Here is a 71,591-nt window from a genome sequence, read left to right as displayed (position 1 = left end):
ACTTTCACCATTACCTTGGACAATGGCTCATCAACAGCATCAAAATTGATCAATTCCAATGCTGCAATGGCTCCTGTGATTGCTCCTTTGCCAGCCCCATCAAGAAAACCAGTTTCTGTGGTCTGCCCCTTTATGCCTCCTGCAATTGTTCCGACTATTGACCCACCTGCACAAACACCAAACATTTCTCATGCAATGTAAGGGGTGAATGACAAACACTGATTTATCTTGTTCCCTGATTCTTTTCAGTTTTTATCTTTTGAAACAAACTTGGAAAAGTACCTTCACGAATTCAAACATGCACTTAATTCTAAGACATAAAGCCAAACATTTAACAAAACATCTGATATGCATAATACAACATTTGTATATCATTAACAAAAATTAAATTGATGAAACTCACCAAGTGCCAGAATGCAAGTAAATAAAGCAAAAACAACTCTCTCAACAACCTTCATGAATAGCCCAACTACAGAACCGCCACTGCAAAGCTGCTTAAACCTTGCAGCTACTGTTTCTACCATTTCAGAAAACCAGTTGGTGACAGTGAGAGAAGTGGGCATTTCAAAGTGAGGGGATAAGAATGCTCTAAATGTATTTTGCTTGGGAATGATGCAGATAGAGTAGCATTTATAGGCTGAGGGCATGCACCAGATATATCAGTATTTTAGCACAAGGAAAAGTTAAATTTCCCTACACTGCATTCTTTTTATATGATCAAAAATACTTTATAATAAGCAAGCAAGTCAAACGGAACAAGATTTTGATATTTTAACATAGTTTTCTAGAATTTAAGTAACAACATAGTATTGATGAGTCATGAGTGGTTCATTACGTGTATGCTCCTTGTGATGCATAGTTAGGAAGAGTGCGTGATTAAACAATAAAGAATGTTACTACTGCTGTGAGAGCACTCAAATTTTGAAATTCCAAAATCTCACAATTCGGATATACATACAATTAAATCACAAATATTTTAATGGTTGATTGTATAATTCAATTCTTTTATTACAACATAATTTTAATATAAATACTATTTTTAATTATCTCATTTTTATATTAAATAAAAACATATAAAATAAAATAATTATTATTATAAGATGGTATTATACGTTATATTTATTAGAATATATTAAGAGGTGAAGTTTAAGTCTAACTCAATTTCATAAAATCAACTTACGTTGGTAATAGTAATTCGTGCGTGAAAATATATGTTATGAGTAAGTGGTTTGATAACGATCCGTGGAAGAGACAATAGATTTAACAGTTTTTTTTGTTATGATAGACTTTAAATGACTTTGATGTTATATTAGAAATGTGAACTTTAAATCTAATTCAATATCATAAAACCGGTTTATATAGTGAGGTTTAAAATTTTTTTTATACACAATTATCAAAATAACAGTCCGATAGTGGATGACACGATAGATTCAACAAATTTTTGTTATGATAGACTTTAAATGATTCTGATACTATATTAAAAAGTAGATTTTAAATATAACTCAATCTCATACAACCTACTTATAGTTAATGTTTAAGATTTTTTTTTATACACAATTATCAAAGTAATTTTTTTTTTAAATTAAGTCTTAACAAATTTACTTAAAAGCATATATGGCACACCAATTCACCAAAGAATGTCGTGAGAAGAAGAGAGCACACGCAAAGGAAAATAGCTGAAAAGAACACAAAAAAACGTCATGTGTTAGTTAATTGCTACCTAATTTTCTTGTTTTTGTTTTTTTAAGTTTGGCTGCTTTTGGTAACTTTGCTGGTTACCTAAAACTCCAAGCTTCTTTAACTAATATTTATTGTTCAAAATGGACTAAATGGGTGAATTGCCTAATTTTTATTTTAATTATAACGAGTTTATTGGAATTAATTCTTTATTTTTTTTGTTAAAAATATTAATATTTTCGTTATTCATTCCATAGATTTCATCCCATCCATCCATTAGCCTTTTTTTAATCGGTTATCTAGTCATAAAACTATTTTCAAAATTAAGTATTGTATACATTTTGAAACACTTCATTATCTATAAAACAAATTAAAAAATGTAAAATTTATTGTGTAAACCCTTTAAGTAAATGGTATTTGATTTCTTAAATTTTTAAGATGGGTTTTTTAATCTAAACTATTTCATAAAATTCATATAAAAAAATACTTTAGAATCTTTCAATAAATTTGTTTAGAAACTACATCAATTAGAAATAAAAAATATTTTATAATATATTTTAAAATTAAATTTAAAATTTATTTTTTAATATATAAGAAAAAACATATTAAACTAATATCGATTAGATAATCATAAAATAAAATGCATTGTAGTCATTCATTTGATTATATGACCTATCTAACTTGATTAAGTATGTTTTTGAAGTGTGTGTTTCATAACTCATTTGCCACCAACAAATTCACGTCAATAGAGAAGCAATAAATGTATATAGCTTAGGTGATAAATTTTGTGAAAGTGATACGAATTTTTATATCAAATATGGTCAATTCACATGCATCTAACACATAGTAAATAACTAAACGAATTGAACTTTACAAGGCCATAAATTATCAACAAATGATTTTTTTTTTCACCCTAAGTGTAAGAGTAAGATGAAAATGAAATCCTTGAGTTAAACTTAGTTGTGAAAAGGGGTCTCAAAGCATTGGGTGGGTTTGATTTTGGCATTGTTGTTGTGTTGTTGCAATTTAAACCTAGAAGTACTTGAAATAGAAAGAAAAGATAAGATAGTTAGGGTGTTGAAGATAGGTAGTTTGAAAGAGGTAGGGCAGAGAAAAAAGAGGAAAGTAACGAAAACAAGGTGCTGAAAACTGGTTCCTGGTTATGTGCAACTGTGGGCTGATATGTAGAGTTAATAAAGATGACTTCATTGCATTAACTCATGGTAGATATGGATCACATATTTCATATTTAGTCTCTTACACCACCTCACTTTTCTTCTAAATATCTTCCTAGTTTTTTTAAAAGAATTGCAAAATATTAAGGTAGACAAATTTTTGGTGAAATGTGAAGGAATATAACAAGGTTGGTTGTTTGTTTCTTACTAGTAATATTAAAGGAATTTAAATAAAAAAAAACTTTGGAGTTGAAAAAAAAAAAAAAAAATTAGGGTGAACTTTAAACCTAATGTAAAATCGAGTTATAAGTTAAAATTTTTACCCTCTTATATATTACAAAATGTTCTCATAGTTAGTTGACGTGGAATAATTTGTACGTGAGACTTTATATTTATAGGTGATGAGCTGATAAGCTCAATAAACTTCCGTTAAGATAGACTCAAAATGACTCTAATACCATATTAAGAAAAAATCTTTACTATAATTCAATCTTATAAAATCAATCAACTTATATGTTGTAGTTTGCACTCATTTATATCTCGAATCTACGTGGATAAAAGAATATATGATTTGAATATATTTTTTCACTTTAATAATAAAAAACAATCATTTAAAATCTATTTTTTTAAAATAAAATAATATTTTTTTAAAGTATTAAGTGGGTGGAATTAGTATGAATACATCATTAAGTATATGATTAACATAAGAAAAGTCATAAATGTCTAATTGTCTCTATCAACTTTAATGAGGTGCATTGCGTGACTTCACATGACCCAGGTTATAGAATATTAAATTGAACACGACTTAATTTTGAAAAAGTCTGTGTTACACAGGTGTAAATTTTGTTGTAATCAGAATTTTAAAGAAAATGGTACTTAAAAATATAATTTTAATTGATATAAAAAAATTAAATTAACTGAAATGATAGATTTTAATGAATATAAAAATAATTTCTTAAATTTAATATTTTTTTTAGAAAACTTATTGTTTTATTTAAATAATAAAATAATTTAATATTTGGTTGTGTTATTTTGATTGGAAATAATATATTAAGATTAATAATTTGGTGATAAGGTGAATCTCATAGTGCGCTTTATTCATGCATTTGACCGAAGAGTAATTAATATTATTTTAAATATTGAAACAAATTAAATAGGGACAATTTTTTTAAAATATAACATTAAAAAAATGGAGAAGTTACATGGGTTCCTACCAATGAAGCTCGGACACTCTTCTTAAATGACGTGTTGGTATCCGATATTTGTGTCGGACACCGACACTCGTATGACACGTGAAGTGTCTAATTCAAAAAGTATTTGTTAGATTTCTGACAATTTTAGTATGGTTTTAACACAATTTAAAAAAAAAATACATTAATCTTCATATAAATTTTTATTATGATTATAAAACTAAGAAACAAATCATTGTGAACCAGTTATGAAAAACATTTTTTCGCTCCGAAAAATAATTTAGAACATACTTGTACACATAAATCTTTATTGTCAATTTATATAATTCATAATTATATAATATACATAATTATATAATATATATATTTGTGTCTCTGTATCCTACATTTTAGAGATTTTCGTATCTTCATGTTTGTGTCCATATAATATCAATATCCGTATCAGAATCTATGCTACATAGGTTTAGGTTTGACAGTCACACATTATTAGAAATTAAAATATGTTACTCTTATTGCATTTTGATGAACATCATAATCAAATATGAGGATATGGTATAAATAATATTTTTAAAAGTTCACCTCTTATTTATTTATTTATCTATTTTTTAATTGTCTATTTATTTATCAAGGTGTTAAAACGACAGTGAAATTGCGTACAAGATGAATGTAACACATGTTAAAAGATGGTTTTGGGCCTTTTGGGTACTTAACGTGAATTTTGAGTTCGATGGCCCAAATAAAAAGTTCAATATTCCTAAAATAAACCATGTTAACTGCATGTAAAATAAATAAAAATTAAATTTATCAGTACTCATTATGTTAACCATCTAAATGACTTGTTTAAATAAAAATATAGATACAATTTTATAAAATAAATAAAAATATTACAAATTTTAATAAGAATTTAATTATTTAAAAAAAAAAATTATAATTGCATAATTACATATTTTTATTAAAAATTAAATAAATCATTTATATAATACAATTTATATAGTTATATATTTTATGTCCTTTTACATGTATATGGTTAGTTTTATCAAATTTCGTAAACTACATAAAGCTTTTATCAATTAGAAACTTATGTAATTAAAATTTATTAATTAGCCGTTAACTTATAGATTATAATTTAATCTATTAGCTATATGCTATTAGGTGGTCCAATTATATCTTTGTAATGTCGGCATTACATAATTTTTGTGTTGATAAATGATGGTAACAAAAGGAAATATAATAAAGTAAAGTAAAAATTAAATGATTTTTTTTAATATTTTGTATGAGATGAGGTAAAAAAGAAAAAAAAAATTATTTATCTTCAATGAAAGAAAAGAAAAGAAAATATTTTTAAAAATAACATAATTATTTTCCGTAATATTTGAATAACCACTTTTTCCCTAACAACTCCTTTTTAGTGAAAGAAGGTAACTTTTATGAATTTTATATACATGAGAATACATTGCTTGTGAAATTAAAAATCGTCATAATGTATCTTAATCATACTTAATCACTAAATCTTTAAAATATTTGGATTCAGTATAATGCGATATACGTTTAAAATTAATCATTTGATAAGTATTCATTCATAATACATTGCTAAATAATATACACATAAAAATAATTTGCAAATATGTTAATATTATTACTGATTATATTAATAATTTAAAAGTTATAAATATTATTATTAATAAACTTTTTATTTTTTCACGTAGAATTAGAATTAGGGGCATGGTCTTTCTTTTTAATTTTACATTTATAATATTTTTGTCACCAAAATCCATAAAAGATGATCATTGAATTATTTTATAAATTGTAACCATATTACCAATATTTTAATGAGACATGATAAACTCTACTTATTAGTTGCTATTATTTTAAGAACCTAACCTTTGCACCCACCCATATAATATTCTAACTTATACCATCATATCACATGGTGGGTGAGTGCAAGAAAAAGTTGAAAATTTATGATTTCTAAAAATGTCCCAATATCTTTTGTAAATATGATAATCAATAAGGTTTATAAAAAAATTTAACATTGTTATATTAGATTGAAGATAATTTAAATATATTATTCTTTTTTAATTAATTTTGTTGGAGATTTCACATTAGTAGAGATAAACACATTTTATCGTATATAAGTGGGTGTAAACCTCAACCTTATAAGTCAATTTTATAGGATTGAATTAGGCTTAAAGTTCACTTTTTAATATGGTATCAAAATCATTTAAAGTCTATTTTAATGAGTGTTTATTGGGTCTATCGTGTCACCTACAATCGGACCGTTATCTATCACCCATAATATTGTCCAATTTCCTAAAGATAAAAACAAAATCGTAAATCAAAAATTTTAAAACAAACAATATCTTAAATATTTAAATGTTTATTGATTCTAATAATATTATATTAATAAATTTAAGTTCGGAACATCTTACATAAATATCTCAAGATAATTCAAAAACATTTTAACTTTACTAATAAATAAATAAATTGTTAAACACTTTAATCATCCACTACATATATTTATTTATACAGATAAAATAAAATATAAGGAAGACACTGCAAGGTATCTGGCTTATCTTATCTACATAGATAACACAACTATATTTTTGTTGAATACATGTATTTTTTTATAGTTTTGATGTTTTTTTTTTAAATTATATATTATATTTTTCTAAAATAATTAAAAAATACACACTTATTATCAAGTATTGATTGAATAAAATCAAAATTACAAAAATTATAATAAAATTGACTAAATAAAATAAAGGTTGCTTTGGGAACTGAACTAGCCAAATTGATTAGAAAGGTCAATTGTTACTTCAAAGCAAAGTTCTTTGATTTGTAGCTTCAAAGACTTAAACAATAGCCTTATTATTGGCACACAAAAATTGAAAAACAAAACAATATAATTTTCTTTCTTTTTACAAAGTGTGTTTCAATAAATATTTTCAAAGGTTAAAATGAATTATTAACTAAAAACTCTGAAACCATGATATTTAATGGAAGTTATTAAATTCATTATATCTAATTTGGTTTTAAAATTTCTGTTAAATATTGATTTTTTATGGAATTTAAAAAATTTCATAAAACATATAGTTTGTCATAATAGTTTATAATTTTAAGAAAATTATTTAATAGAAGTTTTAATCTTAATTATTTTAAAATAAACCTTTTTTAAAACCATTTTTGTCTTGATGGGAGGAGCAAAATTGAACTTTATAGAAAGGAGCAAATGCATAATGTGAAATCATAAATTAATTTATTTATTAATTATCATCATGTATAAAAACAAGTTTATCAACTTTTAGAAATATAAATTTTTTAATAGTTCCAATGCATAATTAATGAATTATTATGTACACGTTTTATTGTTTTATTGCTTCGGTGTTGACAATCAATTATCAATATTATACTAATATACAGTGTTTGGTGTCCACGATTCATCATTACGTGTCACACGTGTCGCATTTCATTTTCAGGATTTCATTATACCAATTTTTTTTCCAATATGCTATTTATTTGTGATTAACACATTCTATGAAGGAGAAATCAAGGGAAAAAATTGCTAGTAAATAATAAAAGAAGAAGAAAAATAAATTATACTTTCTTTAATATCATTTTTTTGAAATTATTTTCTTTATAAATGTTATGAAATTTTCACTATATGCTACTATTAGGAAGATGAAACCTAGAAAACTATTGAATGTTTCGTTTTCCTTCTTCGGTTAGCCAGGTTGCTAGGTGCTTGCCTGAGATCCTTATCGTCTTCGTGTCTATTCTTTGGTTTTCGTGTCTTCGTGTCTATTTTATCCGGATATTAATTTTTATATGTAATAAATTAATATTTTAATACCTTTTCTTGACATCACAGATAGTAACAGCACTTCGCACCTCTTTATAATAATATAATAATATTTTAAATTAAAAAATAAAAAATATTAATTTATTTAATATGTAAGGTGTATATTTTCACTGTTTATAATATCCAATTGTAAAAGTGTATCCAAATACGAGGTGAGAGCTACATCACCTTAAACTCCTGTTATATGGTAAAAGGTACATAGAACCATGTCGTGATTCTCTGATTCTCTGATTCGGTCCTTGAATCATAGGTAGATTAGGTGTCCCTCTTAGGAAGTTTCTCTTCTATGGACTCACTCTTAGTCTTTAAACTTGTTTTGGTCGTAAAATAGTTTGAACCATTCTTGGTTTAAGACACATTAAATTCCATTTTTCCGCAGTTGACTTGGTTACAACTTTATCCTTTTTGTTCAGAGTTCAGACTCCTTCTACTTTCCTCTCCATCCTTAAAAAATTGCAGATTCTGATCTATTCTGCATCAGACTTTGGCTTCTTCTCTCTTTCTCCATACTTCAATGCATATCCTTCCTTGAATTCTCATCTGGGTTCATTCCTTTTTTTTCATGCTTTGAACCAATCACTTCTCAAGTTGTTGTTGTGTGGTAAAACTTGAAAATTTCATTCCTTTTTGCGTCACGGCCATGGGTGGTTGTCTGAGTAAAAATGGGTCAGAGTCAGAAGAGCACAATGGTTACAGACATGTTGTTGGGGGAGCTCACAATCACAAGAGCCATGAACCCTTTGTCAACCAATTACCTGAGAAACATGCTCCTCAGGCTGCTTGGAGGCCCACTGTTCATTCTCCAAGCCCAAAACATGTTCACAGGGCTGACACCATCACTGGGAAGCCATTGGAGGATGTTAAGCAGCACTATACACTTGGGAAAGAATTGGGGAGAGGCCAATTTGGGGTGACTTATCTCTGCACTGAAAATTCAACTGGCTTGCAGTATGCCTGCAAGTCAATTTCAAAGAGGAAGCTTGTGAGAAGAGATGATAAGGAGGATATGAAGAGGGAGATTCAAATTATGCAGCATTTAAGTGGGCAACCCAACATTGTGGAGTTCAAAGGTTCTTATGAGGATAAGCACTCAGTTCATGTGGTCATGGAGCTGTGTGCAGGTGGTGAGCTTTTTGATAGGATTATAGCCAAGGGGCACTACAGTGAAAGGGCTGCTGCTTCAATGTGTAGACAGATTGTTAAAGTTGTTAACATCTGCCATTTTATGGGAGTGATGCATAGGGATCTGAAGCCAGAGAATTTCTTGTTATCAAGTAAGGATGATAAGGGACTTCTCAAGGCCACAGATTTTGGTTTGTCGGTCTTCATAGAAGAAGGTAAATTTGTTATCCGTTTATTGGTCTTTTGTTAAATTGTTGTGCATTCCTAAAAGATAAGTGTGTAAATTCTGGTATAGTTGAGAATAAACTGCTAAAATGTTGAGGGAAATTTTGTGCAATTTTCCATCCAAAACTTTGTCAACTGGTTTTCTTTTTTGTGAGATTTATATGCAACTGAAAGATTGAAAGTGATTTTTTTTATTAAGGGCTAATAGTGCATTGTCAATGCATGACAGCGCCCTGACTGTCAACACTTGGGAGATTGAGAAACTTTTAATTTGTTTGAAGAGTTTATTTACTGTTAATTTAAAGTGAATTAAGTACATGGCCTAGTTTAATTAGGGTATACCCTAAATGTACAAGCACATTCTAAGTCTTTTCAAGGACACTATATGTCTTTTTTTGCACTGGCGGCATTGTGCACTGTTTGACATGATATAGAGCAAAAGTAAAATTTGATAAAATAAGTATTCATCATCCTAGTTAATCATTAAGCCAGAATTTATCGTTTCATTTATTCCATGGATTACACTACTTTCGAATAACTCAACCTTACATAACTGTTCTGTGAAACTATATAATGAGTGTTCTTATCTTTAGTTGATGTGTGATTTTCAACATAAAAGGAATAGTAACCATGAAGGGCGTGTATAATTTTTCACTACAACTGTATGACATAGCTGATGTACATATTTTGTTGGTTTGGCAACAACTTCGTGTTTTGAACAGAGGATTTATCCGATTAAAATGTAGGATTATCTTCCACTTAGAACATATACTAATTTTTTTCTGGTTATTTCTTTACAGGAAAGGTGTACCGGGACATAGTTGGCAGTGCGTACTATGTTGCTCCAGAAGTTCTTCATCGTAGCTATGGGAAGGAAGTAGATATATGGAGTGCAGGAGTTATACTGTATATCTTACTTAGTGGTGTCCCTCCATTTTGGGCAGGTAAGTTCTGACTTTGATATGATAACAGGATAATCTCTTTGCAGAGGCTAGATTCCTGCTATTTCACACTCGACTAATTTTTTCATGAAATATGTGCTGTAGAGACGGAAAGGGGAATATTTGATTCCATATTGCAGGGTCATATTGACTTTGAAAGCAGTCCATGGCCAAGCATATCAAGCAGTGCTAAGGACCTTGTTCGCAAAATGCTCACAAAGGACCCAAAGAAACGCATTACTTCAGCTCAGGTTCTAGGTAGGTAGCTTATATTGTTGCAAAAATCAGAACCAATTCTCTTTCTTTCGTATAGATACAAAATGAACACTTACGAAAGCAACAAGCAGATAATAGAAAATAGAGCCCATTTTGTATCTATACCAAAGAGGAAAAATTAGTTCTGATTTTCTCAACACTTAAATTATGTTGACTGATATCTTGATTGCAGCATCCTTAAGAATTTTCTTAGTTAATGAATTGCAATTTCTCTGCTAATTGTTTGCTTGTATTGTTTGAACACTCAGAGCACCCGTGGCTTAAAGAAGGTGGAAATGCTTCTGACAAGCCAATTGACAGTGCAGTGCTTTCCAGAATGAAGCAATTCAGAGCAATGAATAAGCTGAAAAAACTAGCCCTCAAGGTTAGTCCAGCCACAAGATGCATGAAGAGACCACAATTCTCTTTTATGCTTACTTTATTTGATTTTGATGGCATAGTTTACCTCTGTGTATGGATCAACAGCTAAAATTATAGAGCTAATTTCAATCCAATGTCTGCTTTAGTCAGTAATTTGACTTGAAGAAACATAAAATATCATTCTTGTGTTACTCTAAATTGTTTGAATCTGTGGTGTATAAGGCTACATGTCTCTGTGAATTCAAAAAGAAACTGAGTGGATTTTGAATAATCTTTCAGGTCATTGCTGAAAATCTTTCTGTAGAAGAGATCCAAGGTCTGAAGGCAATGTTCACAAATATGGACACTGACCATAGTGGTACAATCACCTATGAGGAACTGAGGGCAGGATTGCAAAGACTGGGCTCAAAGCTAACTGAAGCTGAAGTGCGACAGCTTATGGACGCCGTGAGTTATTGTCGATTCAACAACATTTGTTCTTCATTGTTTTTTCCATGTTCTTTCAACCTTACATTCCTCTGCTTAATTCAGGCTGATGTAGATGGAAATGGAACAATTGATTACATAGAATTCATCACTGCTACAATGCACAGACACAGGTTGGAGAGAGATGAACATCTTTATGGGGCCTTCCAATATTTTGATAAAGATGGTAGCGGGTAAGTCCATCTATTGTAAATTCAAATTTGTTCTTCAATCTTTCACAATCTTTGATTTTTGAAGTCCATGGTTTCTATATTGTTGGAGATCTCACACTATTAGAAATTACGACATTTCATAATATATAAGTGGATGCAAATCTCACCTTATAAGCCTGGTTTTATGGGGTTGAGTTCGCTTAAAGTCCACTTCTTAATATGGTATCATAGTCATTTTGAGTCTATCCTAGTGTGAGTTTGTGCGTCACCTTATAAACTGGTTTTATGAGGTTGAGTTGAACTTTCAATAATGAACAAGATCATATACCATAAATCCTGTTTCTTCCTACACCAAAAAGCACATTCATTACCAATCATTGATGAATGAATGTCTCTATTTAGAATTTGAAGATAAATGACAGATGTATGATGTACCCTGGTTTTTTTGTTTGATTCCATCACAGGTATATCACAAGAGATGAACTGGAAACAGCCATGAAGGAGAATGGTATGGGTGATGAGGCCACAATCAAGGATATTATATCTGAAGTTGACACTGATAATGTAAGCTCTTCTTCTATTGATTTGCCACAATTTTGTATTCTAGTCCCATAGTTAACACTCAATTTTGTGGTTTCTCAGGATGGTAGAATCAACTATGAAGAATTTAGTACAATGATGAGGAGTGGAACCCAACAAGGCAAGCTATTCTAATGTCTCAAGATTCAGAGGAATCCCTTGCTTCAAAGGAAGGCTTCCAAAAGTTATTATACATTTGTAAGCATGTAAAGTTTATAGTTTAGATCTGTTTTTCTGTGAGACTTGGTTGCCAACTCTTGTTTCTCTTTTTGGTTTTGCTTTTCACTTTGAAGTTTTTTTGTTAAGTCCTAATGTAATTTATTGTGGACACAAGTAAGAGTGGAGTTTCCCAAGGAACGTAATTTTACAAGTTTGATTATGCAGTTTGTTGAATTGAAATCCTCACCTGGTATCTTCTGCTATGGATTAATTAGTGTTTACTGTCTACTGTGTTTGTATATTTGAGAATGAAGGGTGTACTTTTGAGAAGGGTATTGTATGTTGTAAGGTTCTTCTTATCTAACTTGGCAAGGGAAACATGACCAACATCATTTTTATTCCAAAATCCAAAATCATGAGATCTCTTTTTATAATTATCAAAAATAGAAAAAAGACGGGCTGACATCTATACGTGATCTGTTAGGTTGATGGGTTAGACGGATCGAGCCAATATAGATTGGGTTGTTTCTTTCTGCATCCCCAACAAATGACTTCCTGCACTCCATCATTTTTAAAAAGACCTTTTTACCCCTTTTAAAAATGACTTTCAGATTACTCTTTCCGAAATATTTTTTGAACATACTTTTCAAAACACATTTTATGAATTCCAAATTTACCATTTTGGAAATTAAAAAAATGTGTTCCGAAAAGAACATTCTGGAATGATTTTTTGCCTTCCAGATTTCCTATTTTGAAAACACATTTTGCTTATGGAACCCTTATTCCGGACATACTTTTTGCTTATGAAACTCTTATTCCGGAATCGACCAAAATTATCAAAGATAATTATGGTATTGCATAGAATGTAGGGATGCAGGAAGAAAAAATGTAGGAGTACAGAAAGAAATACCCTACAAATTGACAGGTTTAAAAGTTAATCAATTCCGTCGGGCCCAATAAAACGGGCCCGATCCGTTTTACCATACCTAATTCCTTAGAATATTATTGCATGATTTATTTAAGTAAAGCTTAAGAACATGGATCAGGACATTCATAAGATGAAGGTTGAAACTCTTATTCCAAGGATCTGGTACAACACACCCAAGATTGCAAATTAGGTTATATGTGACAAAGAATTAATGAAAGGTTATGTAATTTTTTTGGAATTGATTCTGATTTTTCACACATTTATAACTAATAAAAGGAAATATTGTTCATAACTTAAAATGATAAGATCCAAATTACTAATGATACGAACATAACATGTTATAAAATCCATTTTTCAAACAAATATATCACTTATTATACATAAACCTTAATCGCTTTTCCATTAAGAGTTAAATATTATTTTGTTGGTTAAAAAATCACATAAGAATACATTTTTACCGAGAGACACAGTTACTAACTGTAAATTTACATTGATATAAATGTAAAATGTAAATTTACTTATCCAAATTTATAAACATTTAACAAAACAAAATAAAAAATTGTATACGTGCCAAATAAATGATAATTATGATTTTTTTAAAACAACTAATTAATTTTATTCTTTCTTTGTACACAACAAAAAACAATTACATAATTGTACAAAAACAATTACATAATTTAAGGTCTCTTGTTCCGGATCAAACAAAAAAGAGTGAGATTCTCTGTGCAATGCATTAAAATTCATTCTCATTTTGATTTCGATTTCCTTTTGCTTCTCTTCAACCATGGCTGTTTCTCCCATATCGCTTACACGTACGTTTCAACATTAAATAACTTCTTCATTTTTCCCTTCAATCTTTTACTTGATATGCATAAATGCCATGTTTTGAGTTTCATCAAAATGGATCTCTCTTTTTAGATTTACAACATTTGCATCATCCCAAGAATCCAAAATTGTGTAGTATGTGGTGAACAAGACATATATTTTGTTGATTGATAGAGTTGTTGACGCAATTTTTTTTATTTTTATGTACGATTTGTTTATATATGTATATGCTTCTCTTTTGCATGTTCTTGAGATGGATTTGTTTTCTTATTACTTTGGTATTGAATTCTTTAATTAATGAATAAGTGTAGTTAAAACCATGGTTGCTAATTAGATACCAATTTAGAAACTATTTAACAATAATAGAAACTAATTTAGAATTTTATTTTTTTTAGTTTCAAAAATAGTTTCTAATTTAGTTACTATTGCAACTAATTATTTTGTTCTCTAAAAATTGGTTTCTATTTAATGATTTTCTTATAGTGATGTTAAGAAAAGGATGTTTATAATGCAGGTCATCATCCTGATCTTCAACTTGTTGTCTGGAATAATGTTATTATAGAGATCTGGACCCAACTATTGGTATGAATTATTCATTGTTCAACTTTTGGGACAAGTAAAATTAATGAAGTCCTGGAATGACTAACAATGAACAAAACATATGAAAATGTGGTATATGAGAAAAAATTCTATAGAAAATAGTAAAAGCAAAATATTTTTAAAAATAAAATAAAAAGTAACATGCTTTTATAATTAAAAATGAAAACAATAGATGAAAATTGATTTTTTTCCCACAAAGTAAACCCTCCATAAATGGATATTTTTTTAAATATATTTTGAATATTAAATCCATCTTCATTCATTAGACAATGAGGAAAATAGTTGAATCATATAGACATGTTATTTTCGATGTACAAACCACTAAAATAAATATGTAAATTAGTTAAAAGGTGTACCGATTTTTCTTGATGTCATCCATTTTCATACTTTTGGGTGAAATATATTTCAATAAGAATGAACAAAAATTGTGCAACATTTTTTCTTAAATACTCTTTTCCATATTCTTGGTAATTATGCTTTTACTAAGTTTTTCCTCTTTTTTTGTCTTCATTTCCATTTTCTTACTAAATTTGTACAAACTGTAACCTAATTTATACATTTAGTAGAAAATTTCATTCCTATAGAATAAATGGTAGTATATGATAATATGTTGAAGATATTTTGATATATCACTTAAACCTTTGATATTGATTGTGGTTATTTCTGATGGCCCTGGTATAACTACTTATTAAACTCATTTGCATTTGTAACAATTGCACTATTTTAAGATTAGCAAGAATTTGGAGGCTCAACAATCTTGTTTCCTTTGTTGTTTTAAACATTTGTTTTTCTTAAATTGGCTACCTAATACATAAAATACTATAAACAAGCATTTATCAAACTTATTCATGTTCTTGCAGGTGGGTTGACAGAAAATGACTTCATACTTGCTGCTAAGATCGATAAGCTTGATGTGCTTGACCTACTTAGACGAAAACCTTCTAACTGAGCCAATAATACTTAGGAGTATTAGGAGAAACTATTATCTATCTATTAGCAGTAATATTTTATTTTAAAATGAACAAGCAGATGATATTTTAAAAGTTACCAACCAAACATTCAATTGAGCCAATTTCAGAATGATTTACCACATCTCCTTTAAAAATAATCTTGTTCCTATGACACTAAATCTCTCTAACCATTGAAATCCATACACTTCAATTGAGCCAACAATGCTCAGGAGTATTAGCAGGAACTATTACCTATCTATTAGCAAAAATATTTCGTTTTAAAACAAAACATCTCATTTAACACATCTTACAAATTCTAATTGTCTTAGTTCCAAGTCTAAAAATTTTAGTCACAAACAATAAATCATAAAATAATATAAACAGGTTCCTCCAGGGCTTGTTCAAACAATTGTTAAAAAATTTGAATTTTTCTATCTTCACCTGTCATTTTGTTTTAAATTAAAAATTTGAATTTAAAAAAAATTAGAGAAATTTGAATTTGAAAAATAAAATCAAAAATATTACAGTTTTACCCATTACATAACTAATTTTTAAAATTCAAATATTTTTTCCTATTAAAAACCCACCTACACATAAAAAAATTACATACACAAAATTAAAAAAATTATTTATATTTATAATTAATGTTAATAAAAATATCTTATCAATACAATTATTCCTGAATCTACACAGTTTATCATATAAGATTGTGTCGATAACTTTTATCTTATAATAAAGAAAAAACAATTTTTTAATTTTGCACATCACAATTTTTCAATGAAAATTATTAAAAGGGTTTCAAAGAATATATTTAAGTAATTTTTTGTTAAACTTTTTATAAAAAAATAAATTATATCTAAAGAAAGATAAAAAGATTGTTATAGAGTTCACACATCAAAACCAAACCAAATGCTATGATTAATTTATGATAACAGTTCTCTTCACATCAATAAATCAATAAATAAGGTATACAATTTCAAACAAATAAAATAAATGAGCATCATAACCTCAATTTCTAAAGAGGTATGAATTAATTGCAATAAAATAAATAAAAAAGAGGTATGATCAATATATTACTAATTATAACTAATAAAAAAGAATAAAAAACATTACAAAATTTTAATTATTTTAATACTAAGACTAAATAATATTTTATGTTTCTCCTCCCTATTCATTACCTTTTATGGTTATAATTAATTTTTTTCTTTGCTAAAATATTGGAAAAGATTACCCTCTTCAACATTACCATTGTTTTAATTTTTCTTTTATGATTTGTAATTACTTTTATCTTTACTTCTTTCATACATTTTCAATAGTTTCTTGGACATGTTTTCATCAACATAAAGAAAATATTTTCCTTTTATTTTTGGAAAGACACAAACTCGATCTTTATTCTTAAAACCCAATCATCTTCATTCCCAGTCCCCTTCTTCCTATCTTGTTCCAATAAAATAAAATTGTCTATTTTATAGCAATTTCGTAACAAGAAAGGAAAAAAGTGACAGGGAGTGAAAATAAATGAGCCTCAACAATAAAGATGGTATAAATAACTTTTATCTTGTAACAAAGATTTTATTTTTCATTTTTTACACAAAACGATTTTTAAGTAATTTTTTGTGAAACTTTTTATATTAAAAAAAACAATAAATCACAAGGAATATGGATTCATAATTAAACAGTACAACAAAATTATTGAAAAGTAACAATTAAACACATTTCATAGTATCAATTAAATACTACAAATTAAAAACAAATAACAATTAAATGTTGCATTACCAATTTTTAAAGAGGTATCACTTGTAAATGAAAATAATAAAAAATAGTAATTAAACATATTTCATTACTATGATTAAACACATCTTATAATTGTGATTAAACCCAAAATTAAGAATTAAATGCTATATTACCAATTTACAATAGAGAATCATAAATGTTTGGAGAAAGCATGTAAAACTAACAGAAATATAACAAACCTGCACTAGAAGGTGTCGTAGTTTCCCACTCGTTGTAATCTACTTTCAAAAGAAAACTGTAATTAGGATATAAATTAAATTTAAACAAGATACAAATATAAATATTTTATCAATAGCCTTATTGCTAAATTTATAACAAATATAGTGACTATAACAATTATTTGTTTTAAATTTAAATTTTGAATTTTAAAAAATTTAGAGAAATTTGAATTTGAAAAATAATAATTCAATTTCTTATAATTTGAACCTTTAAATAACTACTTTTTAAATTGTAAAATATGAAATAATAAAAATATAAATTAAATTTAAACAAGATAGAGATGTAATTATTTTATCAATACTAAATTTACACAATATCATATAAAATAAAATATATTTAATTTAAGCAAATATTACTTTAGGAAAACTACACAAAAATATTTGGATCTTGGGAATACTGGATCAGATACTAACAGAAAAAAATATACATTATTCTCTGAATAGTGTTTTATCTTTTTCTTGTGTGTAGTATATGCAGAGAGAGAGAGGAGTGAAAGACGGAAAATAGGAGGTGCTAAAAGAAAAGAAAAACTGGAAAGTTAAAAAAAAAGTGAAGAGGGAAAATATAAGGTGCTAAAAGAAAAGAAAAACTGGATAGGGAAAATAGGAGGTGCTAAAAGTAAAAAAAAAACTGTAAAGATCAAAAAAAGAGTGAAGAGGGAAAACAGGAGGTGCTAAAAGAATAGAAAAACTGGAAAGATTTAAAAAAGAGAGTGAAGAGAGAAAATAGGAAGTGATAAAAGAAAATAAAAACTGGAAAGATGAAAAAAAAGAGTGAAGAGGGAAAATAGGAGGTGCTAAAAGAAAAGAAAAGCTGGAAAGATAAAAAAAAATTGAAGAATGAAAACCTAAAGCAATATGGAAGAGAAGAATGAAAAGAAAAAGATTGGGAACAGTATCACACAATAAAAAAATATACTAAATCTAAAAAAGATTACATAAAATAAAAATATCAATTAAATTTACACAAATATTACCCTATTAACTAAAAAATATAGATTGATATTACCATATTACGTTATTAAATCAAAACACTGATGATGTAGAGAGACTGAATTTAACAAAAAGAATTGATCTTTAGAAAAAAGATGAAGAAGGGAGATGAACACAGAAAAAAAGTGTAGAAAAAGATGAAGAAGGAAGATGAACACAGAAAAAAAGTGTAGAAGAATCAAGAAAGAAGTGGAGAAAAGAGAGAAAATGTGTTTCAAGAATTCTCTACACGGTGCAAAAAGAAATATATACAAAATATAAACCAGAAGATGTAAAGTGGGCTTAAAGCCCAATAACGTAAAAGGGGCTTTTAAAATATACTCTAATCAGAATATAAACTAAATTTAAACAAGATACAAATTAATTTTTTATCAATACGGTTATTGTTAACTTTATAATATTAAAATATAATAAATTTAAAAAATATTAAAATTTGAATATTAAAAAATTTAGAGAAATTTATATTTAAAAAAAACCCAATTTGTTACAACTTCACCTTTTAAATACTATTTTTTTTAAAATTAAATGTAACAAGATAAAAATGTACTTATTTTATCAATACCGTTATTGCTAGCTCTGTAATATTAAGATATAATAACTTAAAAATTATTTGTTTTAAATTTAAATTCTTTTTGAAATTCGAAATTGAAGAAAAAAATAAAAAAAAAACCCAATTTCCTATAATTTTATCCTAATAACTACTTTTTAAATTCAAATAGAGATTAATTAAATTTAAACAAGATAGAAATGTAATTATTTTATCAACAACGTTATTATTGCTGCTAAATCTGCACAGTATCGTATAAAATAAAAATATAATTAATAAAAAATATAAATTAAATTTACACAAGATAGAAATATAATTATCTTATATATACACCGTTATAGCAAAATCGACACAGTATACTATATAAAACAAAAAATATACCTTGATGAAAAATATCAATTAAATTTGCACAAGATAGAAATGTAGTTATCTTATTAACACCACAGTATATCATATAAAATCAAAATATATTTATTGAAAAATATAAATTAAATTTACACACGATGAAAATATAATAATCTTTTATATATATATATATACCATTATATGTCATAAAATAAAAATATACTTTAACAAAAAATATTAATTAAATTTACACGAGATAGAAATATAATTACACAATATGACATAAAACAAAATAATTATAAGTTAAATTAACAGAAATATTACGTTAGCAAATCTACACAAAATATACTGATCTTGCTAATCTTGGATCTGATTCAAACAGAAAAAAAAATATGCATTATTTTATGAAGTGTTTTATCTTTTTTCTTGTAGCAATTGAAGAGAAGAATTTTAGTGGATACAAATGTCACATAATCAAGAATATACTAATTTACAAAATATTACATAAAATAAAAATATCAATTAAATTTACAGAAAAATATAATCTTCATTACTAAATTTACACAATATAAAATAAATTAAAATCGGTTAAATTTACACAAATATTACCTGATTTACTAAAAAATATATATTGATATACCATATTACCTTATTAAATAAAAATATTTTGATTTTATCAAGATTTAACTTGATATGATACCATTAGAAAATAAGTGTTTATCTTTTTTTCTAGCATTACATATACATAGCTAGCAGCAAAGAGAGAAATAGAAGAGAAGCAAAGAGAGAAACAAAACTTGTGTAAGGTGAAAGGTAAAGCAATTTGGAAGAAGAAAACCATTTTGTTTATGAAGGCTTGTGCATGAAAATGAGAGAAAGGAGGCACAGAAGGAAAGGGAAAGAAGTAGAAAGTGATTATAAAGCATCAAAGAGAATCAATAGTGAAGAAGGATGTAGCAGAAGAAGCAACGATGATGATGATGATGATGATGATGATGATGATGATGATGATGATGATATGATGATGATGATGATGATGATGATGGATGATGATGGATGATGATGATGATGATGATGATGATGATGATGATGATGATGATGATGATGATGATGATGATGATATGATGAAGATGATGATGATGATGATGATGGATGATGATGATGATGATGATGATGATGATGATGATGATTGATGATGATGATGATGATGATGATGATGATGATGATGATGATGATGATGATGATTGATGATGATGATGATGAATGATGATGATGATGATGATGATGATGATGATGATGATTGATGATGATGATGATGATGATTGATGATGATGATGATGATGATGATGATGATGATGATGATTGATGATGATGATGATGATGATGATTGATGATGATGATGATGATGATGATGATGATGGATGATGATGATGATGATGATGATTGATGATGATGATGATGATGGATGATGATGATGATGATGATGATGATTTGATGATGATGATGATTGATGATGATTGATGATGATGGATGATGATGATGATGATGATTGATGATGATGATGATGATGATGATGATGATGATGATGATGATGATTTTTTTTTTTTGATGATGATGATGATTGATTGATGATGATGATGATTGATGATGATGATGATGATGATGATGATGGATGATGATGATGATGATGATGATGATGATGATGATGATGATGATGATGATGATGATGGATGATGATGATGATTGATGATGATGATGATGATGATGATGATGATGATTGATGATGATGATGATGATGATGATGATGATGATGATGATGATGATGATGATGATGATGATGATGATGATGATGATGATGATGATGATGATGATGATGATTGATGATGATGATGATGATGATGATGATGATGATGATGATGATGATGGATGATGATGATGATGATGATGATGATGATGATGATGATGATGATGATGATGATTGATGATGATGATGATGATGATGATGATGATGATGATGATGATGATGATGATGATATGATGATGATGATGATGATGATGATGATGATGATGTGATGATGATGATGATGATGATGATGATGATGATGATGATGATGATGATGATGATGATGATGATGATTGATGATGATGATGATGATGATGATGATGATGATGATGATTGATGATGATGATGATGATGATGATGATGATGATGATGATGATGATGATGATGATGATGATGATGATTGATGATGATGATGATGATGATGATGATGATGATGATGATGATGATGATGATGATGATGATTGATGATGATGGATGATGATGATGATGATGATGATGGATGATGATGATGATGATGATGATGATGATGATGATGATGATGATGATGATGATGATGATGATGATGATGATGATGATGATGATGATGGATGATGATGATGATGATGATGATGATGGATGATGATGATGATGATGATGATGATGATGATGATGATGATGATTGATGATGATGATGATGATGATGATGATGATGATGATTGATGATGATGATGATGATGATGATGATGATGATGATGATGATGATGATGATGATGATGATGATGATGATGATGATGATGATGATGATGATGATGATGATGATGATGATGAATGATGATGATGATGATGATGATGATGATGATGATGATGATGATGTGATGATGATGATGATGATGATGATGATGATGATGATGATGATGATGATGATGATGATGATGATGATGATGATGATGATGATGATGATGATGATGATGATGATGATGATTGATGATGATGATGATTGATGATGATGATGATTGATGATGATGATGATGATGATGATGATGATGATGATGATGATGATGATGATGATGATGATGATGATGATGATGATGATGATGATGATGATGATGATGATGATGATGATGATGATTGATGATGATGATGATGATGATGATGATGATGATGATGATGATGATGATGATGATGATTGATGATGATGATGATGATGATGATGATGATGATTGATGATGATGATGATGATGATGATGATGATGATGATGATGATGATGATGATGATGATGATGATGATGATTGATGATGATGATGATGATGATGATGATGATGATGATGATGATGATGATGATGATGATGATGATATGATGATGATGATGATGATGATGATGATGATGATTGATGATGATGATGATGATGATGATGATGATGATGATGATGATGATGATGATGATGATGATGATTGATGATGATGATGATGATGATGATGATGATGATTGATGATGATGATGATGATGATGATGATGATGATGATGATGATGATGATGATGATGATGATGATGATGATTGATGATGATGATGATGATGATGATGATGATGATGATGATGATGATGATGATGATGATGATGATGATGATGATGATGATGATGATGATGATGATGATGAATGATGATGATGATGATGATGATGATGATGATGATGATGATGTGCAGAGATTAAGTTCAACAACAAGGATTGGTCTTTTCCAACATGGTGACAAAGAAGAAGAAACAAATAAGAGAACCAAGATTGAGGAGGGAAGTGGTAATGGTAAATCAGTGTTTGAATATTTGTTGGAGGCAGTGTCCTTGTTTAGTGAAGAGGAACAAAATTCACTTGTAAACATGCATGCAAGTGTGGATGATGAGGAAGAAGAAGGTGATGAATCTGGTGAGTTGCTGCCAAGGGAATTTCAGAAAAAGATTCAGGATCTTAATGGGTGTGAGGTGAAGTTTGTGACAAAAAAGAAACTTTTTAGCACAGATTTGAACCCAAAGCATGCTCGGTTGTCTATTCCACCCACCAAGATTGCCAACAGATTTCTTTCACAGACAGAGGAGTCATCATTGGAAGAAGGTATCAGAGAAAACGGAAAGCTTGTTGGGTTGTCAGTGACTGTGTTGGATCCTTCTTTGAAAGAGTACAAGATGAGCTTGAAGAAGTGGAAAATGGAGAAAAGCAACGTCTACAACTTGACCAAGGGATGGAACCAGATTGTGCGTCACAATGATCTCCAACTCCATCAAACACTGCAACTTTGGTCCTTCAGAGTCTCCTCTCAGCTGTGTTTTGCACTTGTCAAAATCTGAAGTCATCAACACTATCATTTGATACCTGATACCCTTTATCTTTATATATATGAATGTTTCAATGCACATTAATATGCAAGCTTTATATTGCTGATAATAAGATAATCGTGTAATGTGTTCCTTTCATTTGATATGATCGTTATGTGAACAAATACATAGTTTATGAAAACATTGGAGTTTTGAAATTTATTTTATTTATTCAAATTACATTGCCTGTAAAAAAAAAGTAGGATAAGCAATGACGCTAAGTTTTTTTCTTCATCCAAAGTTCTACAAAACAACCATCATTATAAGATACACACCACAAACCAATGGCTAAAGTATGAAAAACAGCAGAATTATGATGTAGAAATAGAAAAATACCTTAATAGTTATAACACAAATGACAAGTGCGAAACTTGTGTGACGTGATCTTGACAAACTCTTAGTAATAGCAGAAAGAACACAAAATACATGGTTGCGGGTAAATAATAATTTTAAATTCTGTTATAAAAAAAATGCATATTACCTATACATAAGACCATGCTAAACTAAAAAAAGGGAATATATTTTTTTTTTTTATATATTTTAGTAAGAATACAATTCATTATTAAACTTAATATTATTTCAATTATTCAAAAATAACAAATAATATATATATATATATATATATATCAAGTTAAAAGTAAAATGACATGTAAAAAAATAATCACTTATAAGAGTAAAAAAAATCGCGACTACTTAACATATTGTCACTAGAAATTTTATTATGAACGGTTCTTCATAAAACAAAATAAATTCAAAAAGAGGTAATGGGAAATAGTTATTGTCCAGGACATAGGGTTTGGTGAAGTTTTATAATTTGTTAATAGAAAGAAATAAATTTTTGTTGGAGGAAAGAAATAACAGTGGGTGTGAATGTCATGTTAAAAATTGAAGGCAACCAATACGTAATCGTGAAAAAGACTATCAATATTAAAGATGACAAACAAACATAACATCTTTATTGCATTTACATCCAAAACTTGTTTACAAGTATAAACTATTTCAATGTAAAATTTATATCCGTGAATTGTTAAAATTAAAAAGTTACTTGTATAAATTACTTTAACTTTAAACAAATCATGTTTAAAAGCAAATCAAAATAATAATTTTACTCAGATAATAGTTATAAACAATTCCAGCTATGAGGAAGAATGAATGAGCGTCAAAATACGTACAATGAGATATTATTTAGAGTTTACATTACAATTTCAAAGTGCTTATCGGTAATTTAAATTTAACCAGATTGTGCAGAGAAAATTGGATCATTAAACACAACTCTGCTATATGAGGAAATTTAAACAACGTAATACATTCAACGTGTTTTAAAACGAATCAATTTAATATATCTTTCCTCTTGGTATTACAAATACTCCTAAAAGCATTATGCTTTAAATAATTGAGTTAAAAAATAGAAGTTTCACCTTTATCAGAATAAATTAATGACAATTACTTAAATAACCAAAATTTACACAGGCTATAGATCATGATCATATTCATATTCATCCTGAGTACACATATCACAACACCCTTGGTAACTGCCCCCTAATCTACATCATAGGTATTGCCGAAGGCTTTCTCCACTAAGAGACTCCATTTCTTGGAGAATATCCTGCGCAAGAGATTTAACTGAAATCTCCACGTCCTCAAGTAGTTCACCAAGGAAGGGGATCGTTTCAGCCAGTAAAACTAGGTATTCCTCTTTCAAGTTCTCCACAAAATATTTAACAATTCTGAGGCCCAATATCTTAGGGCGCATCTTATCACTCCGTGTCTGCATTAAAACCTGTAAAAGAACCGGAAGAAGGCAGAATGATATTCAGTTTCTTAAACAACAGCTATGGGTGGCAAATGAAATTCAATACTGGTATGCGTAGGCTACAAACATATAGCATTCTAAAGCTCTAGATGTTACTGAATACCCAAAATTAGAATAAAAAAACTAATGAGGCATGGATCCACACAACAAAAAAACTCATGAAACGAGGATGTGAGGCAACACGAGAATGTTAAGACCGTTGAAGATTATCAACAAATGGGTCAAAATCACATACATAATTATACAGCGCCAGTAGCATAAATGCTGAAGTTTGATCAAAATGGCATAATTCTGACATCTATTTACAATTAAACCTTGTTCAGCCGAAACAAAATAGCAGAAAAGCTCGAGTCTAACACGACTGGAGCCCTTATAATATGAATTCAATCAAGCATCTTTACTAAACCGTTTAACCTAGCCTAAACCGTATACTAAACTGATATCACAACCGAGTTTAGATCCACCACTCATTAATCAGCTTTACACCTTTGCTCCAAATTCATCATCCCCTCCTCAAAAAAATAGGACATTGTGCCTTCCTAGGGGTATTAGGTGGAAATGTGGCCAAGAGACTGTTGCAGATTTATGTTTTGCAGTTGAGATGAGGAACAGGTTGATTATTTAAGGTTCTGGTTTTGAGATGGTGTTCAGATGAAGTGTTAGCGTGCTCCCCTTACAGGATATGGAAGCACAAGATTGAAAGCAGTTAAGGGTGGTTCAAGTCCTGTGACAAGTTAATCTGTGATGAAGACGCTCTTCAAGTTTGTTGTGGCTTAGGGTTATGTTGATTGGTCGTTGTTAGAATGGATTTGATCTCGCTTTTCTAGTTTGAATGGCTAGTGTTGTTAGCCCTAGTCAACCTTATTGGCTTGCAACTGAAGCAAAGCTACTTAAGTTAACGGGTAGGGGAGTGGATTTGTAAAGTTAAAAGGTCTTGTGGGCCATCTGTAGTTTACATTTTTACTATGGCCATAATCAATACAGTGTTTCTCATTAACACCTCCTCATGCGTTTCACTAAATGAAAATGAAGATAACGAATTATGAATAGTAGAAAAAAATAGAAGTCACAAATTTCACCTCATGGTTCAAAGGCTTCCACAAAAGGTCAGATCCAGCAGTCACTGCCATTTGACCGATAGACAAAACCACTAGGTCATCAACGTCCTTCACACTCGGTATATTCAAGCTGTCATCCAACAAAGTCGGTGGATCTATAACAAGTTGTGAAACAATAGGCCTCAACAACATCTGCGGCAAAGTATGATATTACAGTCAGTGAGAAATACAATCAGAAAGAATACTACCGAAGGAAGCTGAAAGGTTAAAGAATATTTTATTCCTTAAAGGAATGATAGAGAAGGGAATGAAGAAAACATGCAAAATCTTTTTAAATGAAATGGAAAATTCCCAATTAATACAAAAAATTTAAAAATATTTAAGTGGGGTGAGCTATTCAATCAAATAGATGGAAAAAAAGTCTTCACAGAACTTTTTCATAACTCAAAATCATGTTGCAACTGCTGTGTTAGATATATGTCAGATATGATATGTGATATATATTTTATACAAGATGCAATTATTCTAAAATATACAAGATACAATATGTATATACAAGATATATATATATATATATATGTAGATGTTTATAAAAATTCAAAACACATAATAACCTAAAAATATAAATAGTGTAAATCTCAATCTATTTTTTGGATCATCTACAAACAGAATAGCTTCCGTTTTGGTTCATCAAGGGACAGTGCTTCAATGTGTCATTTGTAAATAATACTAAACTTTTGTAATTTTAAAAAGGCTTGATTCTTAACAGATACATAATTAAATATCCAAGACTTTTATTGGATACACATGAAGCAAGCGAGTTCTTTATATTTAAAGGATTCACTTGCCTGGAAATTTGAGGAGTCCAGAAACTTCAAGCTCCCGGTGTCATACAGGAAACACTTGTGTAAAGATGACAAGACTAGTGCCCTGAGATGCCAGCGCTTGATAGAGACGCTGCCTGTTTCTTTTATATTGCTATTTTCCAGAATCCTGGCTTTTTTCTTCTGATTCACAGCAGACACTTTCACATCTCCATCATCACAAAGATGATGAACACATCCACCAAGCAAGTGTTTGAAGTAAGGAACAAACAATGACCTACACGTAAGGATATAGCACCTTATTTGATCATTATTTCAGGAAAAAAAAAGTACCATAATAACTGAAAATACATTAATGTTTACAGGTGTATACACATTATACTCCTTCCAGTGCTTATTACAATGCACAATTTTAAAGAAATTGTTAGTTCTTTCTACAAGACAATTTATAATTTCTCTACAACTTCAAATATGTTTTCTGTATTAACCCCTATAAAAATATTATGAGTTTTGTTGTTGTGTTAATGAATAGTGACAGAAAATTTTGAAAGTCATCAATAATGAAGGTTAATTTGGTGCATTAGTAATACTAAATTAATTGTTTTCATTGGTCTGTGCGATTATGTTAAAAAAGTCAGATATTAAGGACCAGAGGGAGTAATAATTAAGGAATCACATTGAAACTAATTCTCAATTTAATATTTCGTAACCAAATTATATAAAGGAATCTATCTCATAGATGGTTGAGATATTTACAGTAGTTTAATACACTGTTTTCCTATATACATTCATATTCCTAATTTATTACAGACAAAAAGCTAAACTCTTCTTCCGATAATAAAATAGAAACATATGCTTAAATATTTGAATAAAAACTCTAACCATACTTATTTCAAAGAACATTTTCTGAAATCAATAACTAGATAACCAAAAATAGAACATATGAACATCAACTTACCGATGGTTCTCTGTAAGCTTATTTACCATGCCATAGAAAGATATGGCCCTATCAATGCTTCCTGTACATGAATTTCCATCCACTTCAGATTCTACCCACTCAATGCTCTTTATGAGAAGAGGCTTGAACATGCTCTCCGTAAGTTTTAGGGTCAGAACAGTCAATGTGTTAAGGACACCTTTCTCAACTAAATCAATGTTTTCAATTGAAGGAGGACTTTGCCGGCGCAGATCAAGAGAAACCAAACAAATGTCAAATACCTTCCCATGAAAAGCCACAATGGATGACCTGTCCATTGTACCAATTATGATTCCCAACATTTCAAAGACAATTGTTAAGCTTTTATCCCCAGCCTCAATGGCAGCCGGGTATAATTTTAACAAAGGTGGCAGTGCAAGTCGAACCTGTAAAAAAGTAAAGTATTTGGTAAAGGAAACTCAAGAATTTTGAATCATACCACAGTTACACTATACAACATTATAACAAGCCTTACAGGAATTCTTTCAGCAAGAAGCTTTCGTACTCCATGAGCTCTAGATTCCACCTTTGCATGCATTCCTGAAACATGTTCAGGATAAAGCACCAGAAGCTCCATGATATCTACAAGGTACGGATTTAAAAATCCACCAAGCTTGTCCACCACTGCTTCCAAAGTGATAAGAACATACAAATAAGATTCAATTGAGGCTGATAAAACATCACTGGTTTTGGGTTTCATATCCAAACTAGACAATACTTGGCGAGATGACTTCATCACATTGTCCATAATCTTGGGAAGTTCTGACAATGATTTTGGCCCTAGAACATTTATAAGGGCAGCAGTTGCTCTGAGGCAGCTAGAAGTCACAGCCATGTTATGAGATACAATATATCTTGTAACAGATTGAAGGCACAGAATAAGAATGGAATTATTCGAAGGGAATATTTCAGCTACAACTTCTAAAGCAGAGATTGCTGCCATTTTCAAGGAGCTATCCGATGAATCATCAAGTACTCGAATAATTTCAACGCACAATTTATTTAGTGATTCTTGGGAAGTTTCGTTCATATGAAGCAAAAGCGAACTTGGAGTTGACCTAGAACCCTTTTTGTCTTTAAGCTTTAAACTCACATTTTTATGACTTCTTGCAGCCTCACATAACAGCCCAAGAGCCTGCAGCCCAAGAATAAAAAATATCAAACAGTTTCTCAATGACCTGCTTTCACAACACTAAAGATTATGGATTTCTATTGCGTTATCAAGGTGTGCAGGCATGAAATGCACTTTATAAAAATGCTCTATATTAAAAATATATTGATTGACATTTATGTTTTTGAAATATAAAAAACAATAATACACAGTCATATAAAAAAAACATTAAATGACCACTGTGTATATCCACCAGATTAAGGAAGCATCTTGAAAATCACTATGCCAAATAGAATATTACAAAGTACACAGACAACAACTCATGGTCTACCCTTGTATATTGTAACTATATTAAAATCATACCTTCTTCCCAACATTTTTATCTGCATTGTGGAGCAATTTAATTATGCTGTTAAAGTACACATAAGGTATCATGACTGCTGTTAGATTCCTTATAACAGCACGCATAGTTTCCTTCAACTCTTTCCTCATAATTACAGGGATGTTCAGCTGCTTTTTTCTTGCATCTACAAGTTGCAAAAGTAAAACAACCTGTTCCATAAGCTCACCCAATGCCCTCTGCAACATTCAAGAAGCCACAACATTTATTTTAATCATGAATATATTCATAATAAAAAAATGTACACAAAAAAGCATAAAACAATACTGTCATTGCCATCTCAATAAAACCAAAAACAACATATCATCATGAAACCTATAATTAAAAAAAAATATTCGCAATCACTTGCATTCTCCGCCACTCGCCAACGGCTGTTCCTCTCCGTTCTTTTATGTTTATTCCTAGCTGCCTTGTTTTATAATGGCATGAAGCAGTGAAGGTTCAGTAACACAAAGGATTTCCTTAGGATAGTTTATTAGTTGTTTTATGCATGAGCATTTTATGAATTATGAACCTGTTTCATATATTAGTTGATTTACAATTTTTTGTCTTCTTTCCATCATCTTACAATCCTTGAGTTTAACAAAATTGGACACAAGTAACATAAAGACTTTGCCATATAGAACTAAACAAAAACATTAAGAATCATATAACTATCATGCAGCATGGATCTGATGTGTATTTAACCTGAATGACAGCGGCATCTTCTCTTGATTCCAACTTAAACACAAACTCCGGATCTTGCAACTTTTGCAAAGAAAATTGCATTACAATAAATAATTCCAGGAACTGTGTCTGGTCACCATCTCTATTTCCCCTCTGTTCAAGCAGCATGACTAGAGAAGGAAGCCAAATCATACTCGTAAATTGTTCACAAATTTGCACAGCAAATTTATATTCCCACTCCCCAGTATAAAATGTTAAATCATCTGCTGTCTCAACATTAAGGAAACAATTGGATTTCTTTGAAATTAATGAATGGAAAAGTAGGATAAGCAATGACGCTAAGCTTTTCCCCTCACCCAAAGTTCTGCAAAACAGCCATCATTATAAGTTGCACACCACAAACCAATGGCTGAAGTATGAAAAACAGCAGAATCATGATGTGGAAATAGAAAAATACCTTAATAGATATAACACAAATGACAGCCTTCTGTGTTCAACAATTTCAGGAAATATTTCCATGAAAACCTGAAAGGAAAAAATACATCAAATTAAAAGGTTGATCTGAACAATTCTTTCTATCAAGCAACAGAAGAGCCATGACATCCCAAAATCATTTCCAAGAAAAATTGACCTTCAGTAGTTTCTCCATATCATCTGTCTTGGAAAGCCAACAAGGAACAATTGCAGATATAAGATCCTCAAATACAATCCTTGAATGGTCGTCAATCTACAGGCACATAAAAAGAGAAATGGTGACACCAGATTTCCTACACTGAATTAATTATTAATCATCCTTACTAAATTGAACTGTGAAGAATTTTTCTCTTAAACATAGTAGCTAAACACTAGTTATCAATCAAATCCTATATGGTGACTGAAAAACAATTATTTTAGAAATGCTGTTTTAAATTTAAACCAATAATTGCTGACCAGTGATACATGAAGGAAACTAAGGAATGACAGAAATGCCTATATAGGTTTCGATACCATATTAAATTTCATCTTAAAACCAGATGACATTAAGCGAAGTTGTTCAAAAACCCAAGTAATTGAGATAGTAAATTGAAGAATTTACAACAAGCATGGACAAATAAAAAGAGAAAGATATAATAAGGTATTCTACCCAAATATCATCCATCCCAACAGGGTAGAAAAGGATATAATAAGCTATTCAACCCAAAGAATGCCTAAGCAAAGAACAGAAAACTCTATATTAACAAACCTGAGCGACGGCGGCTTCTCCGATAACTACTAGAATATCAAGCATATACTCCAAAATTTGTTCTTGACAAACTCTAGTAATAGCAGAAAGAACAGAAAATACATGGTTGCGGGTGATAACAACATTGGAGTTCTGGGCACACTCTATCAGTAGCTTGATGTTAATTTCACTTTTAATCTTTTCCTGTCAACAATGGTAAAATTTCATATAACGATATACCCAAAATAGTGATGAAGTAGTCTAATTAATTTATCACACATAATAAATTTCCAAGCTTCACAATTAAGAAGCATACATTCGGCGGGGCAATGCTTTTAAGAGAAATAATTATATCCTCCAGGATTATCAACAGAGTTTGTTGAATGTGATATATTGTGCTATTGTTGGCTTCAGAAGGACTTGACTGTTGGCTTAACCTTCGCACGGGGATAAAGGACTCATTCATGCATTCTTCTGAAAATACCTTGCTAAGAAGCTTAAATAAGGGTCCAATCAGTAAATGCCTGCAATAATCAAATTGAAAATTTAGGACAATTTTGGCAGTACCAATAACATAATGTATCGTTTGGATTCAGAATTAACCAAATCACCTGTTTGTTATGTCCTTCTTCAATAGCAAAACATCAAGAAGAGAACTAAGGATATATACTGGATTATCTCTTCTGCATATGTTATTAGAAGGATCTTCAGCATTTTGATGTCCAAACAATTTTTGTTTCTTCACAACCTTTTCATTTGAAGAACTAACTATAAAACTCTTTGGTGCAAGTATGAGATCAAGCATGTAGCCAACAGTTGAGAAATTAATCTGCAATTCCAACATATACCCAATTATTCTCAACTCAACTACATTTATTTTCTCCCTATTGTGGAAAAATTAATTGGAAGAATCCCCCCACTGCATTAAAAAGAAACAACATAACAACAACAAAGTTTATGCCAACTAGGTGAGGTAGGACATAAAAAAGAAGCCTAACACAAAAATAAATAAATAACATTTATAGTGCAAAACAACCAGCTGACCCAAAAGGCTATGGCCATTGACAAAATGAAATTTACAGTTTTAAAATTTTGCCTCAGGTTACCACCATATTACTATTTAAGATTTTGTAAAAGAAACTCTACTTATTCATTTAAAAAAAAAACCACAATTAATTGACAATATTAATGATGTTAAATAGAATGTGAAAAAACATTTGTATGTACTCAATCATCTGCATACGTCATCTGCATACACACAGGAGCTCAAACATGCTCTAACTGAGTGTTTTCAATTTTTGTTTAAATCTTCGTATCATTTTGTTAACCATCACATTTAATTTTAAGAAACAGTTCAGAAGTGAAAACTCACTGTGGAGAAGCACTAATTAGTCATTAGGATTTGTTCAAGCAAAAAGTAATAACAGATAGATCTCAAAGTGAAGGGTTGCCAGGACCAATAGTCTAGGAAGAAAATGTCACAATCTGATTAGGAAGGAATGGAAATACTGCCTATCAGGAAGCAAAAACTTGTGTGGTTCACTAGCACTGGCCCCCACCCAAAGGGAAAGTCCAGATAAAATAATACTAATAGATTAAGTTCTTTGCAAATAAACACTAAAGAAATCCTACACTCCAGAAAAATACATAAAAAAGGAACTGACCAAAACAACACTTGGCTAATAACATTTTATAATGAGAAAGAAACTCACATCTATGCGCATTATAGCCTCTTTAGTTGCACGTTGTACATCACCATTATCATTACGCCACAGAAATACAAGCTCGCAAAACAAATTCTCCTGGAAGGCATAAGAAAAAAAAAGTAGAAGTTAGGTCTTGGTAGGGGCTACATTGGAGATTTTTTTATCATTTATACAAAAAAGCAGACTATTACAAATATTTTAACGCATAAAGCCAAGAAAATGCAGCAATCATTATATCAACTCATCAATTATCATGAATGACAATAACAAACAATATAAATAGATATGATGCCAATGAAACCTTGACTTCATTCTTCAACTCCACATAGAATTTATTGTTGAGTTTGTTCAAAACAGTGATACAAGGCTTTACACAGGCAGGGTCATCCATATTCAAGCCCCCAAACTGAAATGTCAAGAGAATGAAATCAGAAAATTCAAAATAACAATACATGATATTGGAAAAATATACATTAAGTATCTCACCCGCAATACTTTCAGTAAAAGATCTTGTAGATCTTTTCCACCAGAGGAAGATGACATAACACAGCTCTACAAACAAAGTGAAACAAGTTCACACTTAATCTCAGAATAAAGGTTCCATCACCTAAAACTAAGAACAAAACACATACCTCAAGCAAAAGGCATGTTATCTGAATTTCATTGTCTGACAAATTTGGACAAGACAGACTGAGCTCTTCATAGTATTGCTTGAGAAAAGTGAGCAATAAAGAACCAACTTCTGGAACATGCATAAGGGCATTCCCAATTCCTCTGAACAAGGATAAAACCATTAGCTGCAGGGAACATCAACAAATAAGTTACTTCCTTACAGTCTCAGGAGGATTGCATAAAAACCCACATGCAACACTGTTAATCTGAACTGAACATAAGAAACCTTAATCTGTATCACTATCTCTATAACTATAAGAAAAATAGCAAAATAGAAGAGTGAAGACATCAAACCTTTCCGTAGTTAGAAAGTTTCAGAGTGGAACCCAAAATGAAGCCAATAATTTTTATTTTCGTAGCCTGATCAAACCTGTAAATGGAATAAAGGATCTCGGAAATTAGTAGAAATGAACATTGAACATTGTTTACAAATATAAAAATTGAAATTACCAACAGGCAAGATCAAAAGGTCAAAGACGGAGAAAGCTACAAGATGACTCACAGAAATTTACATAAAACAAAGACCATACAAAACTGAATATTCCTAAATGGCTAAACCTATTGTATCCCCCCTTCATCTCAATAAAGACAAAACAGCAGCTTAAACGCCTCAAAAAAGATATTGAACACAATCTGAAACATGGAACAGAATGTAAACAAATAAACAAAAAGAAAAACACTATTGTAAATCACATCAGATATGTGACTGTACATCTGTGAAGTGGAGCAATTTACACCTAATCATCTGTCAAAAATCATCATTTAGATTTTAAAAAGGAAAAGGGACAAGGGACAGATATTTCAAATGTTGTTTTCCAAATTTAAAAAGATCAAGGAAATTCCCACACAAAAAGAAAGCATGGACAGATATTTCATAAGCAGAAGCTAAAGCAATGACTATAACATGTTGTTTTAAAGTAATAAAGTGAAGCTTGAAAAGAGAATTTCGTTAATGACATGAAAATACCTTTTTTCAACATTTTGAGGTACCAAAATGTTTTTATGCTCCAAGCTGTTTGGAGAAGATGAGCTCAAAGTGGATGCGAATAATGAAGGAAGAAATTTCTTGTCGGACAATATGAATGTTTTCAGCTGACTCATCAATGACAGAAGCTCACCCACCAAATGGAACCATGAGGCATTGTTCCCTGTTCTTATCAGTTTTAGATACTTATAAAGTACTAAGGTGAAAATAATAAAGCATTGAAGACTACATATTACCATTTTTCTTGCCAACATGCTCAAAATGACACCACAATGTATGCAATGAATCAATACAGTCCATGGCAGCAACCCTTATATTCTGGAAGAAATTAAAAGATGCAAAGAAATTATCAGCAGCCAACAACATTCCCAGAATTTTTTTTTTAAAAAGAGCAAAACCATGAATAAAAATAACATGAGATACATTGACAAGAAGACGATTTGCCAACAATTACAAATTGGCAGTATACAGAAAAGAAGGGAAAAAATACCAAGTTTAAAGAATAAAGCTAACAAAGATTCATACCTGATTATCACTCGCTAAAGGAACAAGAACAGAAGGGAATTCAGCTAAAAGTCCAAGTTTCCATCTATCTGGTCCCAGGCTACAAAGAAATGCATGGCATTGAAGACTTTCAACCTGGATTGCAGCAGGAACACCTGCAAAATGGAAGATTCAACCAAAAAATGATGCCGATTGGAACTTATATGACTTCTGAACTATAAAACGTTACCTACAGAATACATACATGGTTTGGAAATATGAATTCAAGCCACCATGATTTCAATAACATCCACAGAAAAAATAACAAAACTAATAACACAATTGCATTTGCATAGATGGAAAAACAGTAACTTTGGTTGGGCTTATATGTAGTAATTCAAAAAATATTAATGCTTTGGACTAGAATCAGACATACAAAGATATACACAAGCTCTTTTAGTGTGAGATAAGCCTCATTGACTTGACCAATATCTTTCAGTTTTGACAAAAAAAAACTAGAATCAACATGTATACAAGAATCAATGCATCTTAAATTGTACTGTCGTAAACTGTTTGGACAGTGGATATGTTTGCAATGTTAATGAATACCAATCCGTTGGGTGAAAAATACACTCCAGCACATACACAACAGCCGGATAAAAATTGTCCAACAAAATAAAATAAGTGTATACCTTCCTCTGTGAAAAACTTAGAAAAGAGACAGGAAGGAGATATTCTGCACTGCAATGCTAAGTGATTGAGGTGTTTACGGAATGCATGCTTCAATTTTGAGGAGACAAAAAATACAAACAGATCCCTTGTCTTGCTGACCCACTTATCACCATCATTCTGCAATTTATGAAAGGTTCATTCATCCAATCAGTGATGAAAGACGAGTCTAGCAACAAATTCCAAGAAGGAAACGAGATTCATAAGACAAATTGATTAGAGGATTACAAAACGGTAAAGGAAATTCTAATCACCAGAATGTCAGAAGGTGTTACTGATAATAGTAGTTCTAACAGCCTCCAAAATATGCAAATCATAACCTTCACATTTATAGGCCTTAGATTGGCATACAAAAGATGTTTTAAGAAATCCTTGTACTCCCACTCTAGCATTTCAGAATTGAACTGCAAAACAATCCCAATACCCAACAATTGAAACAGTAACAAATAAAAATTAGCTTATCAACACAGAAAAACAAGACAACTAATGAACTAAAAAAACCTGCACGATAGTAAATATTTTGTACCTCATCCAATTCGACATCAGCAGTTACTGAAGTTTCCCACTGAGCCTTTAGAATAGGAAATAGGCATTCAAATAGTGCACAAATGTCTTCTTCATCTTTAATCACAAGAAAAAAGTCAATTACTTACGATTTTTTGACAGACATCTAATAGCCCAAACATTAATTTTTCAACAATTCAGCAATATAATATATTTACGTAGTTATAAACTGTGAAAAAATGTGTAGACAGTAAGCATAACTATGAAATTACTTGATCTCAAAAGGTAACAATACAATGCTATTTATTTAAAGGAAAAATGAAATCCTAATAAAAAGAAATAAATCTCCTGAAAAAAATCCACAGACATACTCTAAATCTGGAGCAAATATACCAAATAAACTCCTGATCCCAATCCCTTCTCTTTATGGATTTCTTACAAACAAATCTATATTTATTCTACAGTAAATGTGCAATATTTATGTCCACATTTCAATATGAACTATTTCTGAAAAGATGTAGTTCAAAAAAAGAAGAGGAAAGCAAACCTTTTGGTTTTATACAAAGAGACTGCAAGACAACAAAAAGGAAGAGTGCCTTTGACAACTCCAAATCACTGCAGCATTCTACAAACCAAATAACATGCTCTTCAGGGTGGACCAAGAAATTTTCAGCCATTTTATTGACAATCGTCAAGTTAATTGAAGATAAACTTCCAGGTATCGATGCCTGCAATTTTACTTCCAAGAATCAGCACAGTGAAAGGTGATTGACAATTTCTTCTGAAAAACATATTCAGGAGTCGTTGTGCTTACTGATGAACAACTAATGACTTTGATAAAAAAAACCTGCTATATACATACTAGTGTTCGATTTGATTTAGTAATCTGAATTTGTCCAACATTCTCTGTATTTTTTATTTTTTTTGTTTCATTTATATCAGATTCAAATCTAATTTATTTTTTATTCCTGCAATAAAGGGATCTTGAAAGTTGTAATTACTCCCTTCAACTACTGCACCATTATAAATAAAGTTAAGGAACCTTTCTGCTTCACAATATTGAGTGTTTTTCAAGTACTAGTAAGTAACATATCATGTTCATGTCCTAGACACTTTGGCCAATCCTACAGATCTTGAGTTTGACAAGCTTGCCTTTTTTGACAGAGATATAAATTTCTTTGTACTTTGAGCTATACAATAAATATATATTAAGAGCACAATAGTTCAAAAACAGATACTTACCCCTTCTCCGGACAAAGCCATGGAAATATTCTTATAAAGTGGCCAGTTTATTTTGTTCAATAGTCCCAAAGCCTTTACACTCAAGCTCTGTGTCTGTGCAAGGCAAAACAAGTGGTTGTTTGATCATCACAAAGACAATAATATAAAAAAACAATTAAGTAAGAAGAACCAAGACCAAAATATAATAATAAAATTTATCCAAAATACAAAATATTAAATCCAAATTTAGCCACTACCTGTGGTAGAACGAGGAGTAATGGAAAAATCATAGCAGCAACGTTCTTCAAGTAATCAGTATGATCATTGAAGAAGGAGATAGCCTTCTTTAAACAAGTGACCGCAACTTCACCATTTAGACTATTGATGTCATCATAACCTACAAGAAAATGCAGTGCATAAAAGATGCAGCGGAGAATGAGCACCATTTGAACAAGTTGTATTCCCATTATTTAATCCCCCCCGGCAACTCTGGCTAGATTCATCATCCTTTAATCGATCTCTAATAGGGAATCAAGCACAAGACCATTTCTTTAAAGAATATCAAAACACAAACATCAATGTGTAGCTAAATTCATCCATATCCATGACAGAACCGGAATAAGTTTACTTGACAAAGACAGGAAACAAGAAGCTGTAATTTTCTGAAGACAAATATACTCCAGTAACAGTAGAACAGCAACACTTTATACACACAGAACATGTTTTGATAAGCCAGAGCCCACCATCCAATGCTAAGCTTCCATTTTTCTATTTTAAAATTTAATACATACATTATCCAATTAAAGCCTTCTTTATAATTGACGGTACAATCTAAGATGAGCATTGACAGCCCTAATCATAAAACTTCAAAAAGAAGCGTATGACCAAAGGCTATAACTATCCAGTCATCATAAAGGAAAAGAATATTCTGATTCAAAAAAACATAAAAATGCACAACCAAACACCATTCAACAAAGAAATGGACAAGAATAAGATCAATGAACAAATCAATCCCATAATAGACACACATTGGAAAAACACTAAAGAGACTTAAACATTTATAAGACAATATTTATGTTCTCTGCACATAACCCCACAACTAACATTCATAAATCAACATCCCTCAAGAATGAACTCAAAGAACTAAATCCTTTTCACAATATATCAATAAGTCAACTCACGCTGCAATTCATTGTAGTGCAGAGCTACAATATAACAAACAAATAAGATGAACTTCAACATAATTATTTATAATATACCACCAATTACCTGAAAGCAGTTTGTCCATGCATCTTCTCAGCACATTCAGTAATGCATCAAGAAGCTTACAAGAATCAATTACATTTGGCAAGCCTTCGACACATAAAGCTGCTTGAACAACTGTTAGTTCTTTATCATCTAGAAGTTTTAATATGGCCTCTTGGATGTTTATAAGATTCTGATAAACAAGATGTGTGCCAGGGTTAGTCAAAAGTCAAAGATTAGAATACAGAAAGACAGCATCTACACATCCTAGCAAGATCTTTGACCATATTATAAATTTTTCCCCAAGAAAATGATATCAACTCATAATTTCATTCATAATTAGCATAAACCATGATGATAATCAGTTGATGCATAGCTTATTGATATAATTGAATATGGCAGACCAAGTACTAATTAATAAACTACTCAAAGCAACCACCACCAGACCTTTGGACTGGTACCAATGGTGAACTTCTTACTAGCATTTTGTGTTTGTAAACATACATCGAAAGATGATACAATAACTTTTTAGCATTTTCTCCCATCGCATTTTCTTTGGACAGACTAGTACCCTTGGTTTTGAACATGGGTCGCATCAGCTTACAGAAGAGTTTCCTTTGAGTTTGAACAGATTTGTACGGATACCAGGTTTACACAAGTTGTTTAGTCTTTGATTTCAGCTAAGCCTTTATACCAGGCTCCAGGTAGCTTTAGAGGTATATATACTCCTCCCACCTTGTACACCTAATCTTTCAAATTAAATATTCTAACAAAATCAACTATACCCGCACCAAAACCAGTGACCTTAGAACTTCCTTATAAACAAAGGTCTATTAGATCACTAATGTACCTCAGTTCAAATCATTCAAAATGGAACTTGTATCTATTAGAATAAATTTCTAAATAAACTAGTATTTGAAAGCAACATTTGTTACCTCAACCATGTCCTACAAAAAAAATCAAATAAAAGTAATAAGCCACCAGCATCAGAAATTACAAGTACAAGTACTGTACATGAGGAGGAATCAATTTACAACTGTTCTGGTTCAAAGTTTTAAATGCTTCAAACCAAAGCATTCAAGATAAGTCTCTTTGTTCATAGTGAGATATGTGTTTTATAAGCCCTATTTAGTTTTCTATCATCCTCTGAATCTTAACTAATATTATCTAATCTTTAAAGTTTGTATCTTCCTCAACTAGTTTCAAGTACAACCAGTAGATATCCCTTTATTCTTGACTAAGATTTTGGGTAGTTTCATTGAATCTCTCTATTAATGATTAATAAGCCAACCAGTGGATATCCTTTATTCTTAGCTAAGATTTTGCATAGTTCTATTGAATCTCTCTGTTAATGATTGATTGGTCATATAACCAACTTTAGATAAGTTACATTTCCTCTTAATAGTTTATCAGACTAACTAACAGTACAACAACTTGTAAATTACACTTTCTCTTGCATCGTTACAAAATTTATTTTTTGTTGAAACAACAATTGAATTATAATTATACATTACCAAAATTTATCTATGTCAAATTGTAAAATAAGCACGATAAGAAGAAAATTAACGGTTTATATTTCCAAAGTATATATTAAATTAATTTTAAAGTATATCAATGATGTATCCAATAACTTCGATTAACCTAAAATAGTGAGATAAAATTATGCAGTAAAATGTTATTAAATGGTGAGAGAATGGGTGTAACTTATACCAAACAATTCCTCCTTGGGCTCCTTGGGCCGTTTTATTGGTAAGAGGAAACAAAATATATCGACACCAAATTTTCTTTACAAAAATATATACAAACAAAGGAGGAAACAGAATTTAATGTTCTTTAAACATTTTCATAAATGAAAAATACAAATTAAGGGAAACATAAGGTTTTTCGAAGGATGGGAAAATAAGCAGAGCAACAATACCTCTGAACCAACCGCCTTGGTTTTCAAGATAACAGAGTAATCTAACTCAAGCAGTGTAGCACGACGAACATCAGCCTATACCATATCAAACAAGAATTGTGAAGCTCTTACAATGAACAAAAAATGTATCATTATTGTGCATAAGAATACACGCATAGATTTATATAAACCAGATATTCAATAGCAGAGCAATAGGTGATACCTTCGGATGATACAGGCCAAACCAAACTTTTGTGTCCGAGATATCAAGTCCAGAATCCAAATTTCCATCTAACAACTTACACAAAATCTTATACAATGAATCACCTTTTTTGGAATGCGCTTTGTTTTCCTGTTAAACATATTCAAAGTTGAAGACATTATATAGACTATCTGACAATGCATGAGAACAAAAAAACAGAAAATTCATCAGCATGCCTGAAGGAAATGATGAACTGCACCGCGTAATTCGGAAGGGTACTTTGTATTTAAAGTAATCAGTATCTTCTTTGCCCAGCCAGCTAATCAAAATTTAACAAACCAACATTATGAGAAATAACCTAAGCAGCAAACGTTAACTGACTAGTTGTAGATTTCTATTAAAAAACATAAAAGAGCTAAATGATTAAAACAAAACATTATAACAAAATCAAAATATACACTGACTTTGAAAACATTACATCCACACACATTACTGTTTTAATGTTTGTTATTTAACTAGTTCATAACTTTATTAGTGGGTTATTTAAGATAAATCATAAACCATACACTATGATACACAATTAGATGATATCCAGTTCAGTAGTTGGTTATTTAACTGATTTAATTCTTTTCAACACTCAAACTTGGCTAAAATAGAGTTAAGTGTCAACATGGATTGTTGCCAGCATTGATGTATTGAACAGTAGTATCCATGTTCTTTCATTGTCTGAGGGTTTCCTTATAAATCCATACATGCTATTCAAAGGTGAAAGCAATGTTGTTGAAGGCATTAGACTTCAAAGTCAAATTCTAATTTTCTTTCCCATGTTTCATACAGGGTAAAACTATTAAAGAATGGACTAAGATTCCCTAATAACGGCATCTTTTAAATAATGATTCACTCTCAGTAAGAATTATTATTAGCTCAACCTTATGAATTAGAACAAGATATATAATATGGGGTACCTATAAGAACTAAGTAAAGAACTCTCTACAACTCAAAAAGAGATGTACCTGACATGGAAGAAGTTGAGTCACCAACTTTTTGAGATAATTTTACACAAGTTGAAAGAATCATTGTGACCACATGATAAACAAAACTGTTTATGGGGACAATTTCTATCAAGGATAGCAAAGTCCGCTGACAATTTTCATCAGAACTGCAAATGCGTAATTGTTATAATCAACACAAGACACAAGCTTCTATAAAATATGACTTGAAGCATATTTGCCCAGAAAGACAATTATACAATAATCACCTGCAGTCAATCAGGGAATCCAAAAGCACACGAAGAAAACTTTCAATATTGAACTCCTTAGATAATTCTAATAAAACCCCTGCCATGTCCCTATATAATTAAAAGGGATTAAATAAACGATAAATATAAGTAAAGAAAAGAGAACAGTTCAAGCACAGTGATTATGTAAAAGTTGAGCAGTTCAAGTAAGACTACCTTATTTTATTTAAAATCTCCAAGGCCTTCGTTGGGAGTATTTCAACATTTTGAGACTAAGAAAATTCAAACATAACAAGTTAAAATAAAAATATAGTGAGCTTCAGAAATAGATATTGCTTTGTGAAAGGAAATTGGATAAATAATATTAACCACACAAAAAATGATCAATGCCTCTGTTTAAACTCTATGCAAACATACAGGATTACACTAGTACCTGAACAAGATTGATTAAGGTAATAAGGGACAATCGAAACCAATAGATATCTGTCATCTCTATAGCCTCCCCACGAGCAACCTCGGCAACTGAACGTATCAAACTATTCAAAAGCTTGGGAGCTAATGCAGCTTTGTTTCCAAGCAAACCAATGATCATCAAAGAACCAGCCTGCATATGAGGAAAATTTGACAAGACAATTGTTTGAGAAGGTACCAAGAAACATTGATAAAAAAATTGTTAGAATATGTCAAATATTTCACCATATCTTAGATTAAGTTTTAGGATTAGTTTCCCAATATCTCATAATATCTTAAGATTATTCCATAATTAATGTAAAAAAGAGTTAAAGTTTTTTATTTTAAGAACATACCATGACATTGCAAATCATTATAATTATAATCAGTATAATATCATTCGAAGTCTTTATATTCTCTTCATTACCTCCCTTTAACACCTAAAACCCAACAATTTCAACAGATAAAATAAACCCTCAAAATGAGGTCCCGCACACATATAATATAATCACAGTGTATGATTGTGCTAACACACAGTGGCACAGTTCCCTCAACTTGTGTGTTCTAGAAACGGATCATTAAGGTCCTTCTTTGCCACTCAGGCGCAAGTTAATTTTAAGGGAGTCTCCATCGCAAGTATAAATATGGATTAGAGATTGGAAGGCCTTTTTATTATACCTCTTTTATTTGTGCTTTGAATGAAAAATAAAGGATATCTATAACTATTTAGCATTCAATCTTCACACAGCCTGACCATGAAACATGACTTATCAGATTAAAGCCATATAATTTTTCGCAAACAAAATAAAAAAAGCCTGCCTATCCAATAAAGGAAAGGTACAAATACTAAAACTTAAAACAACAACCAAGCTTCATCCAACAAGCCAGGGTCAGCCACTATGGTATTGTATTATTGTATGACATTACTATTCTACAGTGCAGGGGTTTTTGAAAAGTAAAGGGTCAGATACGAAATAAAGCTATGATAGCAATTGCTAGAACATATCATATAGATTATAACATGAGCTTGTTTGAGCATAGTCTACATTTATGGAAACATATTATATTATAAAGAATGTACGAAATAGTGTAAGACAAAGAAACAGTGAATAACATTTGTTAACAAAGAGGTTTAGGCCCAATTGTACAAAATTAGAAACGCTACAAGACTATTCTTATTAGTAATAAGTAATATTGCACTAGAGGATATTTCAGAACAGAAGAACAAATTCTTTTCACAAAGTCTACCATTGGCAAGTAATTACATTTCCCACTAATGAGAAAATAATCACAAAATATATAACAGTATGATGTCTAACTATAATCAGCTCAAAAATTTATATGTACAGGGATAATTTCCTTGGAAACTAACCTTGTGATCTGAAACCCCATTACTGCCAGGCTGAAGACCAGAGACCACAAAAGGAAGTATCCTCTTCACAAGATCATCGTTTACAGTCACAACAGTACCCAAGACCTCAACAAAAACAGCAGTACAAAAGCCAATAAAAAGCTTTGAAGGTTGAGACTTTTTAGACGGAGAAGATGCCTGTAAACCAAATGTTTCGATATGTAATTATTTGATTCTAGTAGACCGCTTCCATATTCACAACTAAACACACAAAAATTACTTACATAGTTGCATAGAGCATCTAATATGCCCTTATCACGGATGCACTGCTGCACTATGACCATCCTAGGTGGCGGTGCACCAGAGGCTTTAACACCATCAAGAAACCCCCATTTAGTATTCCTTTTACAGAAATTAAGAGAGACATCAGAAGCCAAACTGGTAGTTCACATCAGAAGCCATAAAAGTAGTTCACATCACAAGCAAACCAAAAACACAATCATATCTTTCTAACCTTGTATCAAGTATCTGTACTATTCGAACAAATGGATGTGTGTCGTGGTACGGCAAAGAACACAAAATCAAATCCTCATTGTTGTATACATGAATCCTAAAACTCAAAACAGACAACATCAAAAATCACCAAAAAAGGTAAAGGAGGCAGGGCCAAAATGTGATTATCAGCACAACACCTCGAAGAAGAACACAGTCCATAACACTCTGTTCAAGTAAAATATCAAGTAAAGTATCGAAATCAAATAAAGTACTCACTTGTGTCTACGTATCAAGTACTCGAGCGTTGTAAGAGCAGGCCGAAGAAGAAAATAACCAGAAAGCAATCTTAAGTACGAAGCAATGGAGACATTAAGTTGATTGTTCTGTTCTATTCCCATCAACTCTCTATCCAACTCCTTACTCCTGTGGCTAAACAAATCGTTCTTATAGTTCCTGAATCGCTCATCCTTGCCAATAAGAATCTCTAATCCTGAAGCAGCGCAACACGTAACCAAACATAAAGCAAAATCAATACAAAAACAGAATATAAAGTAGCAACACTCTTCGTAAGTTCCATTCATCACGATTAACATATCGCAAAACTAGTTGGATTATCTGAATTGCTCAGTTGCACCAGCTTAGTTGAAACGCGTAAAATGAGAAGCTAGTTGAGAAGATTGACCTTCAAGAGCGATGGAGAAAAGAGCTTCTATATCGATGTCAGCGGCTTCTTTGGGATCGAACAATATTGAAGGACGAGTGAATGGCCTCTTGAGAGGCTCCGAGTCCGCTTTCGCGAAGGACCTTATAGTTTCTAATTGCGAGGCTAAGGAGGTAGCCATTGTTAGGGTTTCGCACCAAAACGAAGCTTAAACGGTTTTGGTTTTGGTTTTGGTTCTTCTGGTTATGCTTCTTCTCCTTCTTCTCTTCAGAGGAACGAAATTAAAACAGGGAAAGCGAAGAAAGTATTATATTCGTGGCTTTCGCGCTGAGCTGCGCTTAGTTAGGGTTTAGGGTTTTTGTGTTTCGAACCGCCAACGTCCCCTCCCAAGCGACGTCGTTCCACTCGTTCAGTCAAGATTTAAATAAAAATAATGTTAAATTTGTTATTTGCACAGGCATTTATTTTATAATGCTATTTTATTTAATTCTAGTATTTCAGTTGTTCATATATAATAATTAAAATCAATTATGGAATTATTACCATATTTTTTTAAAATGATATATAGATATACTAACATTGTAAATGCAAAAAAAAGGGTCATCTAATGTATATTTTATATTCTTGCCTAAGAATACCTTTTAAGAATTTGAACTTTTATTGATGAAAATATTATATGATTTTCAGTTATTTAAAATATTTAGAAAACTATATTATTTATTACTTGTATATTTTAATTAAATTACTTAGAATAACTGGATTCTGGTTTCACTTAATATCATCCATCTTACTTTTTGAAGGTTTTCAACCGCGAATTCATACAAAAAAATATTATAAAAGATAAAAAAAAAAAAATATATATATATATATACACAAAATATACAAATAACTCATAAAAAACAAACTACAAATGGTATCAATAATTATTTTCAACCATAAATCTCGATAAAAAAAATACTTAAATAAAACAAAAGACAATTTTAGTTTTAAGGTTCATAACTCCCTCTCTTTATTATCTATAAAATGGGAAGAAATAAAACATTTATGAGATTTATATAATTTTTTCATTTTCTTAATTTTCATTTTCTTTGTCTCTTCTTCATCCAAGCTAAACAATACATCGGTGTATACTAAAAACTGAGCTCAAGAAAAAACAAATTATACACGTGTCATATAAAGGTACCCAATTTTTGTTTGTTCTGTATTGCATATTATTATCTAAATAAATATTATTTTAGTTAACATTTCCAATGGATGTTGTTTTACTCTATCCAGGTCTAAAATTTTAGAAGCTTATATCTATTATGAATATTACTTTTCAAGTGGGTTGGAGAGAAGACAACTATTGTCTTTTTTTTTTTAATCTATTATTCCTTTCCTTTTTTCAAATAATTTTCATGCTCATCTTGGTTGTTATACTTCTCGTCTTTTTGTAAACTTTTGGATGATATTGGTAAAAGATACTTCAATGTATTCAAGTGAGATTTCAGTGTTTGATACTTAATACTAGTATGGAGGATGACATATTTGATTATTGAAATCTATGCTTTTTTATATGATTATTATAGATCATTTGTTACTGGATCGTATTGGAAATTTGAATTATAGTTAAGAATGTATTACCTAATGGTTGACGACTGACTAGTCTTGTTAATCTTTTATTTAAACGTAATGATTTTAATCGTGTCGGTCAGTCTTATTTGGATATGAGACATGGAGTGTAGTATAGATCCAGTCTTGTTTGGATATGAGACATCCAGTTTGTTTGGATATGAGACATCCAGTATAGTACAGATGAAACCGGTACAAATATGTAATTTAATTTTTCATAAATATTTAATTACATGTTTAAATTTTCAACCATGAAAATCAAACAGTTTTAGTAGAATATTAATATTTTATTTAATTTTGAATAGAAAAAGTAGAAGGTGAATATTTGTATGAGAATGAAAAAAATGGTGAATTGGTTATAATTAGGAATAAGATATAAAACGATGAATTTGATGATGTCATGGGCGATGATAGAAAGTAGAAAGAAGGATTGAAGTGGAAGCAAGTACTTTGTTGTCTCAGGCAGACACTGATATCACGCCATACACTACAATTGTATCATGTTCATATGGAACAACCGAAACACCAACTGTTTCTGATTCTAACGCTTCTTTTTTCAACAGCCACGGTTGAATCTGAATACCTTCGCCCTCTTCCTCGTAAAACCTTAACCGTTCCATGGTATTCAACTTCCAAGGCCCCTTCCTCCTATCCTCAACAGGTCAATCAACCTCACTTTCATTCCAGAAAATACCACTTTTTCTTTATCCTTTTTCCAGTTTTTCTGTTATTTATTTCCCTTTTGATAAGCCTTACAGTGTCCGATTTCTTTTGTTTTGGATTGGGTTATGGGTTCAGTTTTTTTCTTATGCAGGGTTATATTTTCTAAATCGTTTTCTATTCCTGATACACTGAAAGTTGTTTGTTTTATTGGATTTAATAATTGGAAGTAGAAGGTTCTTTGCTTCTAAAAGGCGAGTACCAGTTGTTAGCTTCATTTTTAGCTCAAATTTGTGTTTCGTGGAGAATAATAAAGAAATTAGAGTTAGCAGACTGTAATTGTATGGTTTGTTTGTATCCACCTATTTGCTCTTCCCTTCTGGTAGCAGTTTCAAAAGTGAGATTCTATCATATTTATGGGGTTTGACTTATGGTCATATTAGGATAAGATAAGCTTGAAGAAAAAAGTAAAACGAAATAAACATTCCAAAATTAAAGTTAATTTTCAGAGAGCTGTTACAAACTATTTTACTTATAAACTAATGATTTTAACATATGCGAAAGATTTTACATTTTTTTCTTATTTTCTTCTATGAAATGTTTCTGATACATTTGTTTCTGACACTCTTTTATTATAGTTCATGAACTGGGTTCTGATCACAAATCTTCAAATGAGTTTCCTTATTCGTGATAGTTGGTGATTTGTTGTAGTGTGCGTAGACAGATAATTTTTATCTCCTTATTTTGTAACTTAAATGGTTTTGCTTTGCATGAATCATTTCCCAATTCTAGAACTGTCAACCATGCTTCCTTTATAAAGCAATCATGTGAACCTATTTATGCATGTTCATTTATTGTGATGTGACTTCTAAATTTCAGTTTCTTGGATGTCAAATGTTTGTTGCAGGTACATATTTCTTTGGCAGGAGAGAAGCACATCAGAGTTACATGGATAACCGATGATAAACGTTCACCCTCATATGTAGAATATGGAACTTTACCTGGGAGATATGACTCAATTGCTGAAGGAGAGTTCACCTCTTATAACTACATCTTATATAGCTCAGGAAAGATACACCATGTTGTAATTGGACCTTTGGAAGACAATACTGTGTACTTTTACCGGTGTGGGGGAAAAGGTCCTGAGTTCCAGCTCAAAACCCCTCCAAACCAATTTCCAATTGTTTTTGCTGTGGCTGGTGATCTTGGTCAAACTGGCTGGACCAAATCAACATTGGCTCACATTGACCAGTGTCATTATGATGTCTACCTGCTTCCAGGAGACCTTTCATATGCTGATTGCATGCAGCATCTGTGGGACAGTTTTGGGGAACTGGTGGAGCCGCTTGCTAGCACAAGGCCATGGATGGTGACAGTGGGAAACCATGAAGAAGAGAACATACCCTTGTTAACGGACAAGTTTGTGTCCTATAATTCCAGATGGAAAATGCCATTTGAGGAAAGTGGATCAACTTCAAATCTCTATTATTCTTTTGAAGTTGCTGGTGTGCACGTTATCATGCTTGGCTCCTATGCAGATTATGATGTGTACTCTGACCAATATAGATGGCTAAAGGTAAGTTGATTTTACCTATTGATCAAGAATTACTTTAGTTGGATAAGTGTGTTGCAGGCCTTGATCATGAAAAAATAATTATAGAATCATGCTTGTTGATATTTGTCTTTTTTTACATTACATTGTCCTTTTAAGACTACTTTGGACCACTTTTTTTCACCCTTTAATTTTCATTCATGCTTCGTCTCCAGGAAGATCTGTCAAAGGTAGATAGGAAAAGGACACCTTGGTTGTTTGTGTCATTTCATGTACCGTGGTATAATAGTAACAGGGCCCATCAAGGTGCAGGGGATGATATGATGGCAGCTATGGAGCCGTTGCTTTATGCTGCTAGTGTTGATTTAGTTATTGCTGGTCATGTTCACGCTTATGAACGTTCGGTATGTCTTTATGGTTTAGCATGTTATTTTCTTTGTAAAGCACCCATTTGATGAAAACTGGGTTTTAATACTCTGATTGTCAGAAACGTGTGTATGATGGAAGATTGGATCCCTGTGGTGCCGTCCATTTAACTATAGGTGATGGAGGAAACAGGGAAGGCTTAGCTCGGAAGTAAGTTTCACAGCCAGAAACATTGCAAATAATCTGTTCTCTGATTTGTTTGTGTAAAAAGCTATGTTGAGGTTTATCATATGCATGCAGCCTGAAATTTGTTTTTCATTCGATGTTGCTAGATGTGTCCTTACAAGATTGTTTATTGACAGGTATATAAACCCACAGCCAAAGTGGTCAGAATTTCGTGAAGCCAGTTTTGGTCATGGTGAGCTGAAGATTGTAAACTCCACTCATGCCCTCTGGAGTTGGCACAGGAACGATGATGACAATTCAGTAAAAGTTGATGATATCTGGATAAACTCTTTGGTCAGCTCAGGATGCGTTGATCAGAAGACACGTGAACTCTGAAGTACACTTATGATACCCTAAGAGTTGTATCTGCAACTGTTGTTCCTTAAATGTGGATCAGCATAAGTCTGGTAACTTAGTCTACAATGTATCCCTTGCGGTAGAGTGGAAAAAGCCAGGTATTCCAGTATATTGCTGCTGGTTTTGCTGGTATATGTATTCAAATATTAAAAAATTCAGAAAAAAAAGAGGCTAAATGAAATGTTCAGGGTTTGCCTAATTTGATAAATATAATCTGCTTACATTTAGTTGAATCAAGCTCTTGACACTAGATCAAAAAGATACAATTAATCATCAGGATTCGATTAAAATTTAACTCATCATACCTACGCACCAACACATTTAATCCATCATAGCAAGTTTTGCAAAGATATATGTAGACAAACAAACTAAGTTCTAATAATAGATATCTGTATCTGGTGAAATGAGGCGGGTAAAATCTTTTCCCTTCCTCCCCCCCTCCGTTTTTCTTTCTCCATGTTGTTTGTGGACTATTATCTCCATTTTACATTATCACCAGTGGTTGGATAGCTTTGGCTGTTTCTGCTGTTTTGTGTGTAATGTCTCTTGGTTTGATGTTGAGACCAGTTAGCATGAGCAACCATGATTCTGTTCAAAAGCTGTAGGGGAACAGGCTGTCCTCTATTTTCTTGAGAACATCACTGAGCAATGTGCATAATGTGGATACTCTTACAAAGTTCATGGTTCACGATTTTATTGTAAATAGTTTCTGTTTTGGGTTTAAGCATCTTTTTCAAGCTGATCAACCTAGAGAAGAAAGAACCTCAACTGGAGAAGTGTTTGCTCAGTCTCTCTTCTTTACAGCGTCTCTGATCACCAACCATGGACTCAAAAGTATCCAAGAGACCATCCAAAGCCTCGTGATTCTCCCCAACTGCCTTCAAGGCAAATACAATACTCTCGATGGTAGACAAATAACCAGCTTTAGGTTGATGTCTCACATCACTATATAAGCTCGCCTCATTCACTTCCAACTTCACATGGGGCAAAACGTTCAACCAAGGATTTTCACTGTAAATCCTTTTCGCCTTAGCCCATGTCCCATCCAATACAATCAAGTTCTTCACCTCAAAACCAATCGCATCAAGGTCACTGATATTCACAGCCTTGTCAGAGGGAAATAGTAACACTGATCCAGAACAAACCTCCAGCTCAAATTCTTCACATTCTTCTTCCAAGTCCGCATCCCTATTCAGTTGCTTTCTCTGAAACTTCTTCACCAAAAACCCTTCTGAGAGAGCTTCAGAAGCTTCAGGGTAAGCCAAAATATTGTCAAAGCTTAACTTGGGGGGTTCACATTGTGCTTGTGCTATCCAAATATGAGACAGAGAGATAACCGCACCATATTTGCCAATGGCAAAATCAATAGCAAGCCTACCATTACCATCATGCAGACCTCCAATTAAACCACAATTTGAAGGGATTGCATTTTTCTCAACTTCATCATTCACCACTGCACCATCAGTGGTACCCACTTGAGTCCCAACTTCAGCACGAGTGGGAGAATCTAGAAAACGTCCAAGATCATTTCTCAAACCACATTTTTCAGCATAATCAGTCTCGTTCAAGTTAGAATTTTTCTCAGAAAACAACTTCTGGGAGTCTCCAAATTCGCAATGCGGACGAGAAAGGAGTGCATTCTGCACGTTTCCAGCACGACCCGTTTGGCAATTCGGATCCAACAATCGAATCTGGAACCAGGCCTGGAAATTAACATCAGAAACAGTTGCAACGGTGAGATTCTTGAGGCCCAATCTAGCGATTCTGGTAGAATTGAGGGGGTGGTTACGCTCAAGAGCGTGCTGCAGAATGGTTACGTGGACGGAATTTTGCAAACACGGTGTCAGAATTCGAGAGCAGAGACACGTTCGCGTGGGTTTGGAACAAGAGGGGCAAATGGGTCTTTTGGAATGGCCCTGCATTGTCGACATCGAAATCTTGGTGACTCTCCGCAGAAGAAGGAGCTTATGAGCTTTTGAAGGGTTGAGCTTGAACCAGGGGGTTGTTTGGATTCGGGTAGCTAGAAAACCCATCCCCATAATTTTGGCCTCCAACACAAAACCCTAATACGGTTGGGGAAAAAAGAATAAAAGTATTTTTTTTTAAATGGTGGAATTGTTGTATTATTCATTTTTATTATTTCTTTAGTATGGTATTTCATTTGTTATTTAAAAAAAATGACGGAGTATTTTTTGAATTATTTTAATTGAATACTTAGATTTATATTTTTTCCTAATGGTCCTGTATAAAATATTGGTAGCCTATAATTAACATATGGATTATGATACATTGATGATTGTTTCTTCTAATTTTTGTATGGAGGCGCGTGAAGAAATTGCCCGTCAATTTAATTCATGGTTCATGAGTTAAGTCTAATCCACTTTTAAATAAATTCTTCTAATTCACTATTAAATAAATTCTTCATCACCAAATAAGTGGGTTGAAAAAATTATAACTTTCAAAACTCAGGTATAAAGTAGGTTAGGATGACGATAAATGAGTTTTATTCATTGCAAAAAATTCAATTAAATTCTAAATATTTTTAGAATGTTACGAATTTTTCAAATATCTTTAAATATTTAAATATAGATTGTTTTTTAATTAATTTGTATTGTTTATAATTTAATTATAAGTTTAAGGTCCAATTTATTTTGCCTTATTAGACTCAGTTATCCTAAGTTGAATTCGGTCCAATCCAACATTATCCAATATGGATAGTCAATTCTATCTTAGTTTAAATTTTTGCTTGATTTGAACCGGATCCAATATGGACCAAACTCGATTAAACTCGAAGTGGATCCAACTTGACTAGGCTCAATGTGGGATCCACTCAACTCAACATGACTTGTCTTAATATGGACCTAACTAAATTTGGTCTCATATGAACCCGATTTGACTTGACCTAAGGTGAACCCGACTTGTCATGACTTGAGGTGAGTTTACTCAACTCTATATGAGGTGGGGCCAAGTCAACTTGACTGACTAAACTCAACTTTACTTGAGGTGGATCGAACATGACTCGGGCATGGGATCTCGTCCTAAGATGGGTTCAAATTGATCCGAGTTGGACTCAACTCAACCTAATAGACATGATATGTTTTGTTCAACATAAATTAGTCTAACATGACTTGCTTGAAATTGCACACGACATGATATAAATTTACTATAATCTAAGTTGTCATAACTCTTGCTTAGCCTAACTTAACACGATTGGGTAGGTTTAACTCGACCTGACCTAATTTCGATTCATTTAAGCTTGACTTGTATTCAATTTCACCAAAGTTTTGTCGACCAAGTTAAAACTGGACTTGACCTAAGTTCATTTTTTATCATACTAAATTCAAATTTAAATTAAATAACTTTTTAAGCATTTTTTATTTTAAATAAGTTTTTTACTTTAAAAAATGATAAATGTATTTGACTTTGCCCATGGATTATTTTTTGACAACATCTTAGCCTTATATAGACTTTTTGATTTTGTGGGCCTTTTTAATCCCTAACCATGTGAGTCAAAGTCATAGGCTATTGGCTGGTCAAATTGACCAGTCTAATTCAATGCTAAGATTTGGAGACTAGCGTATAATTTTACAATCATTAAAATAAATATAACTTTCCTTATATGGGAAAACATTTTGTGAAAAAATTGTTAAAAAAATACTGGTACTGAGAACATAGTTAAAAAAAAAAACTTATTTGATCAAATTCCAAGAATAGGTAACACTTCAAAATAAATCGAAATTATTTATACCTTCTTCTAGCATGTAAACACATTTAAATAATAATAATAATAATCAAGCAAAATTAGTATATTTTAGATAATAATTTACTACCTAATTAATTTAGGGGAAATACTTTTTTATTATAAAAGTACTGAAATGTTGTTAGTTCGAGGAGTTGAATTAACTTTAGTTGTATCGTTATGATTTTGGAAAAGAAACATAAAAGAAAGTTATTGAAAAAAAAAAAAAAAGAATTGTGTTATTTTTTTGTAAAAAAAATGAAATAAAAATATACATACAAAAATATAACTATTGTAAATAAAAAGATAAATAGTAAATAAGACTATTTTTATGCTCATATAAACCTTTTATTCTTAAAAAATAAATTTAAGATGGAGAGTTACGCATATTTACTTCTTATTCCAAACAGAAGACAAGAACGATTCTTGCCATGTTTTTTACGCAATAAAGATCCCTAACTAACGCTTTAACTAATTGAATTAAATAAACCAATTCCAAATTAATCTTCTTCAGCTTTATATTTTAGTCAAACTAAAAAACATTTTTAATCTCCAATTTTCTAAAAAAAAAAAACTTCCCTAGCATTCATGTATAATAAGTACATTGTTTGTATAATTTTCCCCATAAGTTTATTAGCTTATCACAATTAGTAGAAAAAATTTATAAAATAAAGTTATTAAATTTATCATATATAATAATTTATTTTTGAATAACATTATAAAAATTCTCATCATCACTTATATAGCATAAACACGAACATTGATACAAAATAAACGTGGTGATACATCTAATATAGGACATATTGAGACAAATCTATATATTATATAATTATAAATTTTTAAAATAAAGAATTATGTGTATAAGTATCTTTCGATTTTTTCTTAACAATTTTTTTTCTTGGCTGATGCAAAATAATTTGTTCATTATTTTTACAATTAAGATACAATTTATACCATAAATTTAAGTTTTTAAAAAATTAATATATTTTTTATTTTTATAATTATTTTGAATTAAACATTTCATGATATACCATTTAAGAGTCCGAATCTCATATTTATATCTCATTTCTATATTTGTTTTTTTTCTGATTGTTAAAAATGGAAGATGTAGTTTTAAAAATTGAAGCATTGAATGTGTGAATAATTCTAAAGCAGCAAGTGGAATTGTGTTGAGTTGTTAATATTGGACTTGTGCGTTCCACGCTCCCTTTTCTCTCTCTCTCTCTCTCACACGCACAGTTTCAATCATTCTTCCAATTGAAGGATTCTGAATTTTGCGGGAAAAGGAAAGAGAAAATGCACGATTTCTGCTTCACGATACCCTACGGTTTGATGCTTGTTGGTGGTGGACTCTTTGCGTACATAGCCAAAGGGAGTGTAGCTTCTCTCGCCGGAGGCGCCGGTTCCGGTTTGCTTCTCATCATCGCCGGCTATCTCAGTCTCAATGCCTTTGGCAAGCGAAAGAACTCTTATCTCGCTCTCGCTCTCGAGACCGGTATATTCTATCTATTTCCATGCCTCTCGTTATTGTTACTATTGTTGTTGTTTTGGTTAGGAAATGTTTGGCTTCGTCGCGTGTGACAGTTGACTTGTTCTCGATTCAAGATCCGAGACGAGTTCTGTGCTGGAATTCGGGATTTGATGAGTTTGTTCAGATGGATGTGAGGAAAGACGTCGATATTTGTCCGATTCGTTTCGGATTTTATGAAATGTTGGATTTCGGTTCTTTCTCCTAAAGAATATTTTTCTTGAATCTCAAGCATCAACTTACGAAAAAAATTGAATAAGAGAGCTAAGTTGTTAACATGCATATGTTGTTTTAACTTGTGTGGGAGAAGTCTGACTCATTGTGCCATTTGGGATTCATTTTATTTTTGTTGTCTGTAAATGTTTGTTGAGAAGTTTATCTGAACTCAACTGTGACTCTATGGAAGCTGTTCTAACAAACGAAATTGACGACTTTTTTTCTTGCATTAGTAAAAGAAACTTTCACAAAAATTCCAGGAATGAGTCAAGATAAACATTTAGAAACGTATATATACTGAAATACTCTTTCAATTTATTACTATTTATTAATGCTATTTATTAATGGAGATCGATTTGTGATAAAAATATTCACAAATGAAAGATGTGAATAAACCGATTCGAAGTTGAAGAAAAGATGATATTCACTCTATCAGGATAAAACTCTTAAGAACTAATCCATCATATAGAGTCTTATTCTGCATGTCAATACCAACAACAATGAAATTGAAAGTATGAGAAAAATCCGTCGACTTAATAAATCATGAGGGTTAGTCCCTCTATCCCCCAAGGGTTTCCAAGATACTCAACTATGGTGCTTTTTCGTGTACTACTTTCTATTTCAAGTGATTAAGAGGAAGAGATACATAGATGTATTTTAAGTTACTGTCAAGTAGTTGAGAAAGAGGTTGTATATGGATATTGGTGAATGACATTGAAGCATCAGTGGATGCATGTAGCCTGATCGAGATATCTTAGGTGCATGGTTTATTATAATAATGCCTATTATTTGCAACACACAAGAGTTTCTAATAAATGTATTTAAAATTTCTCGGGCTATTGAAATCAAATGGGTAACCTTTATGCAATGTGTGAGAAATGTCTTTTTTTGTGTGTTTTAATCTTATTACATAGTAGAAGGTCTGCACAGAAACTTTGCCAGGGGTAGAGATGCATCAGATTACATTGTCATATGTCAAAACTAAAAATTAATCAAGAATATTTTATTAAGTCGGAAGTTATAACTTATGATCAATGTATAGGATCTATGAGTATCTCTGTGTTTATACTGGGAATGTATGTCTGTTGCTCTGTATTCATCTGACATGATCACTGAATTATGGTCCACTCACATTAGCTGGAGTAATGTTCTGTGTTTTTTTATTTTTCTAATTTTGTATATTGTGAAACAGTTTGTGCAGCCATACTAACTTGGGTTATGGGGCAGCGATATTTGGAAACATCCAAGATTATGCCTGCTGGTCTTGTTGCAGGAATCAGGTAATCAAAGGATTGATTAGAAGTACCCAAACTCATTTTAAAAATAGTTTACTCTCAGTTATAACAACTGAATTTAAACTATGGAGAGTTAATTGTTGAATAAGATTAGTTTGTAGATTATAAATCCATGACCACATTTTTTGAAAAGTAAATACATGCATGAAAATAATCTGTTCTTTAAACTCTTATTAAATAATCAAAGCTTCATCATTACGAGTATTTTCAGAATAAAAGAAATAATTTTATGTGCTATTACCCCAATTTGTTTATGCATGTTCTAAAATTTATTTTTAACTTCACATTGCTTATTTGAAGATCTATATATTATGTTCCAAATTTGAAGTCAGAAATCAACAACTTGGATACTTAATCTATGCTTTGTCCAATTGCTCCACACCTGTCGCTAAGAACCATTGTAATCAATATAATTTCCTTGCTTGTTGATCCTAACTGTGTCTGCATTCATTATATGCATTTGTAAGGGTGTTTGTTATTTGTAAAATGTTGCTTATGTGTGTGTATATAGGGTTAAGAACATGTCTGTCTTTTTCTTGCAGTGCTCTCATGACTCTGTTTTATCTCTACAAATGGGCAACTGGTGGCAACCATCTCCCCACCAAGGCTGAGTGATAATACATATTTGTGGGTTAACCTTCATGCCTTAGATGGTTAAGGTATATCATTGTACTTAGTGATTTCAAAGTGTATGGAACAAAAGGTAGTTGTTGTTGTTGTCATTTTCTTTTTACACGTAGGGAGAACAAAAGGTATATCACTTTCTTTTTCTTAGCATACCTACCACTGGTTGTTTAACTGAAAATCTGGCTCATATTTGTTGCACACTTGACAAACTCCATGGAACTTCCAAATTAAATGTATCAATACTTGTTATTTGACCCGTCAACAAATTTACATTTCTCAGTTTGAGTCTGCTTGAACAAATTACATTGTCAATCTGAGGATTGTTTCGTCTGCATTTTATTTTAACATTATTTCTAATTTACGTGTGACTTGAATTTTTTTCAATACATCCCCTCAAGTCCAGCGTAATTGGGCTTGCCACATGTGTAACATAATGATGGTCTTTTTAATAAATTTATAATTGATTTTGATATTATCATATAAAATGGTTTAGGTTAATTTAAATTACAAAAATTTTGGCAAAATTACTTTGTAAGTTGAAGATTATCTTAAGTGTATGTTGACACTCTCTAATTGACGTCTTTTTCCATTCTTATCTAACCATATGAAACCTGGGATGGAAAAACTCTCCAAAATATATTTTGTAAAATGATTTTCAAAAGTTGTGCTTTAAAGAAAAGAATTTATTTATTTTTAACATTGTTTAAAAGCAACTTTTGAAGTAAAAAAAAATAAAAATAAAAAAGGATATGGATACAAGGCTTATAGAAAGAAGTTAATATTAATTTTGTCTTTGAGCCTTCATGATTTTGTTCAGCATTATTAGAATGTTGTTTGAAAAAAGAAATCATGTCTTGATGATCAGAAATATACATTATGTCTCATGAGTACCTCTTCTTTAAATGATTTTATATGTTAAAGACATTGTCCATACAGATGATGCTCTGTATGATGGGTGGAGAAACAATCCTGAGCATTCAAGAAACAACAAACATATTGACTCTTTGCCATGTTGGAAATAATAAGCTGGTATGATTGGGAGCTTCTATGGTTCCATCAATGAAACTTATCTTGGTCTTTGAAATGAGACTCATTTCAAATAAACGAGACAAATGATGATAATAGGAACAACAAGAAATGAAGGATTATTAGATGAACTAACATGGTAAGAATAACAAAAGTTTGTGAAGGATGAACAACTTCATGAACTTCAGATTTTGGTACAAATGAGAAGACATTAAAATAATAAAACAATTCTATCATACTCGTCTGAGTTATTATAAACCAAAACATAAAACATTAAAATAATAAATATATGGGACTTGTATGTTACTCAACTTAATCATTTCTACCAAGATACTTTCCGGTTATTCTAATTAGAAACCAGTTCATATCAAAGTCAGCTGAGACATAAAATTGATCATGCACAAAATCACAAAACCGATCAAACTAGTAAAAAAACGGTTTCAATAAAAATAAATATTAGCCATTTTCTTCTTTTATTTTTACAACTCTTTTTAAAAAAATATTAATATATTATTTAGATTTCAATTTAAGTATATCACACTAACTTTATTTAAAATTTTATATTGTTTTAAATGTTAAACATTTATAAATTTATGTTTTATTTTTCAGCTTTCAGTATCATAAAATTTCGTTATTATATATTATTAATATTATTTCATGTATTTTTAATGTTACAAATAATTTTATCAATATGGGTTTCACATCAATTTAACCATTAAACTTCCAACGAATATCTTGACCAATTCAATGATTTATTTTAAAATATTAATTTTACACTTAGTATAACTTCAACTCACAATTGAATTCCAAGAAATGAGTGAGCACACTCTAACAAGTTTTACATTCAAGTGCTGAATTGGAGCAAACAACAATTGCTAAGGCAGAATTTTGAAGTTTTCAATTCTTTCATAGCTGCCAAACTCATTTTACAGAAAAAAAATGCAGATGCAAGACTTTGAAAAAAAATTACGTATGAAACTTATTCAAAGTTAATTCTGCACAAAGTACAGATATTCAAGTCCATGTATTTACACTGTTTAATCTAGCTACATAGATAATCCAAATTACGTGAATGTCTAAAACAAGTTATAAGAATATATATACACAATATCGAATTGTTTGAACTTTTTTTCTAACAAGGAAATGGATACAACAATAATTGATTTGACATGTCCTAAGCAATGCAAGTCTAGAAGATGAAATAATCTGGTGACGCAATAGCCCAATGCTAGCAATTCTTGGGTCTGGAATACTTTGGAGGAAGAGAAGGGCACCTTTCATTCATATGAGAGTATGGTTCCATGCTGTTGTATCCAGGTAATTCCACTCGATACTTGCCTTTTATTTGACAGTAAGGAAGCTTCACCGTGTCTCCATCATTGCACCATTTTGGTAAGCGACTAGAATTGTTCTCAAAAAAATTGAGAATGTAAGCATCTTTTATCTGCATTTATTGCACAAAAATTAAGCCCCATATGCGCGTGGTCAAGAAACTACAATATTGAAATGTTTTTAACTTGTATCATGAACTAATATCAACCTTGCTAAACAACCTTATTTCACCTGCAAATTTACCTATGTAGCGTTTGGTTGGAGGGGAGGAGAAGGATTTTTACAGAAATCCCTTGTTTGGTTCAAAATTTTGGAGATGAAATAAGGAGACAAAATTCCGTCTCCTCCATTTCTATTTCCCCTCTAATCCTGGGGGTTTTGGAATAAAGGAAATGTTCCTGAAGTTTGTGGACTATGCAAATTGCAAACTAGTGTCCTTAATTCAAATATTTGAGCCTAATGGTTTTATTATTGCACATAAGGGTATGACAATGAATTTATTTATTCCCACCCCCCTATCCTTTGAACAAACACAGATGGTCCATTTGTCAATGCTGTATATTCATGTTTCCTGCTTAATAATGATGGAATAAATACTTCTGCCTGATTTCACTGAATGAAACATCTCCACAGATAGGTGAAACTCAGGGAATTTGCTAAACCATTTTCACAACAATTTAGTTAAAATGGCTGTAAGCTTCAAGAACACACAAAAAAAAAAACTACACAACCATAAACTATATATGCTCAATTGATCCAATAAATTGAGTAGGAGTAAAATAAATAAAAAACTTAGTACTTCTGTCCAAAAGACAGAAACCAAACTTTCCAGCAAACTCACCGTAAACTCTGTGACTTGAACAGAACTAGCAATTGGACCAAACAGCCCTGCCTCCTTGTACATCTCAAGTATAAAAGCAATGCAAGATGTTGACTTCCCGTCAGTATAGACCCAATCATCCTGTTCAGGAATTGTCAGCAGTTCATCAAAAGATGATCCACGCTTTTCAACTTCCACTAAAACTTCTGGAAGGTCAAGTCCCTGTAGAAACACAAAAGGGCTACATGGTTCACTTATTTTAACTAAGGGGAAATCTCATATTATGACAAAGCAGTTATTAAAGAATGAGATGCGTAGTCTGTCATATGTTATAAATTAAGGGTCCAAGAATACCTCCAATAATCATTCATATATATAAATGAATTCCAATTGCAGATTGCTTACTAATAAATGGAATTGATCACATCACAAGCATCTTATCACCTATGCTAGATAATTGAATAAATTTATTTAATTTACTATCATGAGCCAAAAATGTTTAGATTGTGTATCATAATCTTGCTTAGAGTGAGAATAAAATGTTATATTTTTGTAGCATGTGAATTATGCACTTAGCTTTGTGTATTATTTAAATTTCTAGTTTCCACATTTAAGAGATTTCAGTATTAATAATGTAATTTAGCATACATGTCTACCTATAGTAAATTTTCTGATAAAAAGAATAATGCTTATTATTTCTCTTTTTTCAAGTGTGTGTATTGGAGCAAGAAACCAGATTGCAGCATACTTTAGTTCCAAGTCTTTTGTTCAGGGCTTCATTCCACATATTTGCCGCATACTCAGGTTGGATTTGATTCCAAATTGTCATAACGCAAGCAACCTGCAGAGCAATAAAATAAATGCTCCAAAGACTCATTCATAAACCATTAAGCTATGTAGCATGTGGCTAAAACATACAAAAGATGGAACGGGCAGAAGATAGAGACCACGCATAGTCAATAATTGCTACCACATTTAGTGAATCTATCCATCATTTTTTTCTTTATGTGAATGAACTTTTTCTTGAATAACAATGGTCTTCCTATGTGTGAATCACACATAAAGCTACACGAGCCTATGGTACTTTAATTCAAACAAAAAGTTTATACTATTTAAACATTTTAGTACAAGGTTCATGTTGAAATTTCAGCAAGATCACAACATGGTCTATTTTATTCTCTGTTTGAAATAATTCATATAATTGTTAGAAAGTTGTAGGCAAAAAATGCTCAAGCTTGGCATAACAGTGCAAAAACTCAATATAGTTGAATCTAACGTTAACACAGATAAAATGAAATTTTTGCAGAACTGATTAAATCAATACCACATTAGCATCTAAGGGGGGCGGATAGTTTCCATTTAAAGTGTCTATCCAACTGAAGATCATGTTATGGTAACCATAAGGTTTTCCTATCATGCTCAGTGCATACTCCCATGCTGCAGACTCATTAAACCTGGCACGCAAGTCAGGGTGCAACGGAAGCAGTGCAATGTGGGGATTGGAATCATCTTTATTCAGTTCAAAGTCCCACCATTCTTCCCACGGCATCAAAGCAATTACATCTTCTCCCTGCAAACAAAAGATGAGGAAGGAATTATAAAGCTAGCAACTTGACTGCAAAGTGCAAATGCTGCTGCAGAGTTTACAAACTACTATACTTTTACCGTCATTGCTCAAACAATCAACCTACCATGATGAATTATTTGTCATAAAAGAAAATCTATATATGTTAACATGATAAATACCATGAATTGATTTCAATCACTTTTTCAAACTGAAACACAGAACAAATCTTGTATTCTGATTATAACATGGTTAGCTTAAGGAACTTAAAAAATTCTTTATAAATTGTATCAAAACCTAAAATTGCATAGGATTCAAGAAATATTAGTTTCTAAGGTTGAAAATATAAAATATTAATGAAATTACCATGAAATAACTATGAAGAATGGTAGTTGAATCAATATACAAATCGTGATTCATATGATATTGATAAAACAATGCTATGAAATATAATAAATCTAGCCCATAACTAATAGATGTAATGCAACTTAAATATTTTACCTTTTCATTTTCATGTCCCGACTCTCCAACCCAAAGCTTCCCATTGGAGTCTCTTAGGCAAACGGCAGTGTGACCAGCATAAGCTCCACTAACCCACTTCTCTAGAGACTCAAAAGCACCCCACCGACCTCGTATTTTCGAAATGGCAAGGAAATCTCCAGAATGGATGTCATCAGTACTGACATTTGTAACCCAAGGCTGAGGGCGCACTTCAAAAGAAGCTCCCATGTGTTTCTCCAAAAAATTAATATTGGAGTTCTCACCCCATCCAGTATTTGTAAATAGAGGGAAGACCTCCCAAAGTGCTTGAAGGGTCCCCAACATCCCAGCTTGCAAGAGGAAAATTGATAATCCATGGTTTTTCACCTGTTTGCAAAAGAGGTTAAGGATCTCTGAAACAAAAATGTGTTTCAAATTTCAAGAAGCACTACTTAGTGACAGTCTACAAAACAAAGAAAGCCACTTACATACTCGTACTCAGCTTTTCCTTCCCATGCTTTGATCTCAAGTGTATGCTCCCGGGCCAGGAAATAGTAATCCCATGTTACACGATATGGGGTAGCAAAAATATACAGATCCATGCATGTCCAACTGTGAGCATCGCTAACCTAGATCAGCGCATAGGTATAAATCAATCAGCTCCCACTGAATCCCAAATCCATACGTGCACATATAAAGAGGGAGAAGACAAATACAAAATACTGACATTCAATAACTTGGCTTAACTCCTCTAATGCAGTATAAGAGAAACACCAGAGGCAGATTTCTGAACCTTTCAAATGACAAATATCCAACCAAAATCCACCAAATTACAATTCAATCACGTAACATAATCTATGCATTCTGATATTCAGAATACACTCTTAATCACACCTACTCTTTGAGCCTTATTTTTAAATAAAAAAATGTTTAAGTAATCATTTGGTCCCATTACCTCATCATCAACTTTTTCATTTCAGTTTCTATATCCAAAAACTCTGCGATTTTTAGTCATAAATGAACCATTGTTTTTAAGTTTTAGTCTTTGTTTCTCCATTTACCAAAATACCTAGTTAGCAGAGGACAAAGGTGGAGTTTTCAGGTACAGGGACTGAAAGAAAAGTTATAGGGACTGATTAATTAAACCAATAAAAAAACAACAAAACACTAATGAATATGGCCAATTTTCCTCAACCACGCGATATGAAGATTTGTTTGGTCTTAACTATCTTTCGGGCTCACAAGTTTCATCAATCGAAATTCACATAGTCCTTCCCCGATCATCTTAATTACTGCAGTTTTAGCTTTACAGCAAAAATTATAATTGATTGATGTTCGCAATTTTCAATGAAATATTAATCATTTAAACTTTAACTTATCTCTAAATTAATTACTCAATTTGTCTCAATAAAAGTAATACATTTATCGAGAGACTGGGATCAATTTAATAAAATTGTTTCGGAAAATAATATATTTATTGTTAATCTTATGGGTTAGTTTGGATAAGATTTAGACGAAAACAAAATCAGAACCAATCACTTTTATTGATTTAGAACGGTTTTGATTTTCCAATTTTTTTTACACCTGAACCAGACCAACGAATGGGTTGATTTGATTCAACTCAATCAGGTCCAATGCTATGCAGAAATATAAAATTCTATTTTAACCATATGAAACAAATACATGATTTTGACCAAAAACTCAAACATATTTGTGTCACTAAGAGGTAAAACAATATATTTTATTATAAATAGATTATCATAAAACTCCAGGCATAATAACTAATAATGAAAAAATTAATATCATTGGTTTGGTTAGGGTTTGTCAGAAACCCAATCCAATCACCGTTGAATTTAATTGGTTTGGTTCAAATTGGATCCAAATAGTTTCAAAATTCAAGCCAACTTAATTGGTTTGAATTCTGTGATCGATGGGGTTAATCCTAAGCAATGAACATCCTATACACTGCTACCTACATGAGGACCGAATAGAAGTTCATTACAAAAAACAAGTCAAATAAAATTTGAATTGGTTTTTGAGCAAAACTAAGTGACCTAGATTTTCCAACACTTGAATTGAAACAGAAGAGAAAGCAACCTTAAGGTGAAGGGTTCCGCCGCCATATTCAGTGAGGCTCTTGTTGTGAAACACCATCCATGCTGTGTTCTTGTAGAAGCAGGCGCCCTTCCAGTCGAGAACGTTGTCCGGAGAAGAAGCGGCGCCGACGAAGACGGGAAGGATATCCACGGCACTGTTGAGGCGGTTGAGGATGGGCCACGACACCTGTCTCGGCAGCAGAGGAAGCACGTCTCGCACGTGAAACGGCGGTTTCAGGGCCCAAACTTGGAGGCCCGGCACGGTCAGCGATATGAGGAGCAGCAGCAGCCACGCCAACTTCGCCATGGCACGATGGAAGCTCAAGAAATTACACCTGAAACCGTTTTCTGAAGAGTCAACTCTGCTCCTCATTCCATCTTCTTCGGTGTGGAAATCGTTGGAATTTGTTCTTCTTCTTCTTGTTTGTTATTTCTTTATTTATTATTATTTTTTTATCTTTTACTTAATTAAATAATTAAATACAGAAGTTTTACTTAATAATATTTCCCAAAATTATATCAACACACCCTTTCCACACAAACCAACTCTCTTTTCGATATCTCTACCTTTTCTTCCTTCTTCTCGAAACAGTCTTTACGTCCTTTTATCGTTTCTCCACTTCTCGTCTTTTGTGAAGTCTAAGCTTGGATATCCTTCTATTGTTTCTCTACTTCTCGTCTTCGTGAACTCTAAGTTCGGATGATACCTACAAAAGATACTCTGACGCTCAAGTGAGATCTTGGTATTCGATACTCGGTGTTATTAGTATTAAACGATGACGTACTTTATTTTTTGAATTTGTGTCTATTTATATGATTATTACGATTCATTTATTATTGGGCCAGATTAGAGTTTTGGATAATAATTAAGAATATATTACCTAATTTTTGACTATTCATTAATGTTGTTGATTTTCTATTAGAACATAATAATTTTGGTCATATCATTAAACCTCTAGGTCGTACAAATCTGACCGATACAATAACATATTTGCTACAAGAATCACAATGATTTTTTTGTTAGTCTTGATACAATGCAAAGGTTAAACTAATCTATCTGTATGTATATATTAACTGAAGTTAGTATACAAATAAAAGCTGTAAATTAGGTCAACATGTTAAGCTGTAAATTTTAAATATATAAAGAATAAAAAACTTATAGATAAAGTATTGATTTTCATTCTTCATTTTATTAAAAGAAATTAAAACTTATTTCCTTTCAAATATTTCTAAGTTTAGGAAATTATTAAATTTATTTATACCAAATTGCATTACTAAGCAGGTAGCAAAACAAAGAATAAAGTTAACTGATTATAATTGTAATTTAGATAAATATGTCAATTCTTTTATTTATTTATTTAGGTATTTTATAAAGGAGATGTGTTTTTTATGTAGAATTTGATATTTAAATATTTAAATGAATTTTGTTGGATGTTTTTGAAGGGTAGAAATAAATTATTTGGGTAAACACTAATCAATATTTTAGTTGTTAAATTATATGCATATAAGTTTTGAAGTATTGTGAAATGTTATATGATATTAATAATTTGTTTGAAAAATGAGGTTTGGTATATTCCTTTATTTGTTCCTTGAAAACTCCTCCCACTGTTACCTAATTCTGCAAGGAACATATTTTGATCACAATTTTCTAAATCAGCAACTGAAAGAAACATCATAAGTGTTGTTGTCATTTTGTTGTAAAAACTAGTCACATCAACTATACTAAGAATGATACTAACTTTTTTCCTTCTATGATAAAAAAAAATATTAAAAAATATCACTTTTTGATAACTATATTCGGTAAAATATTAGTTTATAATTATAATGTAATCTTAAAATAATTTTATTTTAATAAAAAATTTATCTTTCTTTCAAAGTGATGGGATCTATATATTTTTAATATAATTATAAAAATAAAAAACAAATATTTTAAATTAATTATGAAAAACATATTTCTCCTAAAAAAATAACAGAAAAATACTTATACACACTGTATAAAATTTTATTGTGAATTTATATAATTCATAATTATATAATATATAAATTTGTGTTTCTCATATTCTATATTTTAAAAATTACACGTTTCTCGGTGTCTATCCGTATCAATATCTAAGTTTGTATCTGGATTATATCCATGTATGTGGTAACATAAATTATTTTATCTTAACATCTAAGAAAATTACGAACCTACCCATCCTCTCACATTAACATTAGTAAAAAGTTTATAAAAAAAAAACAAAAACAAATCATTCACATCCTTTTCATGTTTGAGTTCTTCATTAAAGAAACAATGATTGACAAGGAGTAAAAAATGTTAGATGATTAAAAATTCTTTATTTATTACAAATAAATAAGAAAGCGAGTTAAAAAAACTATTTAAGTAGAACGGAAAATAAAATCTAAACTTTTATTTGTATGTGTACAAATATAAATAATTTATAATTGATGGAATGTAATTTAATAATTGAACTCAGCCATTGATTCATCAATCTTTTAGTGTTATCAATTCTTAACAGTGAAAAAATAACAGTAACATAATATTGATAATAATGAATAAACTTATATAAACAATAGTATATAACAATAAAAATTGAAAAAATAATAAACGTATAACTTGATGAAGTGAACTGAACACTAAAAAAAAAATCATTGAATAAAAATTAATTTTAAAAACTAAAATAATTAATCACTATATTAACTAAATTAAAAACTACTAAAAAATTATTGGCATATAAAATAATTTTTGTTATTAGTAAAAGTTTATAAAATAATTTTTAAATTAATATCTAATTATTGATAATCAAGGTTTTAATTACTATCTATTTATGTTATAAATTAGTCTCGATAATTTAAAATCTAAAATATTAGTAATTATATTCTATAATATTTTATTAATAATAAAAATCATATTAATATCAATAAATTTGTAATCTTTAAATTAATATCTAATTTAATCATAATTAAATAATTTTCTTCTAATGAATGATTGAGTAACGTATAATGTGAATTAAAATATTTAACTAATATTTTTTATTGTGAATTATCTCATATTATCTTACTCACATTGTCACTAACAAAAATATAAAATTTATAATAATTTAAACATTAAAGACTATATATATATATTAACACTTCAATTATAACGAAGAAAAATATAAAAGAGTCTCAATCTTGAGGGTTTTATAATAGTGTATTCCATAAATATAATATCATAAAGAATATCACAAATGTAAATTGTGCTTATGCTAGTAAATAACAGAGGAATTAAAGATTAACAACAACTATAAACTAATATTATCTAAAAATATACAATAACACAACTCTTCACTTGTACTTGTAGAAAAATGTTATCACTATACTCTCTCTATAGTATATATGTATATATAATATGTATATATATAATATATGTATGTATATATATGTATCACATTACTTAGTATACCTTTTTAACTAGTCCACACTTGAGGAAGGACTTGATGAAGAGAAACAATCTCCATCATCAATGTTAATGGTATGTGGATTCAAACTAGGACTAGATATTGAGTTGCAGTAGTTATGATCCACCATTGCACTTGAACTAGAACATGACTTAGACAACTCATTTTCATCATCATCATTGTTCATGCCTTGACTCAAGTCAACACTTGTTACTTGGGAGTAACTTCCATCATCATTCTCAATGGCTTTTTTCACAATCTCCTCAATCAGTTTAAACTCATACCTGCAAAATCAACAAACAAAACCAATTTTCATTTATTTCTGCATCATCATTTCCCTGTCATTCTCTAACATTTCTGATTATATAGCACATACTGTTTAGGCTCAAGGGGGAATCCTTTCAAACCAGCAACTTCAGACAAATTTTCCCTCCATTTTAGCACCTTGCTAGAATCTCTTCCATATTTTTGTTCATGTGCAGTCATGGCTTTTTCATAGCTGTTCTTTTGATGCCTTACAGTTGAGGGTTCCACTTTGTAAAATATTGGCCAAACCAGTTGATTCTTGGTCCTCTTACACTGAAGGATAGTGTCAAGTTCATCAAGACACCATTTGGAATGTGCGTAGTTTTCAGAAAGAACAACAATGGACAACCTAGACGCTTCGATAGCTTTAACAAGAGATGGTGAAATTTTGTCCCCGTCTTTCAATTCTTCATCATCTATGAAGGTTTTGAACCCCTCTCGTAACAATTCCTTGTAGAGATAACCTGTGAAAGTGTAACGAGTATCTGCTCCTCTAAAATTGATAAAAACATCGTAGCGAGACAAGTATCGAGTCACCATTTCCACAACCTTTTCTACATGCTCATATTCATACCTATCAAATTAAGATCACAACATAACATGAATCTGAGTTCAACAACCAAATTTGAGTAATGATTGAATTGCAGTAATCTTGTTGTAGATCCTACGAGATTAAGAAATTTTATAATATATAAGGAAGTGCAAACCTCACATGATACACCGGTTTTATGAGATTGAGTTAGACTTAAAATCCACTTCTTAATATGGTATCAGAATCGTTTCGAATTTATCCTAACCTAGCAAGAGTTTGTTGAGCTTATCAAATCCGTTATTGAACCATCCATAATGTATAGTCTCATACACAAGTTGTTAGTCTAAGCATCAGTGAAATATGTTGAACATCCCATGTAAACTAAAGATTAGGAGATTTATAAATAGTTGTCGGTTTTATGAAATTGAGTTAGGTTTAAAGTCCATTTCATAATAAACTAAGTAGCTTTGAATTAAACTCTTAAGGATTGAGTTAGAAAAGTTTACATACCCAGATCGAGCGACGAGTCCATGCAAATTGGCGACTTGAGACAAAGCATTCCTCCATTTCTGCACTTTCTCCGAGTTCTTGCCATACTTCTTGTCGTGTCTGGCAAAGGCTTCGCAGTAGGATTTCTTGAGTCCCCTGACGTTGTAGGGTTTGATTTTGTAGAAGATTGGGAAAACCAATTGGTTCCTGTTCTCCTTGCACTCAACTATCTTGACAAGCTCTTCCAGACACCCAGTGTAACGTGCGTAGTCTCTGGAGAAAACAACGACGGAGATTCTAGATTGTTCGATTGCTCTGAGAAGAGATGGTGAAACTTGGCTTCCACTCTGCATTCCGTCGTCGCTCATGAAAGCCTTGAAGCCCTTATCGCGCAGAGCCTTCCGCAGATTTCCGCCGAAGCCGTAGTGGGTTTTGCCTCTCAAATTCAGGTAAACATCGTAACACTGTTCCGATTCCATGCTATGCTCCTCACTCACACCTTCCACACTCTTGCTGTTTCAGACTCAAACTCAGTGCTCATCATCACTTTATAGTAAGCGCGTCACTAAGCGTGTTCACAGAAATTATTCTCGAATGTTCTTTTTCTCTATAATACTGTTGCATGTTCGTTTCTTCATGCTTTCTTCTTTTCTTGTTTACGAGACTCGGACAAATGAATGGTCGATAGGGATTAATTCGTACATACAACCGTCGTAGCACAGACATTAACACGGACACTAATACAGATATCGTAAAATCTCTAAAATGTAGGACATGGAGATATAAATTTATATATTATATAATTATGAATTATATAAACTGACAATAAAGATTTATGTGTATAAATATGTTTCAGATTGTTTTTTGGAGCAGAAATATGTTTGTTTTTCATGTGTGGTTCACAAGAATTTGTTTCTTACTTTTATTATCATAATAACAATTTATACAATAAAGTTTGAATTTTTAGAAAATTAATGTATTTTTTCTTTTTGAAATTGTGTTAGAACCGTACTTGAATTGTCATAAATCTAACAAATACTTCTTGAATTGGACACTTTACGGATACGTGTTCTACGAGTTTCGGTGTCCGATACAAGTATCAAACATCAACACGCCATTTAAGAGGAGTGTCCGAGCTTCATAAACACTGATAAAATACTTAATGGTGAAGTGACCAATTCAAAAAAATATTTATTGGATGTTTTAACACAATTTTCAAAAAAAGAAATACATTAATTTTCTAAAATCTAAAACTATTATGTAAATTTTTTATATGACTATAAAATTAAGAAACAAACTATTATCTAAGAAACAAATCCTTTTGACTGATCATAAAAATACATATTTTTATTAAAAAAAATTGAAAGAATACTTGTGCCATAAATTTTTATTGTTAATAAATTTTTATTATAAATTTGTATTCACAAATATCTATGTGTTTGTGTGACTGTTTATGCTAAATAGTTTCTTTTTCTTTCTTTGGTCAATTCTCTAATGCTTTGAGAACGAATCTAATGTCTTTTTGCTTTATCTTTCTCCAAAGAATGTGATGCTTCAGTTAAACCAGAATAATAAACGCATCAACATGAACATGATTACTTCGGCAATAAGTTGAAGAGATGGAAAATGCTGTTTCCAAGCAAGTCATTGAACAATAAGGAGTTAAAGCTTTTAGCTTTTCATATTCGATAAACTTTACCAATGATGTTTTGTTTGGAAAAATAATGTTATTTAGATAAAAAAAAAACCAAATGAAATAGTTTTTTTTTTCTTAATTATTTACATAAGTAGAAAAATGAAAATATATATTAAAGCATTTTTATTCTAGTTAAATATTATGCTGATTATTCCATTTT

At 31.0% G+C, this 71,591-nt stretch overlaps 9 protein-coding genes across 10 annotated transcripts in view; 4 read left to right on the top strand and 5 right to left on the bottom strand.

The window, feature by feature from the left end:
• LOC137824431 (NEP1-interacting protein-like 1) overlaps window positions 1-690 on the bottom strand; it is a 1,652-nt gene extending 962 nt beyond the window's left edge. Inside the window, exons 1-2 of the mRNA XM_068630078.1 lie at window positions 404-690; window positions 15-166 (exon numbers count right to left, since the gene is read on the bottom strand). Coding sequence (XP_068486179.1) covers window positions 15-166; window positions 404-647 — 396 coding nt within the window. The 5' untranslated portion in view covers window positions 648-690. The remainder of the gene's footprint in view (window positions 1-14; window positions 167-403) is intronic.
• Window positions 691-8,010: 7,320 nt separating this feature from the next.
• On the top strand, window positions 8,011-12,447 carry LOC137823913 (calcium-dependent protein kinase 2-like). 2 transcript variants are annotated; one of them, XM_068629251.1, is made up of 8 exons: window positions 8,011-9,238; window positions 10,049-10,192; window positions 10,295-10,447; window positions 10,714-10,829; window positions 11,105-11,272; window positions 11,357-11,484; window positions 11,928-12,027; window positions 12,106-12,447. In XM_068629251.1, exons 1-8 carry the CDS (start codon window positions 8,542-8,544, stop codon window positions 12,175-12,177), a joined length of 1,578 nt encoding a protein of 525 aa, XP_068485352.1. In that variant the 5' UTR covers window positions 8,011-8,541; the 3' UTR covers window positions 12,178-12,447. The 2 variants fall into 2 exon arrangements, with proteins under 2 accessions (XP_068485352.1, XP_068485351.1); XM_068629250.1 differs by having other exon boundaries at window positions 8,039-9,238; window positions 11,105-11,484.
• Window positions 12,448-22,876: 10,429 nt separating this feature from the next.
• On the top strand, window positions 22,877-23,734 carry LOC137825441 (B3 domain-containing protein At5g24050-like). Its single transcript, XM_068631107.1, has one exon. The coding sequence runs from the start codon at window positions 22,877-22,879 to the stop codon at window positions 23,561-23,563; it is 687 nt and encodes a 228-aa protein (XP_068487208.1). The 3' UTR covers window positions 23,564-23,734.
• A 1,264-nt stretch (window positions 23,735-24,998) lies between these two features.
• LOC137823695 (uncharacterized protein At3g06530) lies at window positions 24,999-45,892 on the bottom strand. The gene is made up of 39 exons (XM_068628921.1): window positions 45,499-45,892; window positions 45,093-45,306; window positions 44,836-44,931; window positions 44,606-44,723; window positions 44,343-44,519; window positions 42,954-43,124; window positions 42,737-42,792; window positions 42,542-42,631; window positions 42,297-42,442; window positions 41,520-41,602; window positions 41,305-41,433; window positions 41,103-41,177; window positions 39,209-39,377; window positions 38,197-38,336; window positions 37,961-38,053; window positions 37,266-37,446; window positions 36,741-36,835; window positions 36,469-36,618; window positions 36,178-36,334; window positions 35,528-35,661; window positions 35,239-35,320; window positions 34,985-35,165; window positions 34,312-34,387; window positions 33,978-34,142; window positions 33,832-33,897; window positions 33,647-33,751; window positions 33,352-33,441; window positions 32,251-32,468; window positions 31,956-32,163; window positions 31,661-31,843; window positions 31,070-31,165; window positions 30,896-30,963; window positions 30,460-30,802; window positions 29,736-29,951; window positions 28,737-29,396; window positions 28,244-28,647; window positions 27,310-27,562; window positions 26,483-26,653; window positions 24,999-25,370 (listed from the first exon to the last, which is right to left on the bottom strand). The coding sequence occupies exons 1-39, from the start codon at window positions 45,656-45,658 to the stop codon at window positions 25,140-25,142; spliced, it is 6,450 nt and encodes a 2,149-aa protein (XP_068485022.1). The 5' UTR covers window positions 45,659-45,892; the 3' UTR covers window positions 24,999-25,139.
• Window positions 45,893-47,442: 1,550 nt separating this feature from the next.
• LOC137823784 (purple acid phosphatase 18-like) lies at window positions 47,443-50,481 on the top strand. The gene is made up of 5 exons (XM_068629053.1): window positions 47,443-47,749; window positions 48,656-49,324; window positions 49,516-49,704; window positions 49,788-49,876; window positions 50,029-50,481. Exons 1-5 carry the CDS (start codon window positions 47,597-47,599, stop codon window positions 50,225-50,227), a joined length of 1,299 nt encoding a protein of 432 aa, XP_068485154.1. The 5' UTR covers window positions 47,443-47,596; the 3' UTR covers window positions 50,228-50,481.
• Window positions 50,421-52,426, bottom strand: LOC137823785 (uncharacterized). The gene has a single exon (XM_068629054.1). It carries the CDS (start codon window positions 52,285-52,287, stop codon window positions 51,013-51,015), a length of 1,275 nt encoding a protein of 424 aa, XP_068485155.1. The 5' UTR covers window positions 52,288-52,426; the 3' UTR covers window positions 50,421-51,012.
• A 2,620-nt stretch (window positions 52,427-55,046) lies between these two features.
• Window positions 55,047-57,919, top strand: LOC137823535 (protein FATTY ACID EXPORT 5-like). The gene is made up of 3 exons (XM_068628722.1): window positions 55,047-55,482; window positions 56,924-57,011; window positions 57,569-57,919. Exons 1-3 carry the CDS (start codon window positions 55,284-55,286, stop codon window positions 57,639-57,641), a joined length of 360 nt encoding a protein of 119 aa, XP_068484823.1. The 5' UTR covers window positions 55,047-55,283; the 3' UTR covers window positions 57,642-57,919.
• A 1,714-nt stretch (window positions 57,920-59,633) lies between these two features.
• LOC137824089 (uncharacterized) lies at window positions 59,634-65,415 on the bottom strand. The gene is made up of 7 exons (XM_068629544.1): window positions 64,973-65,415; window positions 63,364-63,504; window positions 62,897-63,262; window positions 62,156-62,401; window positions 61,580-61,672; window positions 60,853-61,053; window positions 59,634-60,123 (listed from the first exon to the last, which is right to left on the bottom strand). The coding sequence occupies exons 1-7, from the start codon at window positions 65,342-65,344 to the stop codon at window positions 59,908-59,910; spliced, it is 1,635 nt and encodes a 544-aa protein (XP_068485645.1). The 5' UTR covers window positions 65,345-65,415; the 3' UTR covers window positions 59,634-59,907.
• A 2,727-nt stretch (window positions 65,416-68,142) lies between these two features.
• On the bottom strand, window positions 68,143-70,410 carry LOC137824248 (uncharacterized). Its single transcript, XM_068629803.1, has 3 exons — window positions 69,757-70,410; window positions 68,785-69,288; window positions 68,143-68,692 (listed from the first exon to the last, which is right to left on the bottom strand). Exons 1-3 carry the CDS (start codon window positions 70,212-70,214, stop codon window positions 68,422-68,424), a joined length of 1,233 nt encoding a protein of 410 aa, XP_068485904.1. The 5' UTR covers window positions 70,215-70,410; the 3' UTR covers window positions 68,143-68,421.
• Between the last annotated feature and the right edge of the window lie 1,181 nt (window positions 70,411-71,591).

This window comes from Phaseolus vulgaris, chromosome 8 (genome assembly GCF_000499845.2).
Source record: "Phaseolus vulgaris cultivar G19833 chromosome 8, P. vulgaris v2.0, whole genome shotgun sequence".
NCBI lineage: Eukaryota > Viridiplantae > Streptophyta > Magnoliopsida > Fabales > Fabaceae > Phaseolus > Phaseolus vulgaris.
This window is presented reverse-complemented; position numbering and strand designations above follow the sequence as displayed.

What these genes read in the sequence shown, in the direction of transcription:
- LOC137824089 (XM_068629544.1), bottom strand. Translation starts at nt 65,344, where the DNA reads ATGAGGAGCAGAGTTGACTCTTCAGAAAACGGTTTCAGGTGTAATTTC. An exon ending in GAAAAGCTGAGTACGAGTAT is followed by an intron (nt 63,263 to 63,363) that starts GTAAGTGGCTTT and finishes TTTTGCAAACAG; the next exon opens with GTGAAAAACCATGGATTATC. An exon ending in ACAAAAGACTTGGAACTAAA is followed by an intron (nt 61,054 to 61,579) that starts GTATGCTGCAAT and finishes GTGTTTCTACAG; the next exon opens with GGACTTGACCTTCCAGAAGT.
- LOC137823913 (XM_068629250.1), top strand. Translation starts at nt 8,542, where the DNA reads ATGGGTGGTTGTCTGAGTAAAAATGGGTCAGAGTCAGAAGAGCACAAT. An exon ending in TTTGATAAAGATGGTAGCGG is followed by an intron (nt 11,485 to 11,927) that starts GTAAGTCCATCT and finishes ATTCCATCACAG; the next exon opens with GTATATCACAAGAGATGAAC. An exon ending in CTGAAGTTGACACTGATAAT is followed by an intron (nt 12,028 to 12,105) that starts GTAAGCTCTTCT and finishes GTGGTTTCTCAG; the next exon opens with GATGGTAGAATCAACTATGA.
- LOC137823785 (XM_068629054.1), bottom strand. Translation starts at nt 52,287, where the DNA reads ATGGGGATGGGTTTTCTAGCTACCCGAATCCAAACAACCCCCTGGTTC.
- LOC137823784 (XM_068629053.1), top strand. Translation starts at nt 47,597, where the DNA reads ATGGAACAACCGAAACACCAACTGTTTCTGATTCTAACGCTTCTTTTT. An exon ending in ACCAATATAGATGGCTAAAG is followed by an intron (nt 49,325 to 49,515) that starts GTAAGTTGATTT and finishes CTTCGTCTCCAG; the next exon opens with GAAGATCTGTCAAAGGTAGA. An exon ending in TTCACGCTTATGAACGTTCG is followed by an intron (nt 49,705 to 49,787) that starts GTATGTCTTTAT and finishes TCTGATTGTCAG; the next exon opens with AAACGTGTGTATGATGGAAG.
- LOC137823695 (XM_068628921.1), bottom strand. Translation starts at nt 45,658, where the DNA reads ATGGCTACCTCCTTAGCCTCGCAATTAGAAACTATAAGGTCCTTCGCG. An exon ending in AACTTTCTAACTACGGAAAG is followed by an intron (nt 34,143 to 34,311) that starts GTTTGATGTCTT and finishes TGTTCCCTGCAG; the next exon opens with CTAATGGTTTTATCCTTGTT. An exon ending in TTCTTGCTGAAAGAATTCCT is followed by an intron (nt 28,648 to 28,736) that starts GTAAGGCTTGTT and finishes ACTTTTTTACAG; the next exon opens with GTTCGACTTGCACTGCCACC.
- LOC137824248 (XM_068629803.1), bottom strand. Translation starts at nt 70,214, where the DNA reads ATGGAATCGGAACAGTGTTACGATGTTTACCTGAATTTGAGAGGCAAA. An exon ending in GGACTCGTCGCTCGATCTGG is followed by an intron (nt 69,289 to 69,756) that starts GTATGTAAACTT and finishes TTAATTTGATAG; the next exon opens with GTATGAATATGAGCATGTAG. An exon ending in TTCCCCCTTGAGCCTAAACA is followed by an intron (nt 68,693 to 68,784) that starts GTATGTGCTATA and finishes TTGATTTTGCAG; the next exon opens with GTATGAGTTTAAACTGATTG.
- LOC137823535 (XM_068628722.1), top strand. Translation starts at nt 55,284, where the DNA reads ATGCACGATTTCTGCTTCACGATACCCTACGGTTTGATGCTTGTTGGT. An exon ending in CGCTCTCGCTCTCGAGACCG is followed by an intron (nt 55,483 to 56,923) that starts GTATATTCTATC and finishes ATTGTGAAACAG; the next exon opens with TTTGTGCAGCCATACTAACT. An exon ending in GGTCTTGTTGCAGGAATCAG is followed by an intron (nt 57,012 to 57,568) that starts GTAATCAAAGGA and finishes TTTTTCTTGCAG; the next exon opens with TGCTCTCATGACTCTGTTTT.
- LOC137825441 (XM_068631107.1), top strand. Translation starts at nt 22,877, where the DNA reads ATGAATGATGATGATGATGATGATGATGATGATGATGATGATGATGTG.